The 72,089-nt window shown below is 36.2% G+C and overlaps 1 protein-coding gene across 2 annotated transcripts; it reads right to left on the minus strand.

The window, feature by feature from the left end:
• Positions 1-12,635: 12,635 nt before the first annotated feature.
• On the minus strand, positions 12,636-30,648 carry LOC123323021. Of its 2 annotated transcripts, none has more exons than XM_044911206.1 (6): positions 30,557-30,648; positions 30,391-30,496; positions 30,240-30,324; positions 22,283-22,378; positions 22,083-22,227; positions 12,636-12,962 (listed from the first exon to the last, which is right to left on the minus strand). In XM_044911206.1, the coding sequence occupies exons 1-6, from the start codon at positions 30,567-30,569 to the stop codon at positions 12,859-12,861; spliced, it is 549 nt and encodes a 182-aa protein (XP_044767141.1). In that variant the 5' UTR covers positions 30,570-30,648; the 3' UTR covers positions 12,636-12,858. The 2 variants fall into 2 exon arrangements, with proteins under 2 accessions (XP_044767141.1, XP_044767140.1); XM_044911205.1 differs by having other exon boundaries at positions 12,640-12,962; positions 22,283-22,420.
• Positions 30,649-72,089: the final 41,441 nt, after the last annotated feature.

A 72,089-nucleotide genomic window follows, 5' to 3' on the forward strand; every position in this document is an offset into this window, starting at 1 on the left:
ACTCTTCATATAACTGGGGACTTCTCAACAAACGACGTTCAAGACTCATGAATCGTTGCACGGCTAAATCCCGACTATTAGGAAACAGAGGAAAGGTTTCCTTGAACGGAAGAGGAACAACATATCTACCTTCATGAGTTCTATAAAAATTATTTATAAAAATATCCTCGCAAATATCCCTCTCCGAACCCCCATCAACAATTGGTACCGATTCTAAATCGAAAAATTTATTCATTGAATCATTCAGATCATTCAAACAATGTGTTTCGCAAATTAAAGAATGAACCGAGCGAGAAGAAACAGTATTGTTATAAATTTTTCCCATCAAAACATATCCGAAAACCGTGTTAAGTGCATCTGGACCACCGTTTCGACCTTGAATACGCTCGCCCATCAAAATTCTTGAAAACACATCCGCACCTAAAAGAACGTCGATATCTCCGGGATGATAATATTTGCGATCTGCCAACTTTAAATTATCTAAATAATTCCACGATTGCGGAAGTAATTTGCGTGAAGGAAGTCTCTCGCATATTTTTGGAAGTATTGTGGCGTTAATAACAAATGTTGGATCGCTTAATCCAACCGGTTTCACAAAAATTTCCACATTACCTAAATTTTCTAATTGCGTTTGATTACCTATTCCGTTTATCACGGTATTACATGATGAACTACGAAGGTTCAGAGCGGAGAAACATTTCCGAGAAATTATCGAAATTTCCGAACCGGAATCCAAAACTGCGCGAAATTGCTTGAAATGTCCTTTTCCCGTTTGAATTTCAACCAGTGCAGTACACAACAAGACTTGAGGTCTCGATGAGACCGGGAAATTTCGAGCGCACATGACCATCCGTGTCGGGGACAGACCGCGTCCGCCTCTCGGGGTTTCTGAAGTAGAAGCAGTGGCGTCGACCATGTTACATTCGCGGTCGAAATGTAAAGTGGTGTGATGAGTTTTACTATTACATTTTCGGCAGGATGACGACGATTTACAATTCTTAAGGTCGTGAAAACTACTTAAACAGCTAAAGCATAAATGATGAGTTCTACAAAGAAGGTGCCGCTCTCGGGGCGATTTCTCTAAATATTTGTAACAATTATAAGTTGGATGATCTGATTGACATATAACACATTTAGGACTTCGCGCTTTTGTTTGCGCCATAAAGGAGTTTCTTTTACGGTTATCATTAAGTGGCGTAGATTTACTCGGGGAGTTCCTCGCACACACTGTGCTATTCAAACTGATCAAACCGTTACAGTATTCTTCTAAAAACTGGAATACCGTGGCATATGCGGGTATAGCAGTTGATCCATGTTCTCTTTCAAAAGCTCGGGATGTGTCAGGATCTAATCGCGAAAGTAACATATGTGTCAAAATAAAATCGCAGTGAACTGCGACGTTCATGTTTTTAAGACTTTCTAAATTAATGGCGAAAGTATCTAATAATTTTCGTAATTGTGTAGGATTCTCAGATTTTAAGCTCGGAAAATTCTCTATTTCCAACCAATGTGCGCGAGCTTGCGCTCGAGGATTTGTGTAGCGCTTCACCAAGGTTTCGTAGGCGATCTGATAATTATCTGATGATGCGTTAAGTCTTTTAATCAAATCCAAAGGTGTACCTTCTAGAGATGATCGTAGATAATTGAACTTTTCTACTGGCGGAATGTTATTATTAGAATGCACTACAGCATCAAACATATCTTTAAAGCTGGGAAAATCACGAATATCACCGGAAAATTTGTTCAGTTGAATTTTGGGCAATTTAACATGAGCTGTATCTGAATGAGCTGGTGCGTCGGACTGAGATTTAACTGTAGTGTTGAAAGGATCTTGGTGAAATAATGATGTGTAAATAGATCTGATATCATAATAACTTTCCAAAAATGCAACCTTAATAGCGTCTTCATCTCCTAAATTATAATCTTTGTCAGCTGCCAAAGCTCCCAAGAGCGCATTATGACACTTAAAGAATTCATCCTTAATATCTTCGATAGTAGTATATCGTACCTTGAACTTAATAAAAAAAGTTTTATCCTTCTGAGCATCGAGGGCTAACTGTTTGAGGGTGTTTATTTCGTTCAAAGAACTCTGTCTTAAGGCGGAATTACGGCGTGTTTTATCGGACATTTTGTTTGAAAAAAATTAATTGCGTATACAAGAGAGCCAATATGAAGTGAGGAAAATAGAGAATGTGCGCCTATGGGCTAGCACCTAAATACTTGATACCAGAGTAGCGACCAGATGGAGCGTGAAAACGTACGTGCGACAATGCGTTTTTATGATGTGATATATTTTATCTGGTTGATTATCTTCGAAATTTATGAAGAAAAACAAGAAAACAACAAAATTGAATTTTCCTTCGCGGAAAATTTTCCCAAAATATATTCGGATAATTGAAATATATAATTTGAACTTGCACCAATAAAGCAGTTCGCGAACTTTGTAAAGTTAGACAACTGAAGAGAAAAAAAAAAATTTTATCCCCTTTTTTTTTTTGAAAATTACCAAAATTTTAAGAAAATTCCAGAAAAACCCAGTTATTCATCCGGCTCGAAGGACCATGTGCGAAGTTGAGGGTATATAAAATAAGAATGAGCGTACCCTCCTTCGAGAGCGACCGGGGAGAAAACTGGACGTATATCGCCAAAGAGGTTTTCTGGAACTTTTCCGCTTTGCGTGATCTATAGGCGATGTTTGTACTGAGTGAAGTAACAAGGCAGGAATAATAATTGGGCCAAAAGAAGCGCACTTACCTTGGTGGTATCCTGTACAAGGTGGAAGAGGGCCCTCTGAGCTGCCAGTTGTAGCGCGGGAATTTCCCAATCTTCTTACTCCAGAAATAACTAGGCCGTTGGAAATCACTCCGGTCCAAATACTAAATTAATCGAACTTTCGAAAAACACAGCGTGAAAGGCGGTCGCAACGAAACGTGTCACCCGTGGATGCGTGAATTCAACTGACTTCTTATCCGAAGAATAATTTTCAGTTGTAAACCATATGGAGTGCGATTCTGTTTATCGCCCTCACTGCCAACAAAGTGAAGAATGCAAACCATAGATCACGCAATGAAAAAAAAGACAAATAAAATTCCAATTTCATGAATTCAAAACACCACCTATACTTGTATAATAAGACCCATCAACCGAAATATTTTCGGAGAAAACCGTTATGTTATCATAGGGGGTATCCGATTGATATTATGTCATTGTTTTCCACCGACCAACCCCATATTTGTAGCGGAAACCGTATATGTCTTTTGTTTTCAGAATTCATATATTTTATAATTATTTCCGTTCAACCGTACATTTTCTGAGTCGAGAGCGGTCTTTCAACTTGTTCAGTTTTTCCTTCTCTTCAGTTGTTTCTGTTTCTTTCCGAGCCGGCTGATTGACCGAGCAATTTGAGTGCAGCCAATGGGGAAATGAGTTACCGATAGTGGGGCAGTTTTCCCGAGGAGTGGTACTTCTTCGAGCCCTGCGCGGAAGGTCAAGAGCGAGGTCAGTGGAGATCGAGCTGCCGAGAAAAGTGCGTAAGGTGTTATTACCGTGAGTTGGAAATTACGTTAAGAAGTTTGAAAGTTTAAGGCAAGTCACTTGTGGCATTATTGTTCCTTACGTAGTGCATACCTGAGGGCTATTTTCCGCTTTCTTTAGTCTGTTGGACTGGCTGAGAATACTTACTAACCGTTTAAACTTGATCTAGTGATCGTAGACTGTGTAGAGTGCCGGCCATCTGTGTCCGTGCGACCGCCGTGGGGTCCCCGTAGGACTTGGAGTTCCTACCGTATTTTTGGTGCTTATTTTGTTAATATATTGCCGACTTCCGACCGATCAAGTTACAGGTTGACAATTCCTTCCGACCTGCTGTCTGACTGGCAGCCATTTTGTGGACCACAGAGAGACAGAGAGATAGAGAGAGAGACAGCACTGCCATTCGACTGAGACCAGCTACGGTACCGATTTCCGCCGACAGAGGGTAACAGAGAGAGAGAGACAAGGAGAGAGAGACAGGGTGCACTGCCATTCGACTGAGACCAGCCACTGTACCGATTTCCGCCAACAGAAGGAGTGACTTGCCAGGATCTCAACAGACCGTAACTACCGTCTATTTTTACCGTACTCCTCTGGAGTGACCGTACAAAATTTAACCGTATTTACCGTCTATTTCAACCGTATTTTTCCTGGAGAGACCGTGTTTCATCAGCCGCCCTCACACTGACCAGGACGCCGGTTGACATCAATATTTGTTGAGACTTGTACATTTCTGTATATAATTTAATCCAGTAGGAATAAAGGACTAAACATTTATTTTGTTGCCAGTTATTTTGCCAGTGAGAGACAGTTCCCTAAATCAGTAAGAACTAGATTTTCGTCAGAAGAGGTAGGTACTCTTTTTGAACGATTAAAAACCGTCAGAAAGCAGAGACAAAGAAGACGCTACCACCCTAGTTTTCACTGCTACCCTTCTCCACTGATCATTCAAGTCTACCCGGGCTCTCTAATTTTTGGAGATTCTGTGAGAGACGTGGGGTTCCACTGATTGCCCCACTGGCGCCCGAGCAAAGGTAAGGAGCGTCCAGGGTGAGAGAAAAAGCCCATCACAATCAATAAAAAAGAGATTAAAATAAGAAGAGAAACTCATTGAAAAATCCAATAAAGTGTTATCGAATAGAGGATAAACACAGGAATCCCAGCACCATAGTGTGCGAGAAGAAAACCGACTAAGAGATGAACTGTTTATAGGCAAATGCCCGGAACCAATATTCAAGAAGCAGTTTTTAGTGGGTCTCGAGCTCAGGAGAGTGAGAATCCCCACACTTGTTCCCCCTCAAGAGAGAGTGGTTCGTCTGACTTGCAGATTTTCCCCCTGCTACACCAAAAAAAAAGTACAAATTATATGATGGGGAAAAATGATCGGCCAATTCCCAATTCCATAAATAGACTGTAACATCTTACTGCTGCTTGATTTTTAACTAGATTAGTTCATTCAAATTTCAATTTCCGTGTTTCAATGATTATTAAATATTCAAATGGTAATTTTCTGCTACCCTAGAACCAGAGAAGACGTTGCAGAAACATTCTTTCGAAGGCAAAAAACCACTTCTTATCGAACATCAAGAAAAGATTAACTATTAAAATTCTGAATTTTTCCGTAAACCAAAACATTCTTAAACCAATTGTTGACGGAGATTTTCTTTGAAAATAGATCCCCCCGCTTCTTAATAAGTTTCCTTCAAAATAAACGCTATACCTTATGACGAAAACAGAGAAAATATTCCACTAGAAGTTTGATAAAGTCCATACTAAGAATTTTTTTCAGTCCGATCTTAGATGGAAAAAGTTTTTCTTGTGTTAATCCATTGGAAAGAAACAAGGTTTATTGTACAGAAACAAAAATTGTTCGAGAACTTCTTTCTCCAACTTGAGGGAAATTCCAATTCGAACTAGACGAATGTTCCGCTTCGTCCTTCAAAGAAAATAAAACAGAAGGAATGGGTTAATGGAAACGCTGAACGGAAAAAAAAATCAATTCCTCACCTAAATCCTATTTATCGATCCCGCAGTGACTGTCCTGAAGTGGACGTTCGCTCCTGAGAGAAAAAACAATTCACAGGGTTCTTTTGAAAGATTATCTCGAGTTAAGTTGATTTCCCTGGAGTATACCAACATAATTAAGAAATGGACTCTGTGAGCATTTCTCGACAAACCAGGCAATCGATTACTGAATTCCTTTGGATGGTGGAAAAATATTCACCCGCTTTTCCGGGTGAAATATGTCCACCGGATTATACAGGATGTCCCAGAATTAGTGGTCAATTATTAACAATCGTATTCTGAGATCAAAAATACTGGGCGAATGTTCCATCGCAAAATGTTTCACCCATATTGTAGATTTAAGGGGTGTTAAATTGCACTGTGAGATACGGGTCTGTTGTGCCACATATCATAGCTGTTTTCGCCATCATGAGTCTATAGCCCGGCCGCGTATTGGAATTGTTTACTATGCCGCAACGCATACATGGTGTTGCAACGCGGTAAAGAATGACTGAACCCATAGACAAAGGAAGGAAAGACAGACAACTCTCATTGGCCGTTTAAAACATTGCTGGTGGCGCCCCGTTGGGCAGTAGATGGAACTAATTGTTTGAAATAGCTGTATAGTAGAAAAGGATGAAATACGTTTTTGTTTCGGCATAACATAACCTAAATTTGAAGTTCCAAAATGGTTGTTACGGCGTGATGTGTACTTTTCCACGCGTCCCATTTTGGAGCTCCAAAATTGAATAGTATATGATAATATTATTGAATAATTATCGACGAAGATTTATATTACTGTCAGTGTAGTAAAAGTGTTTTGTTCCTTTACGATTGTTACAATTTACTTGTACTATTCTTGGGGATCGGTTCGCCCAAGATTCCTGCACGTCCTCGGGACCTCAAGAATATCAACGACTACGATTTTACTTGGAAACAGCCAATAGCCTACTATTTTACTGAAGATCAGATAAAGACAACTCATCTCAAAATTCTTCAGTAATAGTTGCTCTGCAGGAAATAAGTCTTCGGGTGATTTGTATAGTTTGTGATCAAGGCACTAGCAACGCAGCTGCCATTAAACAGTTGATCGATGAATGCCATACTAATTCTCCAGGACCTCACTTCATTGTAAATTGTTACATGATCCTCCACATTTATTGAAAAACACACGTAATGCCTTAAAGTCTTATAATACCAAATTTGAGGACCTCCCAGATGTAAGGAAGGTTGAAATACCACACTTGAAAGTATAATTTTGGTGTGGGATGAATGTGGTTAAGCTGGTTTCAAATACTTGCGAACCAGAACGATGAACCAAGATCCTGTTGAGAATCTCTTCAGTGTGATCAGGCAACATGGCTGTGCGAATACGAATCCCACTCCATATCAGTTTATATCAGCACTTAAGACCTGCATTTTGAATCGCCTTGTTACACCTAGGAGCCATGGAAAAAATTGAAAAAGACGATGGCATAGACATTCTTAAAGATTTGAAAAAATTTTTGGATTTTAAATTTGACGAAAATCGAAATTATCCCACCAATTCAGTTGACTTTTCAAAATTTCAAAATATAAAACCTCCCAATAGTATTGCTGAAATTGATGACCAAGCTCTTGTTTATGTAAGTGGGTATTTAATAAAAAAAACTTTCGGTATATTGTGTCATCAATGCAAAGAATGTCTTTTAAGAACTCAAGTTTTCGAGTTTCATATGTTTACAATGTTTAAGGAATATGGTGATGACAAGAGTTGTTTACGTTATGTTTGTGTTTTCACGCTTTGTGGCGAAGCCCTTAGATTCAAAGCAGGCAGAGGTTGCCCGCAAGGCGGTGTATTATCACCCCTTCTCTGGTCCCTTCTGGTTGATGATTTAATTGCAATCATCAGCTCGCTTGACATATATGTTCAGGCTTACGCTGATGATATAGTTATTTTACTGGTGGGCAATGACGATGTAATCATCTCAGATGCTCTTCAGGAAACACTAACAGTAATTCAGGGTTGGTGTGATAGGGAACAGTTAGGTGTGAACCCCTGCAAAACCTTGATCGTTCCCTTTACCAGGAGAAGAAAATTTCAAATCTCTCCTCCAACTCTCTACGGCAAGACCATTTCACTCGTAGAGGAGGCCAAATATCCTAGATCACCCTAGATAGGAAGCTTCAATGGAACTCCCATGTGAAAAAAGTCATCCACAAATCCAGGCGTTCCCTATGGGTCTGCCAAAGGATTTGTGGAAAGACTTGGGGGATAGCGCCGAAGCAGCTCCGCTGGCTGTACGTCACGGTGATCAGACCATTGATCACCTATGGCTGTTTCGCCTGGAGGTCCTGCACAGAACGCGTTCTAACCCAAAATAAACTTTCGAGACTCCAGAGAACGGCATGCCTCATGATTTCGGGGGCATTCCGCTCTACTCCAACTGCGTCCATGGAGATGCTATTAGACCTCCGTCCCCTTCACATTTTTGTCCAGGGAGAGGCAAGACTAGCAACCCACAGGCTCCACCACCTTACCGTAAATGAGCCTGACAAACTCACTTTCGTGCCTAGTCATCTATCAGTCCAACTGGAGACAGACGAGGTGATGGGCATGGGAACTGATCAAATAATCACTAGAACCAGCACGGATGGAACCTTCAGTTCTCTGATTCCAAGCAGAGACGAATGGCTCCGTCACAAGGAATTCTATCTACAAGGACCTTGCTGGTTTACTGATCTGGGATCTGGAGCCGGAGTCTACAGCCGTAGACCGCTGACTAAACTCAGTGCTAGGCTGGGAAAGTCGGCGACAGCTTTTCAGGCAGAAATCTTCGCCATTGATCTGTGCGCAAGCCATTTGCTTAACATTGGTTGGGCGGGCAGATCAATAAAAATTCAAACGGATAGTCAAGCTGCGATTAAATCTCTCGCGGCAGACAAATGCAACTCGGCACAGGTATTTGAATGCAGATCTAAACTCTCCAAATTGGGAAGTTCAAACAGACTGCAACTGATTTGGGTACCTGGACACTCTGGCTTCAGTGGCTACGATGCATCGGATGCTCTAGCCAGAGAAGGCGCAACATCAACGCTTATTGGCCCGGAACCCAGTATAGGAATTTCCAATTCCTTAATCAGGGACCGAAACAACAGCTGAATATGGCAAAAGGTCCTGGAGCACTGGCGCAACCGTCCTGGACTGCGTCACTCGCATAGGGCTATTTCAGTGCCTGCCAGTCAATACACCAGTCGTTGGCTAGGATTTTCTAGAACAAATCTGAGATCTTTAATGGCGGTTTTCACAGGACACTGCAGACTCAGAGCCCACCTTAAAAAGCTTAGCATCGTCAATGACCCGCTCTGCAGACTCTGCTCAGAGGAGGACGAAACAATTTAGCATATCCTCTGTGACTGCCCGGCGGCTGACAGGGTTAGACATGGAGTTTTTGGTTCTCCGCAGATGATTCTAGAGGAACTCAAGAATCACCCCCCCCCCCTCCGACATCATCTCCTTTTTGAGCAGGATGGGACTGGAGGGAGAGATCTAGCTCTATGAGCTTGCCTGTGTGCTACAATAGACCACTTGGTCGCAGTGGCAGGTTTGGGTTTATCCGTCCAACACACCCAGCAATCAGTAACCAGTAATCAGTATGTTTGTGAGCAATTCTGTGTATACCTTGCTCATATGCATGATGTAATCGTTGCAATTTTAGAAAGTCAGAAGAATTCAATTAATTATGTGTAGTCTTCAATCTGGATGTTCTTTTCTTCAATAATTTGGTTATACAAAATAATATTTAATCTGACATTACTAAATTATTTCATTACTTTTTGTTTGAAAAAACTCAATGTTTATTAATTTATATAATGTTTAATAAAAAGTATTTTGATATTTGTCGAGTATCATTTCTAAAATCAAGTATTACAAGAAGAAAACCTCACTGAAGATTGATAATAAACTGGAAGTTACAGTTTATTATCAATTTTCAGTGAAGTATTAGTTCAAATTGTTTGATTGTATGATTTGAGGCGCCAAAATGCGAATTCAAAACGATCAATACGCCACCTTGTGCCCATTTTCTGAACATGTTAGTTCGAACCTACTGCCAATAAGGGCGCTTCGATCACGCTTAATTTATTTCACCACTGAGTCGGCACTCTTCTCCTTTTTTCTCTATAACTGAACCAATGCTCTCTCGACCTAGACATACCTTACCACGACTCAGCGCAGATAGGTGTTCAGACGTAGTAACTATTGCAATATGGATAAGCCGCCATTCTCGAGACATTGTTTACCGCGTTACAGTACCAACCACGTTCAAATTTGCTTTCTATCACAATTTCACAGTTCGTGTTCATAAAAAAATAAGAATATACTATAACCAAGAATAGTTTATTAAACCATAATAAAACATGAAAAAAATAAAAAGTGAATAATTCGAATACACATAAAAATAACAATAGTATAATATAGTGAGTATCGCTAAGAACAGTTTATTAAGACACACTACAATCTTAAAAAACTACGTTACATGCAAAATCCACTAAATTGTAATACAAGTGTGCATTTGGTTTATTAAGATGAATATTTTCCTTCAATGAGTTTTGCCTTTTAAAATTGTTTGGCATTTCTTTCGTGAATGGTCTTACTAGCTTGAATATCGGGCATGTAGTCAATTGTTACAATTTTAGCTCTTTATTGTCTCAGCCAAGCTTTCGGATAATCACTTATCCTTCTTTTGGGCTTAAATATGTGAGACTTCAATATTAATAAAAATAATAACACTATAATCTCCATATATATCATCAGGAAAAATCTTTGTTAAAGCTTGAAAATCAACATCAAGCAAGTCAAAAGACACATTAATTGAATCATTTTGAGATCTAACACAGATTTTTCCTGATGACGTATATGGAGAATATAGTGTTATTATTTTTAATAATATTGAAGTCTCACATGGTTTAGCCCTGAGGAAGTATAAGTAATTATCCGAAAGCTTGGGACAATAAAGAGCTAAAATTGTAACAATAATTGACTACATACCCGATCAACCTTTCCGTTCGAATAAGTTATAGTCGAGATCAACAACTACTTACCTTGAATATGATTTCCGCCGCATGATGAACCATTACTTCTAATTTTTTTTCGGCACACTGATGTTGGCTAAAGTGTGCGATATTTTTTGAAACATGAATGAAAAAAATAAGTCAGTGTGTGTCATAATTATCAACCGTTTTATTTTTGGATGCTATTTTACCAATGCGTTCAAAATTTTCTGCGTTTATTGTTCGATGAAACTCTTTAGAAATTCAGTAATTTCCGCGAAGCTGATTTTAAAGTTCGGGCATCGACTGTCGGTACTACGAAAAACTTTGACCACCTGACATCGAGCGCTCGAGTAAAAAAGTCCTGAGCTGTCGCGGTAGCCGAAAGTTGCTGCTCGTCTGCCACACACGGGGACTTTTCCTGGGCATTTTTCGATGCTGTCCACCCGAAAGTCTCGAAAAAACGCCTTGTGAGTGGCCTTCATCAGCGCTCAATATCGAGTTTTAACGCGGTAACCAATGCCTCGAGAATGGGCCCCGTTTCCATATTAAAATAGTTACTACGTCTGAACACCTATTTGCGCTGAGTCGTGGTAAGGTATGTCCTGGTAGAGAAAAGCATTGGTTCAGTCATTTTTTACCGCGTTGTAGCACCATGTATGCGTTGCAGCATAGTAAACAATGCCAATACGCAGCCCGGCCTCCAGTTCTCGAATTATCATAAAATAAAAAATCTGGAATGGCTTCAAGTAGGTTATCTCCTCACTTCTACAAGGATTGTGTTGGCTAGAAACGGCGAGGCATTTCGCCACTAGGTCTCCAGAATTTCCTCCTCCCCACAGAATGTGCAATCGTCGTTTCCTGCTATGTTCTCTTTCCTTAGGTTCCCTTCTTCCCGAGGCAATGATTCCCTCAAAGGAATCCAGTAACGAGGTGTCGAGGTTGCTAAGATCCAGAGTCCAAATACTCACTTCTGAGATCTCGCAATATCGAAGTGTTAAAAAGATATTTCGAAAGGACCATACCTAGGAGGATACCAGGTCTCTCTTTTAGTTTTGTTTTTTTCCTGATAGTCTTTTCTGCAGGTAAATTTAACTATACCCTATACTATTTCAATTTCAAATGAGCATGTCTACAGCCCTTTAATCGGATAAACGTGAGTTGAACCACCTCAAATATTTCAATTCAAATTTCGTGCTACCGGTATTGTGAATAGTTTGCGATATACTCGTAACAAGGCACAACTAGTCGCGGCTCCATTTTGGCCGCCATCAGAACAGTTCGGGAGTGAGAGGGTTGAACGTGATTTTGTTAGGAAGTAAGAAATTGAATAATTTTTATTTGCAACACTGTATGAAAAGTTCAATAGGTGCGTGGTTTTATTTAGGTTTAGTGCTCTCATTAATTAATATTGTTGTACAAACGATGAGCCTTTTAATGATAGTAAATGATGAAAACCTTGACATAGACAATCGTTGGTCATAGGAAATTGTTTTCTTTCAATATTTTTCCTGATAAACAAACTTATGGTCAAGTCTCTCTCGCCCCCTGTTCAACTCTCCCATGGGTTAGGGACATGAGCCAATTATCGGTTCGTAAAAAAAGAATTGCGGTACTCAAAATGTTCATATCACCATCTCTCTACTATTATCTATCGTTACCTATTTGGGCATGATATCTTCACGCAAAAAAAAAGAGTTGCTACCATTTACAAATACAACTTAAGAGGCTTCAGAGTGAAAAGGGATTCAACTCTCCCGGACTACCCATAATGGTACAAAATTTCACTTCATCGCTCTAGGTTTCAATTTGCAATTAGCTCGTTACTTAAGCGTCAAAAAGATTTAAAAATTCAAGGTTTGAGGGGCCTTTGGACCTTCTTCCAAGATCGATAATATACCATGCTCAGTTTATATCGAATAAATTTTATGTTGAAATTCAAAATCAGCGTTCTTGTTGCTGAGAATATTATGATTCTATGGAGGATTTTGGGACAATTATCAACTTCAAGACGCTGATTCATTTGACACATTTATTTCAGCAAAAAATAATTTTTATGGAATTTCATAAAAAATCTTATTCCTCAGCTACTGACTGATATCTGGATCTTGATGAAAACTCCTCAACTCCTAATTTTTTTTTTTATCAAAAAAGCATTAATTGTGATAATATAGTTAACAGCTTCTAGTTTCACTTCCCTTCGAGTATAATTCGGAATAGTTGATGCTGATAGTTTCCCATGTTTTCAGTGTTTCGATCAAGAAACTGTTTAATGGATCTCCCATTCTGATCTCAAACCGTGCTCATGGGAGAGAATTCATCTACAGCCTCTGGGACGTCTTCTAGGTTATCTCTTTGTCTATGACAGATGACCCATAGTAAAAATGAATTGCCACCTGGAATCAGAAGAAATTCAGAAATCTAATACATTTCAACGTGCGTTTATTGATGTTTGTAATTGTTGGTCACAAAATATGACATGATGAACATACATAAATGAAATACTGAGTTGATATTATGTTATTTGGTTATTTGATACAAACAACTCAGCCCATCAAACACAATTGCATAACATCAACGTATCATACATATGGCAACGTTCCGTGTAACATAGCAAAGTTCCGTATACGATCTATCCGTTAACTGTAGAACGAGGGCTCTATGTCCGCCTTTTGCTATGTATACTGTAACGAAACCGCAATATTACATGTTCGGTACACATAGGTACTTTGTACCTTATAGTCCAAGAGCCAGAGCCAAAAAAAGTCTCTGAATTTATTAAGCCTGGTTTTTTCTCAGGTGATTACAATCATAATATACAATAAAATGCTGCGGTCAGTCAAGTGGATGTTAGAACATGTGCCTCTGGTGCGCGGTCAAACTAGTCGTGATTACCGACATAATAAAATCAATTTCTTAAGGCTGAAACTTTATAAACTTTTGTATTTTGGTATGTAAATCAAAATTATGATAGTCAGTCAACGTCCGATCGGGACACAGCTGGTCAGTCAGCTTTATTGTGCGTAGACTGGACTGGACGTGTGACTGGAAAGCATGATTAATGTCAGTAGAATGCATCAAGAATTGTGAAATTTTGTTTGCAATGCTCTTCCTGGACTGCATGCATTGACTGGATGTGATTTTATCCCAGCTTTTTACAAGAAAGGTAAAAAAACCTCTGCAGATAATGAAGCAAAGCGAAGATTTTCAAACCAGAATAACATGTTCAATAAGGTTCAAGAATTTGTTTGCCATTTATACGGCTTGATAAAAATTAAATCAATTGACGAGGCAAGATTCGTTTTATTTTCACAGACGTATAAATGTTTAAGCACCACAAATGATCCTTTTAAAATTAAAATAAAGAATGTAGATCAGTCGAGTATGCCACCATCAATCGGAATTGATGCAGCAGTTCTTAAGAGCGATCTTCATTTCAAATATTTGGCGTAATGCTCACCGTCAAATTCTAACGGAGCTATCTCCTACAGACTACGGGTGGAAATTGGTGGATGAGAAATATGACTTGGATTGGTTCAAAGGCGACCAATTAGCAGAACTTGTACAAGATGTCATTATTCAACCTCTACAAGAAAATACAGGTATAGAAATATCTTTATCTGGATTAAACAATCACAAAAATACTTTTTTTACTGAATTTTATTTATTTTTCAGATTCTGCAACACACGATCTCGAGTTGTCAGATCACGATAGTGAAAATGATGATTTGGATTCAGATGAAGATTCAGATAATGAATCATGTGATGATTCTTTATAGCTTGTTATCGTTAATGAATTAAATAAATATTAGAAATGTTTGAAAATCAATGAGTTCCTACTTGTGCGTAAACACATGTTCGTTAAGTATCCTGTTGATTTCGAACGAATTTTATTTCTGAGATTTTTAAGAACAGTTGCTCATTAAAATAAATGTGTTATACTTTAAATGATTATGATGTAATATCTATAGGGTGCGAAAACATTTAATTTCTCATCCACTGACTGACGGGCGTTGTTCTACGGAATGGCTGACTGACCATTTTATTTATCAATAATATAGTCAGTAGTAGTTGCAAAAAAAAATTTCACGCTTAATAAACGAATTGCATCCTTATAAACGACGCTACGCACATTGAAGCTGACTGACCAGCTGTGTCCCGATCGGACGTTGACTGACTATCATAATTTTGATTTACATACCAAAATACAAAAGTTTATAAAGTTTCAGCCTTAAGAAATTGATTTTATTATGTCGGTAATCACGACTAGTTTGACCGCGCACCAGAGGCACATGTTCTAACATCCACTTGACTGACCGCAGCATTTTATTGTATGTATATTATGATTGTAATCACCTGAGAAAAAACCAGGCTTAAGAAATTCAGAGACTTTTTTTGGCTCTGGCTCTCCGTCTATTAAGCCCGTATGCAACAGCCGAGAATTTTCGAGAAAATTTACACGAGAATTCATGCGCCGTGAATTCTTTACCGTTAAATACGCACTTTCGGTAGAACTCACTGTTCAGTTGAATACAAAATAATCTCTGCCGTTTTCTCACCAAAATTTGGTAGAGAATTCTCGGCTGTTACAAACGGGCTTTACATGCTATGTGCAAAAGTTGATAGCTCTGGTACTGAATATCTGCTACCAATTTCAAACATAACCGCAATAAATACAAGGACATCAAAAATTCAATCGATCGCCATATTTGAGGAAATACGAAATACGTATATTCCATTCAAATTTATTTTAGCAGTCGGTTGGCAATGAAATAATTTTCTCAAGTTTGTGTAATTAGAACGGAGTAAGGTTGGCACTCATGAACTGTCGTTAATGTCATAACGCTATTGCCACAACTAATATCAATTTTTATTATGAAAATGCCGAAAGTGATTTAAAAAAAGAGACAAGGTTTCAGGAAGTTTTGTTTAGAATTCAGGTCCGCTCATTCAAATAGTTAATTCCTGATATTCTAAAATCCACAATACGTCAGACGGTAGCGAACATAGTCAATGTAAGAGAATTTACATAAAATTTCATCTGAATCTACACGACTTATATTTCAGCTGAATATTTCTACAATCAGAAATATTGTGAGTGAAGAGGATGACAAAGAATTTTCTCCTATTGGAAGACCCAAAAAAATGGTGGCAGTCGAGAATTTTATGTTTGCATGAATTAATGCGAAAAGTTACTACAGGATTTTTGATGAATGTCATCGAAGAATAAGTTCCCGAAAATTGATTTTTCTATTTTTCATTTGACTTGTCCTATACATTGTAAATGTCTTAAAGTACCAATAAATACCTAATTATTAGGTATTAAGATGAATAGCCACAAATACGAGCCAGTTTTCCTGTTAATTGTTTATTCATGTGAAATTTTTGCTCAAAGGTGAAGTTCATCTTGACTTGAAACTTCCTTCAATTCCTTTTACTTCCATTGATGAAAGATGATTTTTGTTGAAGAATTTAACATTCTTGTAATTATCTGTTAATTCCTTCGGGAAGAAACCACTGCATCATATGCATTTCATTTTCGGGTTAATGTTTTTGAAATCTACAACTGATGTAACGTATTCAAACTTTAGCCAAAGAAGATAACGAACATTAACTCTCCTCAAGCTAGTGCATATTATGATATTATACTGATCTCTTGTATTTTCCATGCAAATAACTGGATTTGGTATGCCTTCAATCAGTTTATATAAACTTCAATTATGTTCGTCACATATTTTCCGATGAGATTCGACATTGTGATAAAATATGTAATAACAGAAACTTTCACGTAGAACGGGCAACGTAGCGTTGATGTAAAAGCCAAAAATGTTTTGACAATCGTTATAATCTCACATTTTCGTACTATACATAGTGAAATGGGTCAGATTTCTATGGCCAACCGAGTGCTAAAATAAAAATGAATGGAGTATACTTATTTTGGGCAAAAACTTACCAAATCGATAATTTATTGTGAAACCTGATTGATTGTCAGTATTTATACCTGAGATTTCTTTAGTCAACCCAAGGAGATATAGGAAAGAAGGTACAGGTCACCAGTTCTTATGCAAACTGATGACGTCATTGGACGCTTATGTTAAGCTAAATTGAGAGAGCTGGTGTCGTATCTTAACTGGACGTAAATTGTTTAGAATAATCGTTAGCAAAGATTAACTTCGTCGTTAGTAAGTGCTGAGAAGACTTTTAAAAGTTATTGGTACTTTATAAATATGTTTGTCAGTATAGAAAATATTGTATAATTGAAACACGAGTGCATTATTTCGAAAACTGAAATTTGAATGTTCAGTCTATCTATATTAATAAAAGAGGATCTATGGTTTACTTCAAAATGCTTTATTGTTCAAACGATCGCACCAAATTGGACAATTCTTTTTTTGTTGTGTTTATTATTGTTAGGGCAAGGTTTATATAACAAAATATTCCCAAAAAAAATTGTACAGAACAGAAAAAAAGGCATTCCTTTTTCTTACGACCAATCGCGCAATCATAGAGTACTTATAGGTTTTCCACATTTGGACAAAAAGTTAAGTTATATCGAGTAAATCGAAAATTTAAAATTTTCGATCAGAAGTTACGAGTAAATAACATATTATAGAATAATGAAGAATGTTAACGCCTAAATGGCAATGAATAAAATAATAAGGATATTATAGAATAATTTTGTAATCATAACGTGCGTTCAAAAAAAATCGTCGTCAAGTAGGCTATGAAATTTTGAAGGCTGATGTTCGGTGGCTGAACGTATGTCTTTCCTTGAATTACTTCATCTTCCCAAAATGTAAACAATGATGACATTAACCTATATATCGTAATTTTGTATGGAAAGGCACTTTTCAGAAAAGGTTACCTGTAAATTTCACCCAACGTTCGAAAAGCATTTCTTTCATTGAGTAAGATGACAAGAATCCAAACAATCTGAGGCGGTTAGAAAAGTTCTTCGTAAAAATTTTAACCGTCCACTATTTTCATACGTAAGAGACATGAATCTTGAATTGATCGTGGTAGTATGTTTTTTTGTAAGAAGGTTCTAGTTACTTCAGTCATATGAATAAATCACAGTAAGATTCTCAATAATATGTTTATTAATTCTCTATAAATATCGAATTGATTCAGTCATTACTGAAAATCCATGACTAAACTAAAAGAACTGAATTACATGAAAATAGCTATTGGACAATTTATTAAAATTCAATTCAGCTATAAAAACGCATGATGCTTTCTCCTTCATAACGTTCTGCTATTGAAGTTCCATAGAAGAAAGTAGGTCCACATTTTGTCTTTGACTGAAGCATACTGTCAGTATGCATCAGTTCAGTATGATACTGAACTCCAATTTTTCTCGGATGCTACAAGGTTAGGTAATCACAACCTTTTCAGTTTTCTGATAACATGTCAATCTTTATGGAAACAAATGGATATCTTTTTTTTTAAAAGGGGGGGAAAAGCCAACGGATACTCCATCCACTTGAGATAAAATATGAAGAGAGGTTTGTCGAGCTTCTGTCACCATGTTTTCATTATAACTGAACTCTAGAGTTTTCTTATTTGGTATACCACTCCTTTTTTGTTTGAACATACCTGTTTCATCAACACATCGCAAAACAGTACAATGGAAAAATTCATTCTTAATAATCAACAGCTACATAGGCTTCAATGAAGTCGCCGGAACAGAATATTTCCATTTTCCTTCAATTTTCTTTCCAATTTTGAAGTAGAATTCAATAGTAAAAGTCTTTCACACGTCCGTAAAAACCATCTTTATAATTTGCCGATAATTTTAATTCAACAACAACCCAAAATGCTAAAATGACAGTTCACCTGGGAAATAGTAAAGCACGAGCTAAGAATTACGTTTAGACACGAAATATCGACGTTCAAAATTCCATAGCCTACTTGACGACGAATTTTTTTGAACGCACGTTACAATGTTTAACAATTTTTTAATTATGATGTTTGAATGTATTTTGGGTTGGCTGACAAAAAGTAGACTGAATTGAAATGAAAATGAAATCTTTTTCATTCTATTATAATATATAAGGATTATTGATGTAAGATAAATCACACAATCACGATGAGTTAATTATTATTATCTACCCTAGAAATAATTTAAATGGCAAAACTAGGTTTGCCGGGTCAGCTAGTAAAATAATTATCCAATTCTTTTCGCAGATCCTAATTCGAAATTCGCTCGATGTAATTCCAAATGATATGCAATATTTTTCAGGTCTACAATTCAAAGGTTGATTAGGATATTTTGAACGAATAATCCCTAATATAGATTTATGGATAAGATGAAAAACATCAAAAAAGGCCTGGTGACGAAAATCAAGAATAAAATTCATTGTCCGAAAGATTAACTGACTTGTTTTCTGAATCTGAGAATAGTTATTTGGGTCGAATACCTTATAATATGCTACTTCAAAAGTCTAAGGGACAAAAACATAAAACGGGTCTCTCTTTACACCGACGAATTGGCAACAAAATGCGTAAAATAATTAATTACATTTTTTTTAAGTTTTTTGCCTTCCATCATAAAATGAATTTTTTTTATGGATCCCATATATGCATATTATTTCGCCCCGTTTGACTTTGATGCTACCTTCTCCACCTTTTCCAGCAATTTTTCATTTTGATTTATAACGATGGTCTATTCTCCCATATTGAAGTTTGTCCTATCTGCTTTGGACGCTTAGGCTACACGTTCCTTATTCAACTTCATTATGTCAATACCTACTTTTTTCATTAGCGAGCTAATAATTTCTATTTGAATGATATAGGATGATTGTTGAGTATTTCTCATTCACCTCAGTTCAAGATATATCAGTGGAGGAATATTTTATATATTAGTTTGAGTTATATACCAAAAAATAATACTACATTTTAAATATTTTGACCTATATTATGACACATTTTAAGGCAATATTGAAACACGGGACCGTTAATTACTTATAGAACATGTATGAGAAGATACAGTTATAGAACATTAATGAGAAGCTACAATTGGGATGGTATTGCTAAATTGGTTCATATTCATTTCAGTTATCTCTCTTAAGTAACCCATTTAATTATGAGCGTCTGTGCTGTCAGAAATCATTATCTAAGCTACTACAGTTTTTTCTTTAGGTATTCATTACGACGTTGGTCTTACTTCATAAGACCCCAACTTATAGAACTTTGAAAGTTTGTCCCTGAGCCATATGATAATTTTTTCCTACTCAACATGTCCATATGGATTGAAATGATGACTGCACATGTAAAAATGGAAAATTATTTTATAGTCCATTCAAGAATGGTTGACATCTCCGGTGGCTATGGAAAATTGGAAAATCGAATTTGAGTTGGTAATAGCCCATAAGTTAAGATTTTGTGTTGCGGAATTAAGGTTGGTATTGTGAATGAACAGTGACCTATCATATATGAATCTATGTACTGAGCCACTGACCGTCGATAATTTGAATTGTGTACTGCTGTTTTTTTTTTTTTTTTTTTTAGCTCTTTATTGTATCAACCAAGCTTTCGGACAATGTCTTGTCCTTCTTCGGGGTTACTAGAAAAATTGCAATAATGTTGTAGAAAATAAAACATTGTTGTAAGTTATTTTAATCTTACCTTTTTTGTATTTTCTACAACATTATTGCAATTTTTCTAGTAACCCCGAAGAAGGACAAGACATTGTCCGAAAGCTTGGTTGATACAATAAAGAGCTAAAAAAACTATAGAGTTGACTACATACCCGATCAACCTTTAGATTATTATTGTATCAATTCTGAATACTGATTGATATGCTCTGAAGTTGAATATTTCTTATTTTCAAATGCTTTTTTAGGTTATATTTATATATTCCAGTTCTGTGATCAAACTATAGAAATTGTTGAAGCTCTTTTGTGACCAGATTTTAAGCTGCGTCTGGACTTTCAAGACCTACTGGGATGTCAATCATTCCTGAATAGACTATATATACTCAGCCTTTCTAAGTTATTGAAATAATAGATTAGTTTCCAGCACAAGAAAAACTGAATTGCTTTCCACTTTCGTACTTGTTTATCAATTAGACATCTTATTATATGTTTATACTTATACGGTTTTCCCACATATTTCCTGAAAGTTGATAAATAAAGAGTTGGATATAGTGATTTATATCACCTTAAAATTACTATATAAACAAGTAAATGCTATGTATATGCGATAAATAATCGTCAGCCGGCACGATGCCGGTGGAATATTATGCGTCAGACGAACTGCATAAGATGCAGGGCGCCAAAGGAAGCTGGTCACTGCCCTTGACTTTGGAAGCTTGACTGACGCAGAATCCACCACTATGAACGTGACTGACGGCCATTTTTACGTTCAGTTGGATTAAAATAATCCTTTTTCAAAATTTCAAGTGAAGATCGGTCACTTCAATTTTCAGATTTTTCCGACCTCTTCAAACGCCTGACTGACGATGTTTCCACCATCGGAAACGTGGCTGACGCCCGTTTTCACTCATAATCATGAATAATTTACATTATCAAAAAGTTTCACGTGGAGATCAATCATTTTTTTTTGAGGTATTTCCGGCGAGTTTCACCGCCTCCCACGCACACGTCCACCACGGTCGCGCTAACTGACCTTCGATTTCGAGTACAGTAATAGTGTAACTCTCTAATTAATCACATTCGAGTTAGAGATAAATCACTGATAAAAAAGTGACACCACCGTCCGGTCTAACTATACTATACTATACTATACTATCTTCAAACATCGCGCCCGCTGTCTAGTGAGGCGATCCCTCACTTGAATCCACCGCTTGCACGCGTCGCACTGGATCTTCGACGGTTCCTGGTCCGCAACAGGTTTAGAACAATTCGCACATATTACTCCAGGCATTGTATGAAGAAATAAACAAACTCCAAAGACTAAAATGAATATCAAGGTTTATGACACTTACTGTACGAGAATCTTTGGAAAAATTAGTCTATTCAGCTGGAGAAGCTACAGAGAGGAACAGTGCCACAAAGCAGACTCAAATCGGCCACTATATCCTACAGATATCGTTGTAAACTCACAAAGCAAAATTGAGGATGTTTATTTCAGAAATATGGTTTATAAACTAACACTAAAACAAGGAACACCCATATATTCGTTATCATGGAAAATCGAGTGGAAAATTGTCCGCTGATTTATCATAGGATTGTTACTACACCCATTCTACATCAGCTCTCAAAAAAAAATTTCAACAATTTGCAGGCCGTGTTCCATTTTGAATTACTTGTCAGTAATGAGATTTGAAAATTCGAATGTAAATTTGAAAGGAGGCAGAAATCTTAGCAAAAACTACTAGAAATTATTCTTACCACTACAACAATTTTGGAAGCTATAGTGTTGCCAGTTTGAGTGAACTTTCCCGACCAAAGAAATAACTAGCATTTCTTATCAATTCAAATTCCTTACATTAATTAAATCCTCAATGATGAACTGAAATAATTCAATTTGACAAAATGTTCGATATCACTTACCCAAAACGATAAAACCTAATATCACGTTTGTCAAAGTATTGCCATATATATGACCATGTATAAAAATGTTCAGCAGAGAATCTGTGGTGCTTATGATTTCAATAATTTTGAATATAATCCAAGGTGTGAATTGTTTTCGGTCTCCCTGAAAATATATTTTGATGAAAACTAATTATTGTTTCATTGTGGGTATAACTCACGATTTTTATGCCGTAGTACAATCCATAAGTAGATGCTGATATAAGAACTATTAGTGCCCAGATATAATATTCCCGTCTCTCTCTATAGTCGTGCCACTGCAGATTGACGACTATTTGTATGGAGCATAATGATAGAGCCTATAAAGGAAAAAGCAACAATAATATGTGAAATGAGTAGTAATGTTCCATTCCATAAAAAATTCTCTTGAATTCATATGCCATTCTTTTAGTGTAATTTGCTACACTAATTGAGTTTTCTATTCTGCAAAAATTTCACAAACGTTGAGAAGTATAACCGAAGTTATACATATCTTTGCTTGCACGGGAGAAAAAGAGTGTTTTTCAAACAATGAAAAAATTTGCCATTGTTTGAAATCATCAACATTACATAGGTATCTAGTTCAAGTTAATGAAAACTCTGCTGCCGAACGTGAAAGAGGTTGAGAAAAAAATCAAATATATGAATTTGCATATTTTCACTACCTTTTCAATTACGATTTCAAACATTCAGTTTTCTTTCGGATACAGAAAAAGGGTCAATCTTTGGCTTCGAAATTTATTTTAAAGTTGAATTCTCCTCATTAAATGACAAATTCCGATTATGTACAATTTCTCCAGAAAGTAGAAAATATTCATAATGAACATTGTGGAAATTTCATTATATCTTGGTTAGATCTTAGATTAATACATTTGATCTATAGCTTGTTCAACATATTTGACTTCCAAATTTTTCCATCAATATCTAGATATTCGATATTCACGATAGAGTTCAAATTTTAGGTCATCTCAACTGAAAATCCATACAAAATGACAGAATGTAGAAAATACAATAAAAGAGAGGACAGAGTCTTCTATCCACAACTTTTCACAATAATTGTTTCTATAAAATATAATTTCTTTCATATTTTCAAATTGTTTCCATCAATTCTCACATATCTTCAATTCAAAAATTTTTATTTTCTTATAATGAGTTTTTTTAATGATGACAGTATACTGCCATGTATGGATAAGGCCAATGTGTCATTTGTTTTCTATTATTCCAGATGAATGAAAAGATTTTACCGATTCACCATACCATCCACAATATAAAAAATAATATTTAGAATTCCACTGGATTACAAAGTTTCGATGGTGCTATAGGCATTGTATAAAGACCACTGACTGGTCTGTATGCAATGCTATAGGTATACAGAGAACTGACCAATTCGATGTTCACCACTACTGTCATCCAAACTATACCAGGTAGATTTTGTTTATGTACAAAAAATTCTACTTTTGTTAATCCTCCAGAATGACTTTCCTCAAATTTTGACTTCCCAGATAGCACAGAGACATCTTAAAGAAGTCTTAAAGACGTCTGTTTCCGACATTGTGTACGTCTCAAAGACGTCTATCGTATAAGAACAGGTCACGGACGTTGCAATAGCATGCTTTTCAGGTGGAATTCAGTTGAAAGCCCTAGTTGTGAATGCGGGGAACCAGAAGAAACCATAAATCATCTAGTTAATCATTGTCCAATTTATAAATTTCAGGATGGTTTTAGAGCTATACATGCAGTTTCCGAATCTTTTTTGAATTGGGTTGTCAATTTTAGGTCAATCTGACATATTGAATCTAATTTTATTATTTTACGTTTTTCTGCTTTTTTTTCTCTTTATTTCAGATAAAAGTTTCTGGTATCTTGGAGAAGACTTTCTGGATTTTCCTTTTTGTTGGAGAAAGAATCAATTTTTGCAGTGCGAGATGCCCTTCAATATGGAATATTTCAGCTTATTTCGTGAACAATTACAATCCACTACACTCACGGGGAGAAAGGGTTTTTTTACTGAGGTTTTTCCCTAAGCTCTTGTATCATACACCAATTTGTATGGTACCCCGTTACGCTAACCTCTGCTAAAACTGTATCTCATACACATGCTATAATTATTGTTTGCTGTTCAAGATTGTAATGCTCCATATCAAAAGAATATATATATATATCGACGCCTGGCATACGTCTTAAAGACGTCCAAGTTACAGCTTATGTTAAAACTAAAAACGTCTCTATGACGTCTTCTTGAAAGCTTTTATAGTTCTGAAGCAACCTTCTGGAGGTCTAAATTGATTTCAAATAATGATTTTGCATATTTACATAATCGCTCTAATTTATATATATATATATATATATATATATATATATATATCGGTTTTAAAACGTTTTTCTTCGTTGTCCGATGCCTAACTTCCATTCTCGACGGTTGTTCCACTGGTCTTCTCTCAGATCTCGGGCACTCATGGCTTTCCCGATTTCTTCCTTCCAAGTTTTCTTCGGTCTTCCAGGCTTTCCACGGTGTGTTGGTGTCCACATCATTGCAATCTTGGGCAGTCTAGTTCCTTCCATTCTTTGAACGTGACCGTACCATATGAGCTGTCTTCGTTCTATATCGGTCATTATCGAGCCATCTATTCCCATCTGTTGTCTCACGTCGTCGTTTCTCACTCTATCTCTACGAGATATACCCAGTGATCTTCGAAATACGTCCATTGTGTTGTGTTATTCTCCACGTCTCTGCTCCATAAATCAAGCTACTCTTGATGAATGATTCGTAGATATTATATTTACGTTTCTTTCCGATGCTGTTACTCCAGAGCACACCATTTAGACATCCTATAGTTCTTTTAGCCTGTGTAACTCTCTTCTGTATTTCTTTATCATCCTTTCCAGACGTGTCGAATTCCACCCCGAGATAGGTGTATACGCTGCAGCATGCTACTTCACCTTCGTCTAGTTGGATGTTAGACTGCTCTGCTCCTATAGGAAGATATTTCGTTTTTTCTGTATTGAGTTCCAATCCCCAGTGCCTATACTCCTCTTGTAGTTTTCTGGCCATGTATTGCAAGTCATCTTTATCGTTTGCTATGACGACTTGATCGTCAGCAAATTGTAGGGTGTAAAGGCACGTTTCACCGATATCGATGCCCATTCCGCCACATTTCCTCTTCCATTGGTATAATGCCCGCGCTACATAGATCTTGAATAATGTAGGCGATATACAGCATCCTTGGCGAAGACCCTTATCTACCAGGAACTTTTCTGATAACCTGCTACCGACCTTTATTCTTGATGTCGTGCCCTCATACAGATTTTTTAGAGCTCTTATGAGGGTATGGTTGAGATTGGTTTCCTCTAAAACTCGCCATAGTTTTTTCACTGGGATAGTATCGTAGGCTTTTTTCAGATCTATGAACATTAGGTGAGTTTCCTGACCAACGGCGGTTCTCTTCTCTATAATTTGTTTTAAACAAAAGATGTTATCAGTGCATGTTCTTCCAGCCCGAAATCCAGATTGTTCTTCCTCTTCTAAGTTCTTATATTCTTCCTCTATCATGTCACGGATGAGTCTTCCATACAAACGGCTCAGAGTACTGGTTACGGATATTCCTCTGTAGTTCGAACAATCCAGTTTGTTTCCTTTCTTATGGACAGACGAAATATATGCCTCCTTCCATTCCTCAGGAACCGGCTCGCCATTCAAGTACTGATTAATACACCATGTAAGTTGTTCAAATAGTTGTTCCGACCCACACTTGATGAGTTCAGCTGGGATTCCTTCTGGACCTGCTGCGCGACCATTCTTCAATTTTTGCGCCGCATTCTTCACTTGTTCAACTGAAACTGTTATTTCGTCACCCTCTACGAGAACCCTCAGTGGAGAATTCAACAAATATTGTTCTCTGTTCTCAGTCAACAACCCTCTATAGTAGTCGAGCCATTTTTCCGTTGGTATAATTTGAATATTTGTCTTATTTTTTGCGTCAGATTTCAGGTTCCCGATGAATTTCCATGATTCGGAGGACTTTTTTCCACCCAGATATGTGTTGATCTCACTACACTTTTGGTCCCACATCTCTCTCTCGGCTTTATTTCTCAATCTTCTGGTTGTTCTCTTTATTTCCAAATATTGATCTCTGTCTTCCTGGTCCTTTGTATTTAACCATCTTTGATATAATTTCTTCTTCTGACGCACCAATTCTTCGATTTCCTCGTTCCACCATAAGTTCTTACTGTCTCGTTTTGTTTTGGTCCCGATTGCTTCCTCTGCAGCCTTTTTCATACCTTCTACTATGTTTCTATAAACTAGTTCTACGGGTTGCTGGTCCACTGTCTGCAGAAGTTTTTCATCCAATCTATTCTGGTATAATCTTCGAGTACTTTCATTTGTCAGACTGTTGACATTATATTCCTCATTTGTTGGAACGTTTTCTTCTTTGCTGTTGTCTGAGAGTTTCTGGGATCTATAAGGTATTATCATCTTTGCTCTGACTAGATAATGATCCGAACCGCATGTGACGCCTCGATACGATCTCACATCGTGTATTATAAAACTTGTGTTCTGTCTGGTTATCACATAGTCGATGACTGATCTCAAAATTTCTTGTATGTTGTATCCATGTATATGTATGTATATCTTTATGTCTGAAGTAGCCGTTTGTTATTCTCAATTGATGTTGTTGACATATTTCAATGAGTCTCTCTCCGTTGTCGTTTGTATTCACTTCTCCGAAAGGACCTACAACGGCATCGTTAATTCTTCGTCCTACTCTACTATTTAGATCACCTAGTAGAAGAATCTCTCTTGTTTTTCCAATTTTCATAATCTCGTCGCTAACTTGTTCAAAAAACACATCCTTTTTCATTTGCGGTTCATCATCTGATATTGCGTATATTCCAAGGATCGCGATGGGATTTTGATTTATTGTGATATTGACCCTAATTATATTTTCGATGATTGTCTCGAAATCCGTTATTTTGTTTTTATGTCTTTTGTGTATCATGATGGAAACACCTCTTTTTGCCCTTTCATGTTTTGGAACTCCAGTAAATATATGAACATAATTTTCGAAGAGTTCCGAGCCCGTACCCTTCTTCTTTGTTTCCGTTAATGCCGCTATTTCAACACCCAAGCTGAGGAGTTCTTTCGTCACTTCTTCCATCTTTCCTCTGATTCCCTGGACATTCCAAGTACCCACATTCAAAATCCTTTTCCGTAGCTTATGTCGTTGACCATGTAATCCATCCTTTCCGAGGCAATTGTTAGGCTTTTTAGTAAGTTGAGGTTTTACAAGTGACAGGGAACTAACCTGACGCCTTAACCCCCAACCGGGAGGGCCAGAATGCCTGAATCTAATTTTTCAATGTATAAAATGTGTGAAATTTTTCAAATAAGTAAGTACAAATTTCAAGGGTCAATTACAGAAATGAATTTTTTGATTGGCTTCACTTAATATTGATATAACTCTATAAATGTATAAAATTTTGTATTTAATGAACAAGATGGGAAAAGACACAGCAAAAAAAATATATTTATATTACTATATTATATAAGTTCCCTACCACTGGCCTTTTCCAGCCACATTATTATCCTGATTCTACGTAGGTACCGAAGTACCCCTCAGAAGCTCTGAGATTGTACTAGCTGGTTGAACCAGTTGTGTTCTGTGTAGGCTTTGTTACTGTGTCCTTATTATTATTACTGTATATTATTAGACACAACACTAACCCAAGAGTGAATGGTGTGACCGCACCCGTATCGATTAGAAAATTTCTTCCCCAGCTCGGGATCGAACTCAATACCTACCCTGCGGTTGCAATCTAATGACCCGACGCTTTAACCCAGAGCCGGAACTAGGATTCTGGCGCCTGTGGCGAATTCTCATAATGCGCCCCTAAGAAATTCTCTTTCCCATGTTGATTTGTATTTATCTTTCATAATCGAATACCTAGCTTTTTTTGCTCGGAAAAATCTTCCCTATTTTAAAGAAATTAATACAAATAAAATCAAAATAAAAGGGATACGAAATAACAATAACATGCATTCAAAATAAACTATAATTTGACTCCTCTTGCTTTGGTTTCTGCAAGTATATCAATAATGTCGTGATTCTTTTTCTTTTCTATTGATGGGACTGCTATTCTGAATAAGTCAGCTTTTCCTGTCCAGTTAATGACCTTAAATAGGATTTCACTAATTTCAATTTGTTGAAAGAACGTTAATATGTAGCTGTGGCAGCTGTAGTTACTGATAAAGTCAAGAATATTTTGAGTGGACACAAATTTGTACGGATCTGAATCGGGACTATACTCCAATGCTTTCTTGTTTAATTCGCCAAGTAGAAAGCCTTGCAAACATATTCCCTCGAGAAAGCTGTCATCAGAAACTTCTGGCAAAACACTGAATCTTTCTTCGAGTTGCACTGAAATATAGTTCAATACTTGAATGAGGTCCCTTTTCAGCTTATTCTTCTAGTCAAAATTAAAATGTTTCATCATCAGCTTCTCCTCCAGGCTATTTTATTTTTCTTCTCTTTTCCTCTTCTGTAACCTCTATCTGTGATAATTTACCAGCTTTCCAGTTCTCCAGGAGCTATTGTTGTCTATGTTCTGAAGGAAATACCCCCAATCGGCTAAGGTTTTGCGCCTCAATCGGTCTCCGATAGTTTTTTTGTAAGTAGATCTCGACATGGCCTTTGTTATCGCGTTGGTTGTTATGCGACGCCACAGCCGTCAATAGAGACGTTCTTTAGAAGACTGTGGCGACGCATTCTGTTCTCAGACTGATGTTGTGGACTATATCTTAATAATTTATTATTATTAAGTATTTGATTATTATTCTCCAGTCCATGCTGTGGACTACGGACGTTGTTTACAATACCACCTGTATAGTGTTCGTTTACGTTCACATTAATTTAATTCACACACATATGTATAATGTGTTTGGCATATTTTTATAATATTATGTTTTGTGTTGAATATTAAATGAAAAATATTCAATTGGAGAGAATACTGTTTTTTTATTATTTTTATTTTGCGCCCCCAGATCGCTAGCGCCCGTGGCGACCGCCTCTCTCGCCACGCCCTCGCTCCGGCTCTGCTTTAACCACCAAGCTAGAATCAATATACAATATCAATAGGACTACTTCAGGTTGGTGATGATCATCGATGATCGTTCACTCTCAATTTGTGCCTATTTAATACATCTTGAAGATTTAAAAGTCCGACGTCTTGAACACGTCCAAGAACAGACGTCTTGAAGATTTAAAAGTACGACGTCTTACGGACGTCTAAGTACAGACATCTTAAAGACGGCCTTTTTGAAGCTTGAGACGTCCAGACCAATATAAGGCTCATTTTGGACGTCTCAAAGATGTCTTGTGCTATCTGGGTTGGTTCATTTCAGCTATGAACCCCTCATATATTGCAAAAATTTTCATTGTGATATATGCTAAAATTACTCCGAAATTCGGGAATAACTGAGAATTATTCAATATTACTAGTATTAACTCTCGCGTCATAATTTATACTTTTTAACTGACTCATTTTGTAATTCAGGCTAATGCTCAAAGATGTGGCACATTGCACATTTCCGTATTTGGGGTAGGATCCGTAAAGCAACCAATGTCGATCGTCTTGATCTCGAATCGTATGTACTACTTCTTAAACATTGATCAAACGTTAATTTCATTGTGGAAAATAGTGAAATGTGACACCCCCACAAGATTTGCTCAAACGATCCAAATTATGACTACTTCACTTAGCTTCCACTATTATCACGAGATAAATTAGGATATTTTCAACAGATTACGATATATTTTTTATGAAAACGCTTATTGAAACATCAAAATACCTACTCTCCGTTCCTCGATGTGAAACAACAAAATTTTATTCACTATCATTTAAACCAATTGACACCAGGTAGAGTTTCGCTTGATTGGAATTCCCAATAGAGTAATCAGAAGATAAGTTTAGTAAATACAGATACAAATTCCCCAAATAACACACATTCTAAATAGACTTAAATTGCCAATATTCTTTGAACCATGAATAACAAATAATTCCGTTTATCGTCGACTGCCACTTCACCTCATAAATAGGAATTACCATCAAACATTCACATACATTTTATAAAGGAAAACTTACCAATGCTATTATCGGTAATCGCACTGCATAGGAATCCTTGTCAGTTGGAAAATGCCTATTATAGAACATTAACAATTTCACGGACCTAAAAACACATAGGTATCAATCAACTATGTTCAAATTAACACTCGATTTCGTTCGAATAAATCACCATTTGCCCGATTTATCCGGATGAAGTGTTGCCATGTCAGCCTGGGATTCGATTTTTGCAGAATTCTCTACGTTTCCAACGCACTCCTTGATTTTGTGAGTAACATCTACAGATAAGTTATTATCTCATAACGACCAAGTAGATAACAGTTTTATTAGCGATTTACCTGACTTTTCCATTCCAAGTGGTATTGCAATATTATATAGAATTCAGAATTGTTTGATAACCTGCTTCACACATAGGAAATGTCATGATATTCTGAAAGGAATAATGGACAGAAAAGCAATACAGAATAAACAAGTCAGCTGGTCTGGTATTCCCCAGAAAATACGTCAGTTGTTTTACAACCAAGGTCAATGCCAATTTAAAACGGGAGTTAACGCTGCTTTCCTCTTCAGTATGCACCGTTATGTTGGAATTTTCTTTTTTAACTGTGACATATAAATTGACACTTTCTATCACTCATTGAGGTTTTGAAACGATTTACTTTTCGCAATCAGTTACGAAAAGTAAAATATTTCGTAAATTATGATGAAACGATACTTGTTTCCATAGCAACTTCTGTCACTTTCAAGGGAATCTCCGAGTGAATCATGTATTGATGTTTTCGGTATTTTCAATTGGAATTTATAGCCACATCATATTCAAAGTTAGGAAAAATATTGTGTGAAACACTTTGGGAAACTATTTTTCGAAAAATAATGCTTTTTCCAAATGGTTGAACAAATAACTATTTTCTAATTTTACATATAAAGTGATTTCGCAACTGATGATGAAACGATACTTGCTTTCATAGTAACGGAAAAATTTAATAATTTCCGTCATTAGACAATTTTAAAGGAACCTCCGAGAGAATCTTCTAAAACGTTTTTGGAACTTATAATTTGAATTCATCGCAAGAACCTATTCGAAATTAGAAAAAAAATTGTGTGATACACATTTCATATTTTGTGATGCTGAAATTTCCAGAATAGTTCTCTGAGATCCGGAAGATGAGTTTCGTGTTCTTGATAAAATTGTATTTCAAAATTCTTCGTCTCTTCACCAGATGCAAAAACCGCAAAAAGTAGATTTTTCAAGAGCAAGAACCTACTTTTTAACTGCTATTTCTGGCGAAAATCAAAATACGCTAAAATCTAATAATGTCGCGACTTCCAACAAGTTTCGTTGAAAAATTTTTGTGATAAATTTATATTACCATCTAGAATGTTCCGATAGCTGAATTCAAAAATTTTTGGCCTCAAAGCACAACCAGTTTTTTTTTTAAATTATGTTAGAGGTCCCAACGAGAAATTTTGATGGATGCAGTAAAGAAACCTTTTGTCGATTCTGCTTTTATATTCGCATTAGGTAAAAGAGGAAGTACAATCGTCAAACATTTTAAAAATCCTGGTAGAATTTTTTTTTCACTATCGATACGTAAAAAAAAGTTGTGTTCGATTTATAAAGATAAAATTTTTTCAGAAATTCGCCAAAAACTGTCTTCATTCAGAATATGAAATTGAATTTGGCAACCGAGAAAAAATCACGAACATTGCAGGTTTTCCGATATTTTGTAGTATTTTTTTCGGAGTTTTCCACATTTTCTGATTTGAGCAAACAACTTTACACCGATGTGACCAGAAACCGTTACTTTGAGGATGTATATACTGAACAAACTAAATATAATGTTGCTCCAAAATGACGTTGAACACCCTGTACCTCGCTTATCGCTTATGATTCGACATAAGGCACCTACACGTCATCTACACGTCCATATATGTTTCAGTTCATGACGAAATACCCTATATATCAATTTCCTACCTTTTATAGATGGATGTATTTTCGGTTGCCTGATGCAAAGTAAATGACAAATTCACACTTTGATAGTAGACAAAAATAAACAATTCGCTAATCGATAAAATTGATTTTCAACTTCCTCAGTAATTATTGTTTATTGTGAGTGATTAGTACATTAATAATTATTGGGTACTATATGTTTATATTGCGATTGTGCCTTGTATTTTTTCATTCGAATTAAATTCAGCCGGGACGATTAGTTACTCAAACTAAGTTACAAAAATTACAGATTAATTATATATTTTATGTTGAACTGCAATTCCACCAATACGACGGTCCAATTCAGGACGTGCAACTATTAATTCATTCATTCATTGGTGTATCTCGTTACCGAGCATCAATCTACAAAAAAACTCAGAAACAAAACTATCGGTGCGATCAAACTCGTAAATTTCCTTAGGGCTACTTGCGACTGTGTGCCCCCCTCTGCCTGAAGAGACCCAACCGGGACCTACAGATCCTTCCGCATTCCGGGCATGACAACTTTACTGTGGACTAAAGACCTCCACTATGATCTGTCTAACGATCAGGGGCTTGACACTTCCTTACCCCCACCCCAAATACGGTTTTTAGTTCTGCAATCAATCGCTATGTGGCACTGCATACGAAAATATATATCATATTCTCCACAGATTACTGTATTCTGACATAAGTGACATATTGGATTTGTGAACGCCAACAGTGTCAATGTCAATATGCTTTAATGCAAATTCCATAGATAAATATCTATGGCAAATTCTTGTTTACAAACGAGATCTTATACGAGAGTAAATTAAAAATACCCATTTATTGAACTCGACAGTTTTATCAGGAAATCAATTTTCTTGTAAGAAATATTTGATTCAAAGAACAACGTAATTATAACATTAATCGTTTATACTTAAACCAATCCAACCAAACCCTTTAAAAATTGTGTTAATGGAAATGAAAGTCCAACTGTGTAGTCAGTTATTAAGCCACTCCGTGGGGTCAATGATGAAGCTCATTTCTCAATGGGGTAAGTATTTTTTGAAACATAATAATACCAAAATTTACTATTTTCCTTTTTAGAAATCAAGCATCCGCTTCAGCTTCACAGAGAGGCTATCGACACTGCTAACGTTATAACTATTCTTGGATGAGTTATTTGATTCGTTGAATGTATCCAGAGCTTGGACATCAACTGCGAAACTCTTAAAGAAGACGGTTAGTATTCAAACAGAACACAATGTTGTTTGGGAGCAGGCGATACAAATTTTCAACAGTATTTCATTTTATTGCCCTCGAAAGAAAAGATCCATTGTGGTGCCCACTTTGAAGAATATAGTGACAACATTGAACGCATTCCTTTACCTTACTCAAAAACTGTTCAATGATTATCACTTTAAATATATTCTCACTGGGGCTTTCAATCAAGATTGTTTAGTAAACTTTTTTGGGTACATTAGAGCACATGGAGTAAGGAATTTTAACCCAAATGTTGAACACTTTATTTCATCATTCAAAACTTTAGTTATTAATAATTTCATGTCGGTGCATTCCTGGTGATCTAACTGTGAGGAAGATAAAACAGGGAGTCGTTGTTTAGAGACTTTGAAATCTTTCCTGCAGGAAAATATAAAATCCACATAGGTCTTTGGGCAACTAATTTTTTCTTTTCCGAATTATTCATGCATTCTAAGCTTTGGCATGCTGTTTTTGATTTCTATTGCCGACTCCCAACAAACATTGTGTCCTTTTTGGATAATGTTGAAGATTTCTGAACATATAATAATTTCAACCTCATTTCCTATGAACAATATTATTACTGATGAGGATAAATTCAGATGCATACCACCCGACGATATGAATATCGACAAGTGTTACGATCTGAATTGAGCTAGCCAGCTTGTCGATATTCATATCGTCGGGTGGTATGCATCTGAATTTATCCTCATTATTTTATTCATTGCCTCCCTGTTTAGGCGTGATCATTCTTTATTAATATTATTACTGTTTATTATAATTATTGTCTTACGAAGATATGTGACCCTATTGACATTTTACCTCTGCTCATATATTCATTGCCATAATTATAGCTTATGTATTTCCATATTTTTTTTTCCTGTGCTGGGTATATCAATATATGTATATTTTTCATGACAAGTTTTATTTCTCCTTAAAATTCGCCCGTAATAATCCATATTATACTATCGACGTCTAAAATACCAGTGAATGGGCTAATTTAAATTTCGCGCCATGCGATTGCAGTTTCCAGTTATACCGACATTTCTCCTGGTTAGTTGGGTGGCAGCCGCATGGGGGCGCTGAGGGCGGGATAAACTGTATTTTGCATCGTAGAACGTGAGTGTCAGATCTATTCTACTCTGTAATCTGTGCTAACGATAGTTGTTCCCAGTTATGAATGACATTAACTGATTTCAGAAATTGATGGAGTATATATTCTTAAATTTCTTATAGTGGCCTCCAGGTTTCCGAGCTCATACATACTCACCATACAGAACTATTAAGGAGTCTTGTGTCTTGCATCCACAGAATGTGGCCGCTCCATCTGAGTCGGGCCTTCGTTACTTGAGTCTCAATTGTTATACAACTCGCGCGCTGCAATACTTCCGCATTTGAAACTTTGTGGTACCATCTGATGTGCATTAAACTAGTCTCAGATGACGTTGTTGCGTTTGTTCAAGCTTTTTAATATGTCGCCTGTAGGGAAGCTTTCGCTTCCGTAAAGAAGCATTGGGAGAGAAGCTTTGTAAACAGCTCTCTTGGTCTTCAGATTGAGGTTGAAATTAAGCTATCCTTTGGCTTCCAGATTTCCCGTGATGCCAAATTGATGCTGTTGTGTATTTCTTTGTCCAGGATAGCCCTAGTACTTATGAAGCTTCTCAATTATTTGAACTGCTCGACCTATTCTAGAGTTTCATCCTCCAGTCTGATATATCTATTTGAAGGCTTTCTGGCAGACTTACAATTATTATTACAATTTGGTTGAATGCTCTGCGTTTAACTACAATGCAGTAATTTTTTACAGTACAGTGCATATCGTTTAGTACTTAATGGACCAATGAAGATTCATATTGTTGAGCTTGATAATACAAAGATGAAGCCCCTGGGTAGTGTTCCAAAGTAGTGAAGCCCACGAGACCAACGAGACGAGACTTTACTGTAGTCTCGTCTCGTCTCGCCTATAAGACATGCAATCTCGTCTCGAGTCTCGTCTCTTAGGCTCCTAGTCTCGTCTCGTCTCGAGTCTCGTTCGAGAGTCTCGTAAAAGTCTCGTGGTCCCGTCGTTCATAACATTTTTCAAAAGCGGCATATTTGAATCTAATGATTATAACACATACTCTAGTTTATCTACTGAGTAATTTTTTCCAATTATTTGCCTCTGTAAGTATAATTATAATATTATATGAATTTTATTTATTGATTGTTTTACTTGTTTCAAGACCTATAGAAATAAATGAAGCAAAAACTTCCGTCTATCTTTCAGTATCAGAAATCAATTACCTAGTTATAATTCTTTTGAATCTCGTGAGTGAATCGAGTGCTTCCCGAAGAAAATTTGTCAGATTTTCGGCCTCAGTCGACATATTCAGTTGATGTAATATCGAAGAAAAATTTTAGAATATCGAAATCGAACTTCGAATTATCTTTTATTTCTTTTCACTCAGTGAATTTCTATGGGATCAGTTGTATTCGATTAATTCTAGTTTGAACTCTCAGTTATTTACATAAACCGTATCACTCATATCGGTCAGGTTATAAAGTATTCGTATGAATTGGTGAAATTTGAGGCAACTCTTCGAATACGTCAATGTGTGAAAGAAACAGAGTCTTTTAAAAATTCCGTATACAGGGTGATTTGTAACTATTAATATTTATGGGAAATAGCTTTTCAAGGCACATTTGGTCCTATCAATAGTTATGAATCCTCCTGTATATAATCATTGAATGCTAACTTAAAATGTTTGGCCTAAAATAATGAGAATAACAAACTGTACCTAGGAAATTGTCAACAAATAGAGAATTGTCCCACCCATTCATGCCTAACTCATACCGTAATATTATACCAATTTATTGAGGGCCGACAAAGGGTTTTGCTGCAAAACACTCACCAGCTGCATCACTTTACGATCTATTCTATTCAGTTTTTCAGAGTGAAAGCAAAAATGAACGGAATATTTATGAAATATATCAAAGACCACCGGCTCCTGTTTTACATACCCTGAAAATTTTAACCAATAAGGGTGCGTTCGTCTTGGGAAGTTTATTGCAATGAAATGAAGAATTTCTGCTCTCCATCTATCTAATATATAAAATTCTCGTGTCATAGTTTTCGTTACCATACTCCTCCGAAACGGCTTGACCGATTTTGATGAAATTTTTTGTGCTTATCCGGTATCTATGAGAATCGCCCAACATCTATTTTTCATCCCCCTAAATGTTAGGGGTAGTCCACCCCTAAATTTTTTTTTGTATTTTTTAGACAAAATTTTTAATTTCTATTTTTTTATGATACAACATAGAAAAATACATAAAATCCTCAATTTTCACCCTTCTACGATCAACCCTTATTTTTTAATAGCCATTTTAGTAATTTAATCATTAGGAAATTATTTATATGGCAAAACAACGTTTGCCGAGTCAGCTATCTATGAGAATCGGCCAACATCTATTTTTCATCCCCCTAAATGTTAGGGGTAGTCCACCCCTAAATTTTTTTTTGTATTTTTTAGACAAAATTTTTAATTTCTATTTTTTTATGATACAACATACAAAAATACATACAATCCTCAATTTTCACCCTTCTATGATCAACCCTTATTTTTTAATAGCCATTTTAGTAATTTAATCATTAGGAAATTATTTATATGGCAAGACAACGTTTGCCGGGTCAGCTATCTATGAGAATCGGCCAACATCTATTTTTCATCCCCCTAAATGTTAGGGGTAGTCCACCCCTAAATTTTTTTTTTATTTTTTAGACAAAATTTTTAATTTCTATTTTTTTATGATACAACATGGAAATTATTTATATGGCAAAACAACGTTTGCCGGGTCAGCTAGTCATTCTGATAAAATCTTCCATACAAACAATTTTTTTTCGTGCCTACGATCTTGAATTTCATAAACAATGTCAAAAAAATATCTCACTATTTCAAATCAAAACTGAAAAGGGAAAATTTTCGACCCGAACGAGTCTCGAACGATTCGTAACAATACGGATTATTTCATTTTGGGATAAATATAATTTATATCGAGCTCATTTTCCATTATCAGGAAAGATGAGACAGAAAAGGCCAAGGGTATGAGAATACCAATATCTATCATATATTTAAATTACAACTACATATAAATATCTTCCCAAAATTTGAAATTTGAACGTAATATTCGTAATTTCAGATGTGAAATGTTTCAATAAATTCTACTACAATCGATTGATGGTTTTGAATTTCAATCAATCATTCCCGATCTCGATTTGCTTGTCAATGAAGCTTCTGCACCCGAAGTGATTCCAAAGTTTTCAAATTCGAAAGCTCCGAGGAGTCTGTGAGTCTTCTATCGTCCGAATTATTCACGAGACTACGAGACCACTGCGAGACTCTCGTACGAGACTCGAGAAGAGAGTCTCGAAAACGAGACTCTTGTGGGCATCACTACTCCAAAGCGAAAAGGTAAATTCGCGCCTTTTATTACCAGAAACTTAGGCCCTGCGCAAATAGAAACGCAGGTTAGTGAGGTGACGCAGAGTGAGTTTTTGTAAAACATAGAAAAGACCAAGACTGCGCAAATAAAGCGTGACAGTGACTTGTCAGATAGCACGTGCATCGCAGGAAAAAGCTGCGTCACCCTGCGTCTCCTCACCAACCTGCGTTTCTATTTGCGCCGGGCCTTAATGTCGGTACGAACAAACTTCGGAATGACGTTATTCGGAGAAACACAATGTTATGGCCAATTTCAGGGTAATTATAGAGAATAATGTTTGAGATCTTAAAAAAAATTGGCACGTTCTGAATGTAAGTATAAATACATGGTGTATTTAAAGGTCTCAATTTTTTACACTTTTTCCATCATGAATCGCACGATATAACAATTTTTTCAAGTAAACAGATGCAACTAATCAGATCGACTCGCAAGTACCATTCATTGTCAAGGCATATGTTTATATATTGTTTCGTTTTTCCGAAGCCGGAATCACCTTCCTCAGTCCCGTACTTGATATTCAATGAAATTTTGTCGAGCTTCTAGGTGTATAGGTCAGCCATCTTTTACTTTTTATAAAGACAATTTTTGGTGAAATGACTCATTGTGATGACTTTCTCCTTCTGTAAAAAAAGTTTCACCTTTAAAAAAACCCTGTAAATCCATCATTGCACACACAATGCCAACTTTTTCTGCAAAAGTATATGGCTACAACAGTCCAATAAAAGTTTTCAGAGAGGGCACTCAAGAAATTTTTTGGCACACTGCTGGTGCCTTGTAGCGAAATATCATGGAAACAGGTTTACCAGACTGAACAACTTCATTGCTGCAACAATATCAATATCTTACTTCATCCGCCGTTGTCCTGCTTTGTGTGAGCCTCTTCATCATATTTTCAACCTATCTTTGAGGACTGGTATATTTCCGCGTCGTTGGAAGATTGCTAATGTTATCCCAGTTTTCAAGGGGGGTGATAAAAGCTCTGTAGAGAATTATAGACCCATCAGTAAATTGAATATATTTTCTAAGTTGTTGAAGACCTTTGTTTACAGCCACTTGTTCCATATTGTAAAGAATCAAATAATCCCCGAGCAACATGGTTTTCTGAGGGGTAAATCTATTGAAACTAACCTCCTTGATTTTGTCACCTTTTTACACGAGGCGATGGATGAGTATCTTCAAGTTGACGTTGTCTATACAGACTACAGCAAAGCATTTGATAAAATTTCTCATGATATACTTGTCAAGCGTCTCTCTGATGTGGGTGTGGGTGGCAGTCTTCTGAACTGGTGTGGATCATATGTCTCCGAGAGAATTCAGTATGTTTCGGTGGATGGATATGACTCTTCGGGCTTCCTTTGCACTTCCGGGGTGCCACAGGGTTCCCACCTTGGACTTCTGTTCTTCTTAATCTACATTAATAATATCATACATGTTTTTAAAAGGTGCAGAATACTCATATACGCGGACGATTTGAAAATCTTTTTCGTCATCAAATCTGTCGATGACTGCGCTACCCTTCAGGAGGAGTTGGGGAGATTCGAGGTTTTCTGTAGCCAGCACCAGCTCTATCTCAATGTGTTGAAATGTCGAGTACTCTCTTTTTATCGTGGAAAAACTCCTATACTTTTTCCATATCATATTGGCAATTCGGCTTTAGTTAGAGTCGATCAAGTCAGAGACTTGGGTATAATTCTTGATCAGAAACTCACCTTTATTCCACACATTGATAGTATTGTTAACAACGCCAACAGGATGCTCGGATTTCTATTTAGACAATGCAGAATTCTCAAAAGCTTTAAGTCACTCCTCAGTGTTTACTACGCCTATGTGTTCAGTAGGGTCAGTTTTGCTTCAGTAATCTGGAGCCCCCACTATAATATTCATATTAATAGAATTGAACGTATCCAAAACAAAATGCTAAGATTTTTAAGTTTAAAATGTAATTTTACTGTTTGTGAAAATGAAAACTTTTATTGTCTGGCACGTAAACATTTCAATGTTTTATCCCTTCAGGACAGGCGTAGATTGAACGATTTTCTCTGTATGAAAAAAATTGTGAGCGGTGAGTTGCAGGTACCGAGTTTATTGGAAGTTGCTAGCTTAAATGTACCAGCAGTTAATCTCAGAACTTTCGAGACTTTTTTCATTCCTTTAAGAAGAACCAATGCATCGAAAAATCAACCTCTATTTCGAATGCTCCGTGCCTGCAATGAACTTCAGGAGGTCGTTGACATTTTTCACGGTAACGTTCTGAATTCAAAATTGCTCCTCAAAAGATACTACCTCTCAATGTAAAATCCATTTTTTTTCTTCTCTTGTTTTTGTATGTTGAATTGAATCTAAATTTTGTTAATTAGTTTATCACTGGTTATTTCGTTTTATTATGTTAAAATGTGAATACTGTTCATGGGTATATCCTGTTTGTATTCCTTGTTCAATAAATAAATAAATAAATAAATAAATAAATAAATAAAAGGGTAGGTACAGTTTGTTTCACGTAAGCTGACACTGCAATTTGGGACTTATTCATTGACCGCATTTGAAAAGTGAACCTTCAATATCTAATAGGATAGCATTTCTCTTCAGCGTTTTTGTTTTTCAGAGCATTTCAAAATGTGCTATCGAAAAACTACTGAACGTATTCCTATTCAGTAAATATTTACTGTAGAAAATCGAATTTGAGTTGGAAATAGGTATATTATGAAGTGAGATTTTGAGTTATTGAAAAAAAAACACAGGACAATAGACCAATAAGTTATAAAGCTATGCACTACCCAAAGATATTTTGAATGTTTGTAGTGTTCTTTATGTTTATCCAAAACAAATTGCGAAATTTTTTTATCAATTTATGCGTAATTCACTTTACTTTCTTAAGTTAAATTCATATACAGATTTAACATTAATGCCATGAGAAAGAAGAGGGGGAGTTAAAAAAGCAGGAAAGGGATACAGGCTCTCAACTGAAATGATAAAAATTGTGTGTTTTGCAGATGACGCAGTCTTAATGTCCGACAACGAAGACGACCTAGAGCGCATGGCATATGAATTCAAACTAGCAGCAGAAGAGTACAACAGGATCATATCAACATCAAAAACGAAATCCTTGGTTATCGCAAGGGAACCCAAAAGGTGTAAAATTGTAATAAACAACGAAATAATTGAGCAAGTGTCCAAGTTTGAATACCTGGGGGTGGAGATTTCTGATTGCGGAGGCCTTAAAGCAGCCGTACGCAAGCAAGCCAACAAAGCGGCGTATGTTTCCGGTTGTCTGCGTGATGTCATTTGGAGGAATAAGGATTTGAGGTTGGACGGAAAAGTACGCATATAGATATAAAGCATGGCATATCATAACGTATTCTATCGAGACAAGAGCCGATACAGCGGAAACTAAGAAGATTTTGAGGACAACAGAGATGAAAGCGTTAAGATCAATTGCAGGAAAAACACTATTTGACAGAATACCCAATAGTCAGAAAAGAGAACTATGTAAAGTCCAGGATGTTGTGCGATGGGGAAGACAGAGAAGAAGGGAGTGGAACCAGCATGTGAGCAGAATGGACCCTTAGCCCGATTAGCGAGGGATTTGAAGCCCCTAGGGAAGAGACCACCAGGACGTCCCTTCAAGAGATGGCGAGACAGCTGGCAGTCTACATCGCAGTTACTTCTGCAGAACTGATCATTAGATTCTAAAGATCGTCAAGAACAGGCCTAAGGCCTAACATAAGAAGAAGAAGAAGAAAGAAGAGGACAGTAGAAATCAATCGCCGAGTGCGTCAATAATTGAATTACAGGTGATACATCCAATATTCATGCATATAGACTGTTCTCTGAATCAGTTCCTACTACGCTTTCTCACTGGCGAGAATTTATCTCGAGATTATTACTCGTATCCGACATCTGAAAGGTATCAAGTAGTTATGTTGTTAATTTTTTGTCCAGAAAAGTAGACGGACCTTAGTCTATTCTGAATATTTAAGAACGTTACAAGTGTGTCAAAGCGGTTGTATATTTTTAGTAGAATTAAAATGGTTTGTTCCGTAAAAGAAAGGGTGGAAATGAAAAAATTGGCGCCTTAATTATTTAACGAAGGATATTCTGGAAAAATGTATCCGCTACTTACATTGTGCAACAGGTTGCTAAATTTGACCGTACTGGTTCAGTCGGAAACAAGGAGAGGGTGCATGAGAGAGGCGAAGCAAGGGACGTGGCTCTCTAAAATCATGCAGCAAAGGATCTGACCTTTAGTAGTAAAAAATTGTCCGATGTAGGTATCGGGTGTTTCATGCACAACAATTGTGATTGGTTTAGAAACTGAATGGGGATGATCTCGAACACCGACTCCAGCTTTGTGAATTGGTCAGTGAAATTAAACGGTAATCAATACTACAAATACTACATGCTCGATATCTGTTTTTCGGACGAATGTTCATTTTACCTTAACGGCAGTGCAAACCGGCATAACTTTCGATTTTGGTCAGATAAAAATCCAAGATTATTTTGTGAGGTGCATACTCAGCTGCACCAAAAATTAAATGTTTGGGCTGGTATTTATGGATATCAAATAATCGGCATTTTTCAATACCCGGTTATTTCACTGGTTAAATTTATTTGGATCTATTGGAGAACGCTAATTATCTAGCCCTCCTGCAAATTTTGGAGAATGCAGATGACCATCAAGCGATCATTTTCAAACAAGATGTGCGCCATTTTGTTCAACCGGTTCGTCAGTTCTCAGATGAAAATTTTCCTCACGCCTGGATTGGAAGGAGAGGACATATTGAGTGGCCACCCAAATCACCTGATCTGGCTGCACTGGACTTTTTCCTATGGAGTCACCTGAAATCCAAGATTAACGCTATTCAATCTGAGTCACTGGTTGATTTGGATCATTAATGAGTCCCGTCAAATTTTGCCAGACATCCTGATTGATGAATGTGAACGTTTTCAGCGAAACTTATATGACTGCCTTGAAGTGAATGGTGCCCATTTCCAGCATTTAAGGAATTGATCACAAAAGGAAGTAGGTACTCTTCCACTATTTCAACTGTCATTTTGTTATCGATGGAAATTTTGAATCAAAATTTTAGGATCGGATAAAACTCGATAAGATCTTCAACACGAGGTATCGCAACACCACATCCCTGTTGAAAATCAAGGGGTTGTGCTAAGATACGTTAGGGAGTTGCAGTAACGGGGATGAAAAGAACGGAAAAGCTTTCCCCCTAATCAGAAATGGACGAGTCCGAGCGATTTTCCACATATTCCTTTCAAAGCCGCAAAATCGAGTTGTTGAGCTATCGTTGGACCACAATGTATTTATGTCCAAATATGTACCTACTAAACTTATTATTTCAATCAAAATTTCAAAATAAATTGTTTTCCATTTTGCATTTTAAATTTTCTTCATCTCTCATCCTACTTCTAATTCATAAATATTCCCTCACTATGGCAGGACAACTTCTGTCGGGATCTAGAAGTTAAACTGCAAAGTGCACTTTCAGACTAGACCACTGTGTAGAATCTTTCAGTTACAAACACCAGAGTTCTTATTACTGATAAAAACCTTGTGGCACAAAAATGCAATCATCAATAGTGCAACATGTTAACTGGATGAATTTATTCCAACGCTGATTATTATACGTATTAAACAGAGTAGAAATCGAAAGAATGGTGCGTGCAGAATCTCTCATTCTGATTTGACAATTTGCTTTTAATCCCCATAAGGGATAAATGATATTTTTTACCCCAAAGCTCGTTAATTAGAGCATCCACATGATCCTTGAAATTGAACATTTTGTTTAATGCATATGACTCCTTCGGGAGAGAATACGTCAGCCGAAGAGTAGGGACTATGAAAATAAATAGTAGGTGAGGTAAACTGGTGTTGAATCAACCTTTCCTCCTGTTTCGTCTGCAGGTTCATTTATTACAGGAAGGAATGTTGTTGTTGGCAATTTGTTTTACGGGTCAGTTAATACCTTCTCACTAGAGTTAGAACTCAATGTAACATGTTGATTTTGTCTCAGAGTACAGGTGAAGAATAGCAAGGGAATGAACCTGTGAATATATCCCTATTTTGCAAGGAGAAGGCCAACCTGAATTTAAATTCTCCCATCGAGAATTTCACCTTGTTCATGAGAAAGTATCTTCATCTTGAAGAAAAATATTTTCTCTCTTTTTCGAGTCTCTTAGGAAAGATATAGATAGATATGTAGGGATTCTATCACAGCCTGTAATTTCAAGTTCTTTGTGCAATAAATGTTGCTATTTATCTGTGTAAGAATTAAGGTAGAATTAGTCCTTTAAATTTACGAATTTGACTATACAGAGGGTGTGAAAAGTAACGTGCAAAGTAAATTTTTGCGATATACACTATTTTTTAGGAGAACACTTGAAGAGATATAGGTAAATTCATAGAGCCATTGATTAGGAGTTTATCATGCACCCTCTACAAGGATCGGGGGTTAGTTAACTTTCTGTTCCAGCAGTAGATAGACGTTTTGATGCTGAGTATGGTTTGGTCATTGATTAGTTTATATTTATTGTACAAGATGTTTCATTGGGGAACGGAAATATTCAACAGGAGGATAGGTGGTACCACAGAACATCAAATATAAGAAGTGTTACTTCCGTACTAATCCGAAGAAACCGCCGTGACGTTCAAATGTCATTTTGAATGACACTGTGAAGTGGGAACTTGGGACTTTTCATAATGGGGGAGGCCGCTTGTATTATTTCTCTAGATGTCGAATGAGAGGTATAGACGTTCAAAATCTTCTTTAGAAGAGGCAAAGGATAATTGTTCAAGCTTAAAATATATTGAATTATCATCAAATTTTCTTCATAAAATACTGCGTCACTTAAATTTCTGGATCTATAAACCAAATTCTGGATAGTTGACAATTTGTAAGAAAAACTACAATTTAATTTGTAATTCAAAATTCGACCAGAACTTGTTGGTTCACTATACCAACACGACACAAGAGAACCATGATCACATATCCTCACCAACACATCCAGGAAAAGTACCATCAACCTCAATCTCACTTGTGAACCGAAGTCGTGGGTGGTAATTGTTGAACACGTCCAAATACACGTCAACATACAATTTCAGGATGGGTATAAGAAAAGATAACTTAGGCTAACACATCTCAACACACTCAGACATCAACATATTGTCCAGAGACGGACTGGCCGGATTACCCATAGCGGTTCCATCTACCCGATCTTAAAATCACCTCGGAACGTGAAAAAACAAGATGCAAAAATGAAGTCCACACACCTCAGAAATAGTTCCCATGACATGTCTGTGAACGCAGAAATATATCTCTACTGCCTTCTAATAATATCCAGGACGAATATCTTAGGAATGTTGATAAGCAACGAAATCACATCCAAGGTTACCAGGCAGAACCCTTCAGGAATTGAGACTGTGCGTATCAAGGACACAAACTCAAAAGAACTTAACCTTGTAGGGCGAAGTAGATTTAACAGATTTAATATGTAATGCACAAAAATAGAAATATAGGATGGAGAATTTATGCAACTTACGACTGGACGAATACTCAAACTCAGCTTGTGTGTTTTTCTGAGGCCGTTTTATTTAAGAATTTTATCGTATTTGTTATTCGTAAAATTGTTGCTTGGGGTTGAATAGGATTCGCCACATGATTTTATAGTATGGAAAATAGAAAATGAGGGACCTTGAATATTATTTTAATGTTCAATATTATTAAATAAAGAAAACATGAGGGCAAAAACTGCGGAAATTATTAATATCGCAAATAACATTTGGAAATGTTGAGGGAAATGAGATTAATTTTCAGTCGTCTTCCAAAAAATGGTTCAAAAAGATGTAATTACACATATTGATCAGTGAAAACCTGTAGCCATTCATGAATGTTGCGATCATATCTAATATCGAGTTCAAAATGAGAAACTCACGGAGCTTTTTCTACACATCCAATAACATATCCAAACCAGATACTCTCGTAACATTTCATAAGCCGGAATGATTTGAAAACTCTGATGTTATCGGTAATGTGGAAAGTCTTTTGAGAATGGAAACTTCCTATATAATCCCACTATTTGTCGGTTGTCAAACACGGCTCAGAGCATTCGAATTGCATGAATGTACTCGGATAAAATACGCGAAGTAGAGACTGGAAAGGGCGCATCGAATGCATATGACAAAATAGGGAAGTTGGGGTATAAGCTCCTCCGCACATATCAAACTTTTAGACGCAATCACGTCGGAAACATCGTGGAAAATAATGATGTGAAGATTTAAATGGTTTCATGTCCAAGTTGATTCAAAAAATAGGTACAGTATTATATTCGATAAAACTCTTTTATCCGTTTTCCTTTAGGGTTTTCTTTTCTACGACCTACGTAGTCAACCTACACCATCAAAAGAAAACCCTAAAAGAAAACGGATTGAAGAGTTTTATCGAATATAATACTGTACCTATTTTTTGAATCAACTTGGACATGAAACCATTTAAATCTTCACATCATTATTTTCCACGATGATTCCGACTAAAAAGTTGATATGTGCGGAGTAGCCCATACCCCAACTTCCCTATTTTGTCATATGCATTCGATGCGTCCTAAATGAAATGGCTATTTTTGAACTTGTACTGACCGTTTCAATTGTTCTTTCTTTGTGTATGCCACTTTGACTTGTTTTCTTCATATTGTCATTCGACAATAATTCTGTCATTCGACAATACTGTTGAAAATAAACATGATTATCAAATCATATTTTTCGACAATAAGAAGAAAACAAGTCAAAGTGGCATACACAAAGAAAGAACAATTGAAACGGTCAGTACAAGTTTAAAAATAGCCATTTTATTTATTTCCAATTATTAGCTATAAGGAATAGATACAACGGTCTATTTTAAGTCCAATATAAATAGTTTGAGATATTAATATACAGGGTGATTCAGAACTAGAGGCGAAAAATTGAGGAACGTATACAGGCTGCTATTCTTCATAAAAAAGTAAAATAAAATTTTTGGATATAGCCTTGTTTCCGAGATATAATTGTTCAAAATGTCTGAATGACATCACTTCAATAACTGATAAAAATATAGAAAAAATTAAATCGAATGTTCAAAAATGTCACCATTAGCATCGATACATGCTTGGCAACGCAGAATAAGGGAATTGTACACTAATTGCATGTTTTGCCTATTCTGAGTGTATTTGACTGCGTTAATAATTCGTTCCATTAATTGTTATTTATCATTAATTTCCACTGCGTAAACTTGTTGTTCCAAATGTCCGCATACAAAATAATCCAAAGGATTCAAATTAGGTGAACTCGCCTGGCCAAAGCACTTGACCACGCCGACCAATCCATCTACCATTGAAATTTTGGTCTAACCAGGCGACAACATTTCGTCCAACATGCGGTGGTGCTCCATCGTTCTGATACCACATACGATTGTACACCAAATCCATAGGAAAATCTTCTAGCAAATTATCGAGATTGTTTACCAAAAACTGCAAGTACGCATCGGCATTCAAACGATCAGGCAGGACTTGGATTGGTAGTACCTAATTTTTCGTTAAAGACTTCGCCCCATACATTAATGGAGAATCGTTGTTGAAAACCCCTTCTTTTAAAAGCGTGAGGATTTTCTAGAGACCATACATGTTCATTATGGGAGTTATTTATGCCATCTCAAGCTTCGTCCGACCAAAGCGTCTCCCTTGAGGAATCTTCATTTTGTTTATGCTGCTGAAGAAGCCATTGACAAAAGGCGAGTCTGTGAATGTGATCAACTTTATGTTTATGAAATAGATGTAAGACTTCGGTTTTCAAGGTTCTCCAAGAAAAGCTTTGGGACACATCAAGACGGGCAGCAATACGTCTAGTACTAATTTCCGTATTATCGAGCATACAATCTATCACTTCTTCTCCTCTCTTAGCATAATAGTAATTATTCCGGGTACCACCACCAGCACCAGTACGAGAAATTTCAATTCCAAACTGTCGCAGCCTTTTTGATAAGCGTCAGAAAACATCCGGCGAGATGGTCGCGTCTATTAGGAATGTTGCATTCCCGACAAGCTTTCAATGCGTTGCCATCACAAACACCGTACACAAAAATAATATCTGCATATTTTTCGTTAGAAAACTGCATGTTTAAACGAAGGAAGCAAAGCAGAAAATAAGTGTTCTGTCACCAGGTGACATTCATCTCCTTTATTTCTAGGCTTACTGTAATTTATGAAATTCAATTAATGTCCAAAAACTCGGAAACGAAACCTCATCGGCCAAAAATTTTTTTAACGTTTAATCAAGAATATTAGTTTATATACGTCCCTCAATTTTTCGCCTAGAGTTTTAAATCACCCTGTATAATAACAAGGTGTACCCTTGATATGACAAGCTATAACTTGATATGACTCAAATAATGCTACCTTTAAAAAAATAAATTTCACTGTTACCCTATCTGTAGATGGATGATCTTTTATATTTCGCGTCGACCAACTATTGATCCAAAATTTGTCTTAAGAGGTAGGTAGGTATTCTTGACAAATTAACCGTTTTCGAGTAATTTGAGTATGAAGATCGGTATATTCTTCTTCCGAGCAAGTTGAACGAAAAATCTTGAACAGTACCTAGGGTCGAAAAATTGATTGACCTTACTGATGTTTATACCTGTGAAAACGAACAGATCTACCTTTAGAATTTTGATACGACTTTTATGAGATACAAAAAGGGTTTCTTTGTTTATTTTGAATGATTGATATAGTACCGTGAACTTTTGCATAGATCTATAATTTCTGTATTCTTCAACCTAATGGATATTCTTGTGAAAAAATAATAGAATGCGATAGATGAAACGACCTGGGTGTGTAACTATATAAATATTAAACCCCTGTAGGTTCCAGCCAGTGTAGTTTCGAAAAGATCTATTGTGGAATCAATCAAATAACGGACAGATTTGTGTCCAATCATAACGTGCGTCATTCGTCGTCAAGTAGGCTATGAAACGTCGATATTTCGTGTCGAAACGTGAATTCTAGTTTGTGATGTACCATTTTCCAGGTGAATTGTCAAGCAAGCGTTTTGGGTTATTGTGTTAAAATTATCAGCAAATGATGAAGTTTTTACGGACGAGCAAAAAGCATTTACTATTGAATCGAACTACAAATTTAGGGAGACAATAGAAGAGTGAAAATATTCTATTCATAAATACTTCAGCGACTTCATAGAATGTTGCTGTGATTATCAATTTTGCCAATGTACTGTTTCAAGATGTGTTAATGTTTTCCATTAAAAAGATATGTTCAAACAGATGAGAAAGTGGTCGACTGAAGAAGAAAACCCCAGAGTTATTTAGCAATGTTGGAAATATGATGACAGAAGCTCCACGAACCTCTGTTTAGTGTTTGGGTTTTATCTCAACTGGCTGGAGTCTCCGTTAGTATAATATACCACACGACTTTGAATGAAAGACATACATTTGTTTCCATAGGCATGTTATCAAAACATTGAAAAGGTGGATTACCTACACTTCAATCAAAGGCAAGTTGTGAGACCTATTTTCTTTGATGGAACTAAAACATCAGAACACTAATAAGAAAGAGAAATTATAATGCCTCTTTATAGCCAAATTTTATTTCTATGAATTGTCATTGGACAATAACTATTGAGTTATTTTAAACATATACTTCTCAGTTTATATGATTGGGTTTACGCTTCTGATATATCTGACTAAGATATTTTCAATGTTGCGGCGTTGCCGCTTATACGAAAAATTACTATAAACTTTGTTGTTTGAAATGTGAAATGTGACACCCTATTTATTATAACTTTTTTGGCTTCTCTATCCCCATCTGAGTATTTTTGTCTAATACTATCCATATTTCTGGCACTTTCGGAGCAGTGGCGTAGCTTGCCTTAGAGGGGCCCTGTATCAAAATGTTTTGAGGGGCCCTAAGGAAGGGTGAAGTAAAAATAAAAGTAGCAAAAAATGTTCGATTAGTATCGAAATGATATTATGTACTTATAATTAAAAGTTCTCACTCATACTTGGTGCTGGGAGCGAAATCATACAGAAACAAATAACATACAAACAAATAATAAACAAAAAATACCAAAAATTAAAGATACGCTTTTCTAGCATTTATTTCAGCAAATCTATTAATCAAATCAGCCATAGCTGATGACGATTTCAGTTTTTTAAGTTGTTCCCCCTCTATTGACAATAACGACATGCCTGACAGCCGTTCCTGTCCCATAGAAGTCCTCAGATAATTTTTTATGAGTTTTAATTTTGAAAAACTCCTTTCAACGATTGCAGTTGTAACCGGAAGGGTCTAAAATAAAAGGCATGCAGTAATATGGTCCGGAAAACTGAATGCAGGGCTACCGAAATTTATCAGGACTAATTCTAAAAGTTCTTTGATGGCACGAATTTTCTGAATTTCAGATTTTAAGTATTCGTATCTATCTGAATGATGGATTCGGTGTAATGAACGGGATTTTGAAATGAATGTTTGTCTTAGCTATTGAAAAACCTGTAAGAGGTTTTGGATAACATTTTTAGGAATTTTTTGCTTACAGACATTCGGGGGCCCCTAAGGCCTGGGGGCCCCATATCACTGATACCGCTAATACCGCGGTAGCTACGCCCCTGTTTCGGAGATACCAACGGGCATCGACTTTCCACAAAAAATTGCCAAAAATATGGATCAAATGAAATAGGCACAGAAAAGATATTTCATATTTTGGGAAGCAGAAATTCTTAAAATGGTTCACTAGGGTCCTGAGGATGAGTTTCGTGTGGAAAAAATTTTTGTTCGTGATAAACCAGGTGTTCCAAAATTTTTCGTCATTTTATTTGTGTCATTCGATAAAAAAATGGCATAAAGTTGATTTTTTCAAATAGATCCTACTTTTCATCTATTTATTTTCAGAGCAAATCAAAATACGCATTTAACGATGAATCATGTTCCCATATGAAATGTCTTTTCTAGGCCTTTTTTATTGGATCCATGTTTTTGGCCATTTTTTGTGAAAAACGGTTAATACCTCTACAATTATCACGAATTGGGGTAAGAAAAATACTAAGATGGCGTTAGAGAAGCGGGAAAAGTTAAAATAAATAGATTGTCTATTTAAAATAACGAAGTTTGTAGTATTTTTCCGTAAGTGTTTGATAGAACAGAAGCGTAAATTCTAATTCCTAAACTTTTAGAACAATCCCATTATCCATTCTCCGTAAACAAATGACAGGCCACCTACCGTGGGACACCTTGTATACACATTCGTTTCAAATTCGATAAATCTTCCAAGTAGAAAAAACATGATGCCGGGAGCATTTTTCCGACCATTCAGAACTTCATACCCTGAACTGAAGGGAGACTAGTTCGCGCTGTATAAAAATTGCCCTAATATTTTTCGCGAAAAAATGACATTCCTGTCACATACGTGAATGTGGCAAAAGCAAAAAAAATGTTGGGAATATTTCCACGTAAATTCCAGGGTGGATATCTCTGCCAGGCTTAGCGAACCTGCATCCACATATTTGAACCTCAATAAATAACTGGCCAACATTCGCTGTTAGGGAGTTGCGGCCAATATTAATTATTTTATCTAGCACATCGAAAAATTTAATATCCGGCCAACCCCTACTTCCTCTCGTATGTGTTTAGAATATTCAATTTTGACGAAGCCGTATCGACGGGACAGTTATTTGGAATTCTAAGGTGATATTATCTCATGAAACCGTGCTACCTCATAATCGTATATTAAAAGTAGAAATGAGAAAAACTTGGGAGTTGTCGATTCCTTGAAATTCAAGCATTCATTTAAAATGCTTTGGAGGTATTAACATCAGAATTGTTTAATCTTTCTCTCACATATATTGGTCTTCTCAACTCTAGATTTCAAAAATCGGTTTCTCTATAACGGGTGGCCTACCCCAGAACCTGCGCTCATTTTGAGGGAGTAAATAGAGACATTTTGAAAATATTTTTTTGTGTGTAGGGTGTTGAAAAGCAAAATTTTCATATATACAGGATATTCGAAAACAGATATCGACTACACCTTTTTAAATGTAACACCCTGTAGTTGACCTCAAAAATGAAATAGCATGCCTAAATTATGATGATTTTCTTCATATCACTTTATACCTTAGAAGGACCATTGGCGAGATAAAGCCGAAAATGCTTTACTAATTTTGAATTAAAAATCGTAAAGTGCTCAGAAACTATTAGGTTTAAATGTAGGAAATTTTTATGAAGATAGTTTCGAAATTAATTTTAACGTTCAACGACATATAGAAATACCGGGTGTGCCATTTGAAATAAGAAAGTTTTTGAAGATTATTTGTAGTTGATGTTTAAGAATGAATTATGATCACTCTGTATATTCCACAGTTGGAATTTTCTTTTATATGTAGGAGTAGTCTGATCGCTGGCGTAACTACTTTCTCCATTAATTGCTATTTAAAAACACCATATTTTCAATTTTTTGCCATTGTCTCGTAAATGGTGCTCCTAAGGTATAAAGTGATCTGTATAAACTCATCATAATTTGAGCTTGCCATTTATTTTTTGAGGTCTAATACAGGGTGTTACATTTAAAAAGAGTAACTTCGGTCTATATATTCGTTTTCGAACACCCTGTAGATATGACAATAATTTCAAATTGTGCTTTTGAACACCCTACACACACCAAAAGAAATTATTTTCAAAATATTTTTATCCACTCCCCCAAAATGAGCGCCGCTTCTGGAGTGAGCCACCCGGTATGAGTTGAGTTGAATACTCAAAGATAATACAGAGCATTTCTGAACTGTGGTTACGAACGAGATGAAAAAAATTCTTGAATAGCCTTGAAAGTGAAAAGTCTTCTAGAACTGGGCCTGCAAACACTTCGGTGCAGTTCGAAAAAGGTATTCAACTGAAATTTGGCATAGCTATATCATAGTTCACAGTTTACAATGTTTACGTAATGTGATATGCCAATTTCGATCGCAAATTAATAGAATGATATTTCTTCTGAAACTATGCCGTCGTCTTCCTCAAGAAATCCACCTTCCACACCTTACCTCTCTGTTCAGAACGTCATCAGTATTTAAATCCCGGGTCTCCATTGCCTCCTTGATCGTACCGTTCCAGGAGTTTCTTGGTCTGGTGCGTTCCCTTCTACCACCAGAACTCCACTGAAATTTTTTTTCGGTAACCTATCCTCTTGCATTCGAAGCACATGTCCAAACCATTTCGGCCTTTTTTTTCTATACGCTGCAGTACCGTCACCCCTGACTTCATGATATGTCTTATTTCGCCATTTTTCCTTCATTTCTTGATATGCCAGCACTCTTTCTGAGGTAGTCCATCTCTACAGCCTGAATCTTCCTTCTAGAGTCTGCGTCCACAGCTTTGAGCTATAACACAGCACTGATTCTACCAGTGTAAGACCAAGTCGATTTTTAGTATTGAAAGATATCATATCATATTTCTTCTCTAGAGCGGTCATGAATATTCCGCTGAAAAAGTTAAATGAAGTATATTTTATATAGACAATTTTTGGTTAAAAGACTTATTTTGATGAGTTCTACCTTCTCTCGAAAAAAAGCCTCACCTTTGAAAACACTCTGTACATATTGTATCTATATCTCTATTTCATACTTATGTATTGTAGTTAATTTCAAGTAAAAATAGAAAAAAATTAATTTATTTTATCGAACCTTTATTTAAGAGATGTATGAGTTTTTAGATTCGCATCCATCATTCAAAACAAATTTAGAAATGTTGAATAATCTAAAGAATGAAATTTCCTCAACACTTTCAATTTTTCAATTCTCAACGGGGCATTGTAGTATATATTCAATGCTCAAACGAATGGGGCTGAAAACTTTCAATAAAAATTTATTATACCAGAAGTATCGATTTGGAATTTTACTCACCATATCCAAGCTCACTACAATCTTTTTGAAACGAATTCACAACAATAAACATCTAAGAATACTTGAATATTAAAAATAATAAATATATAAATATAAATTATTGATTTAAATTAAGGGTGTTTCGACTATTTTTCAGGGCAAAATTCCAATGAGAGTCAAATTGTATTAAAGCTCTATATATTTCGTCAACTATCGTTGACTCTCATTGGAATTTTGCCCTGAAAAATAGTCGAAACAAACAACAATTTAAATCAATAATTTTCCAAACGACTAGTATCCTATAACTTCAATATAAATATAAATATAATAAATTTTTGCTATTGCGAAAATCATTGACCATTTCGAAAACACTCTTCAATCCACTACGGTCGTAATTTTAACTAACAATTGCTGTGAAACGGACTGCTAACCATGAATTTCACTTCAAAATAATGAAAACCTTTGATTTTGTCAGTGGAATTATCATCACAGAATCTTCTAATATGCGTTGTAGGCCGAAATAACGAATGTATAAGCTACTAGCTTAGCACATATGCGACGTAACGTCGGGAAGGGTTAAATAAATTGATATAAAATTAAGATGTCTTTCAATTAATGTGTTTTTAATTAAACAAAGTAGATAATTATTAGAAAATGAATATATTATATATGCGCAAATTTTTTTTTTTTAAAAGTGTTAACAAATAATACAAATTCTCAATTGTCAATAATATCTTAATGATTCAATTACTTACAAAGTAAGTAACAGAGATTAGCGGTTGGTCCTGCGTTGCAGGACGTATTGTTGGGTCTGTGAAGTTAGCGAGAAGTTGAAAGCGTTAATTCTGAAACTGTGTTCAACGGCTATTTAGTGCCTATATACTTAGTTGTGAGGTATAAAAAACTCTTTCATTTCACAATTGTTGTTTTTGAGAAATTGACATTCAAGTTGGTGCTTAGCGTGAATATTCAATAAGCATGAAATTCATATAAGAATTTTTTGAACTATATACTTTGACTATCGATTACGGCACTAGGCCATCATCAGGTGAGCTCATGCACAAAAGATGTTCTTGAGGTAGTTAGAAGTTATTATCCTGCCGAGATTTTGTTGCCCCGACCCGTTTGAGGGATATGACATATAGTTCAATATTTCACAAGCCTTTGCTCTATTTATTTAAACACACTCATTGCTATTCTGAAGTAATGAATAAACATCCCCAGATTGACTACCATTAATCAAGACTACCCTGCAATTTACATCAGAATGGAATAGGATGGCCCACTTATAGCAAGGATAATCTCAGGGCTCAGCTGTTCGAGATACTGAAAACTGCCGTTCGGATGAAATTGGAAGTGGTGACGATATTAAGTCGAAGCTATATTGCTGCATTGTTCAATCTATTTCACTTTGGAAATTTATTGGAATTTGATATCCTCCTCTTCGAATTTCTGGCCCAGTTGTTCTCTGGGTGGAATTGGAAGCAGACGAGTTCTTTCCTTTTCAGATCGAAAATGTTCGCAGGTGAATCTCTGGATCACAATTTCAGTTTTATATGGTGCGCGATTCTGCACGGTCCCGAATGTTTTCTGGAAACGTATGGCTACGATTTGCAGCGCCTTGATGATGAGAAAGTACTTATGTCTGAATAATAGCGAGAGAGAGAGAGAGAGAGAGAGAGAGAAAAAACTTTATTGACCAGTCAGTCAAACGGCTATCGACCTAGGTCTTCCAGGCAACGTCTGAATAATATATAATAATAAAATGCTATAATCTAATATAGTGACCAATTTACGAAATTTTCATTTGAAGCGAATTATTCGATACTGCAATTGCATTCAACATCAGATCATTCCATGCAAATAATGGACGCAATTCCGGAGAAAATATGTTGAATTTTTTCATTATCAGGAAAATTTCTGAAGGGCGATCAAGACCTTCCTCGCTCGAAAACAATAAATATTTTTCTATCGATAAAATGAAGGAAAGATTTGAGTGGCTAAGCACAAAAGTGTCATATTAGATAGATAGATAGATATCTCTCTATTTTTCATCGACCAACAAGGTATAGAAAACTCATAAAAATTAGTAACATGTATGGAAAATGTGCCCATGTTGACACTCTTAACGAATTATCAAAATTTTTTTTTGGATAATCGACTATACATATTTGGTATTGCTCATATGTAGTATACATTTTTTCGCATATTTTCAGCATCAATTTGAAAGGAAATGAATGAAAACATTTTCAAAAATTTGGTCTTGCGTACCATCATAAGAGCATATGTTTCCCATGGCATATAACTGAAAATAAAATAAAATTTATTATTGAATTGGTCTTCAACCAGTTCGTTTTCCACCTGATTCGTGAAAGTAGGTCTTCGTCCAGCTAGATCGTCTTCTGAAAGTCTTTTATTTAATGAAAAACCTTCTTCTCAAAGTTGTTAATGGCGCGTTAAAAGTTTTAGCACCGAGCTTTCAACCCATCACATTTTGCAATTAGCACTGCCTCCATATCTTCCTATTTCCAAAGTTGTCTCTTACTTCTGTTGCATTGCTGTTAATTCAAAAACAAAGAATATGATTTCACCCTGTGCTATCTTAGGAAAACTTTGAATATGCCATCACAGGCATAAATGTTATATATCTTTCAACAAATCGAATAAGGTACTTCCAGTACGACATGACCTCAAAGTTTTCTACTTGAAGCATTGTTACAGGGTTTTCAAAGGGAAGTATTAATATCTTTTACACAAAGTTTCGAAGCATCTAAATAATTCGAAAATAAATTAAACAACTTTATTACAACCTGTAAAAAGCACTTATTCATGTGTAACTACGTACACCTTTCAAAAATGCCATGTGGCAAACAACCTTAGCGACCATAAGCTAATACACTTGATAATAACAGACTTTTGTATAGTGTGCCATCATAGTCAGGATGCCATCATAGGCACACCTAGTTAAAAAACAACAATTTTGAATTTTAAATTTTCAGGTCTAATATTTTTCTTCCCAAAAATTCCTTCAAGCTGTAACAAGATTGACTGACAACAAACTCACTCAATTTTCTCATGAAACGTACGACATCAGAGATAAATATCGGCTGTCTGTGTAGGTAGTCTGAGGTCGTTTCTAGATCTTGTATTGAAATTATGGTTGTACCCATTAATGGTAAACCTTTTCTTGTTCTTGTGCGCAAATACACCACACTCGATTATACAGACCAGGAAGTGTGTCAATTGCATATTTCTTAAAAAGATCTAGGCACGATCGAGTGAACGCTAGTCATGACTCTAATAGCACGTTTACTCCGTTTCTTTCTATAAAAGTTTTTGTAATTAAAACAGAATAATCAAACCTAAAGTCGCTTTAATTTTAAAGCTTCCTTTCACGCTACTAAAAATGACGTTGCCACAACTAATACCAATTAATATTACAGAAATGGCGAATGTGATTGGAAAATACAGATAGAGTATCAGGAATTGCTATTCAGTATTGACTACCGCTTATTCAAATAGTAAGCTTGATATTCTTGAATCTACATTATATCAGACGGTATTGAACATATTGAATGTAAGTAAATTTATATAATGTTTCATCTGAATATAAACGACTTATATGGTTAGTTATGTGATACTGGCGAGCTCAAACAAGAACGAAAACGGTCTATCGCTACTCACCATCGACGTCGTCACGTTCTCCATGGTATACTGAAATTGTAGATTTCTGCCAGTATAAATTTGTAATCAACATAGACAAAGTGTCTATGTTGATTACAAGTAATCAGTAATAGATATGCCTAAGGACTAAGATTTAAGTTTTTTAGTTGTTGTAGTTACTTAATTATTTTTGACATAGGTATAGAGGTGTATGGTTGAATTCTTGTTATTAAAGATTAAAACTATTTTGTGCTTAGACGTGTTATACTTAATTAAATCGTATTTGTAGAAGCATATACCAAACAACAAAGAGGGAAAAAAGCCCTCTGTCAGTTATGTGAAGAAATCGACGAAAGAACTTCCAGGCTTATAGCCAGAATTCCGAGAAAAAAAGGTAAGTTCATAAAAATCCGATACACGGACATTCCAATCTATCGATCTAAAAATTCAAGCAGTACCAAAACTATGTTTGTGATGTTTCTATAAATTCTCCGCCAAAGAATGTAAGTTTTTGGCTGCTTTACATTCCCACCCTGTATAACAAGAAGGAATTGAAAAAAAATACTCTGCGCTTGTGGAATACAGACAGGATAATTTGCATCTCGGGGTAAAAACCCATCATCATTTTGAGGTTATAGTAAGTCAAACTCACGCAATTTTTTGTCTGTCGCATTTTCTGCTAAATTTAGTTTCTAATTGAATACTTATGATAGTTTGATTACATAGAGCCAGAAAGCTGAAATCAGAGTGAGTGAGGACTGCAGCCAATGTGTAGCTTGACTTCTACAATTTGCGAGCAGGTGGGACAGAACTCATTTCGAGCGTTTGAAGGAGTCCTGGTGTTATCGATTTGTAGCAACCCTCAGTTATCGGTTCGACCCTTTCAAGATGATATCGGCTTGGAAATTTGATTCATGATATGGGTAGACAAAATAAATAAAAATAGAAGCGACCCGACTGAAAATGAATATTTATAGCTTCCGAAATGATTTATGGATGAAATTGCAAATTGCCAGCCTTCCTTGATGTTATCAACCTGATAAAACAGGGATGAATCGAAAAATCGAGGTGAATTTCAAGTTTGGAATGTTAAGGAAAAGACTCGATCATCATCTGGAAAGAATAAGCGAAAATTGTAGTATTCGTTATTTCTGAATTCCTTATTCAAAAATCTTCCTATTGGAGTAGCTAAAATAATGTTTTCTGTGGTGGTGGACTTCATCAGGAAGGAAATGAATTCTATCAAAGGAAAGCAGAAATGCAAAAATTTAGCTATTTTGTTTTTTCTATAACTTTGAGTGGATAAACACAGGAAAGCCACCTTTCCGTCCCGGCTCAAGTTCGCTGATTATTATCCATAATCACTGGGTTTCACACATAATAGCTAGATTATCCACTTTGGCTTTGACATTACATACACCACCAATTTAGTAATAAAGTCTAATAATTTGAATTATAGGCTTGAAAAATTTTTCAATGATTTTCGGGGTGTCTTGACAGTTTCATGTGAAACAATGATGGAACAGAAAATCTAATGAATTTGTCATAACCTGCTTCCAAGCCATCGGAGAGGAATATGTACTATGCATGATATTACCAAATCAGTAAAACTATTTTGACCAACTTAGTTACAAGAGATCGAGTTCTCCAAATGATCCCTTCTCAGTACACGCTCAACGGTATATTCTCAGTTTCGACAGGAATTCTAAGTCTTGGGGCTATATTGAAATACGATCAGCTGCTAATTGAAGGACGCAATAATTCTTAGGATGAAGGAGTTCTGCTTGTGTGGCTGAAAAAAATTTAAAATTCAGGACAAACAAATGTGTGTACGGTCACCTACAGATTACATATTGTTGCAGGTGCTGGTCGGAACCACCAGACCTGCCACCGAGACCATAGATGTCTATTGTGGCATACAAACAAGCACAGAGGACGAAACTTCTCTCTTCATCCCCATCTTCCTAAGGAAAGAGATTTTATCAGAGGGGAAATGCTTCTTGAGTACCTTTTGATCTAGCTTGAGCGAACCAAAGTTTTCAAGTCTAACCCTGTCTGCCACCAGGCAGTCACAGAGGATGTGCTCAATGGTTTCGCCCTCCTCTAGTCGAAGCTCCAAATTAAAAGTTGAAATCTGTTGGGACATCCCAATTTCGAGAGATCAGACCTGTTTTCGAGTTTACCTAATTGTATTTATATGCTGCGAGAGATTTGATGGCAGCTTGACTGTCCGTGAGGATTTTCATTGACCTACCCGTTCAAGCCCTGTCAACAAGGTGATGGGCCCATCGGTTAAATACAAAGATAAGATAAGATAAGATTTATTTAAACGGAACATGCAATAAGTGTCAATGTATACAAAAAACGATGGCACATATAACAATCAAAAACGTAATTATATAAACAAAACAACAAATAAAAATTAAGAGGTAGCAAGTCACTCGAAATCATTGTTCTGATAATTACCATCCAAGAATTCTTGCACAGAATGAAAGGTTCTCGAAGACAAAAATTTTCCTACTTTAAACTTGAATTTGTTTACTGACTCTAATTTCCATAGGTAATCTGTTGAAAAATTGTACTGCAATGTAATTAGGAGACTTCCCGAATGTTGAATTTCTGTGGACAGAGGACCTTATTAAGTGACCATGTCTTGTTTCATAATTATGACTAGATGATACAGTTTGTGAGTCATTCTGTTGAAGTTCCCCAAGTTTCATAGCCCACACAGCCTTGGAAGCATCATCGGCAAATAATGATAAAAAAATGTACAGAAAGCAGTGATATCATTAATATATATATATATATATATATATATATATATATATATATATATATATATATATATATATATATATATATATATATATATATATATATATATATATATATATATATATATATATATATATATATATATATATATATATATATATATATATATATAATAAACGAAATGGTATAGAATATTGTGGAACGCCATTTTCAAGATCAAAAGGATCCGAAAGTGCTGAATTCATTTTAACTTTAATCTTTCTTTCAGATAAAAAAGAATCTGTCCAATCTAGAACACTACCACGTATACCTAAGTGGTGAAGTTTACGAACTGAAATTTGACGTGTGACAGAATCAAAAGCAAGAGAAAAATCGAAAAAAATAACTACCAATTGTAGGTCAAGATCTAACTTAGAATAAATAAAATCGAATAGTCTAGCGGATGCAGACTCAGTAGACCTTGATTTCAAAAGATTTCCGCCTTAAATGCTGTCATCGACCTGCCAAGATTCCAGAGCCATGTTTGTTTCTGGAACTATTAGTAAACCAACAAGCTCATTGTGAAAAGTGTTCCTTGTGGCAGAGCCAGTCGTTTCTGCTGGAAAGCAGAGCACTGAAGGTTATGTCAAGGCTGGTCCTTGTAATTACCATGTCAGTTCTTATGACCAGCACCTCTTCGGTACCCTGTTGAGCTAGGAGCTGAATGAACACGAAAATAAGTTTATTACTACTGTTAACGATTAGGTGGTAGTGCTTGTGGGTTGCTAGTATCGCCTCTGCCTGTGTCAAAATGTTAAGGGAAGATATATGTCATATCATCTCCATAGATGTGGTTGGAGTAGAGCGAAATGACCCTGATATCATGAGCTACGACGTTCTCTGCAGTCTCAATCACCTGAACCTAAGTAAAAACATTATTACCCAAGAAAGTGTGAAAATTCACAATTAAACAATCCAGGTATGGTTTACATACCAAATGGTGAAGAATAACTCGAGTATTTTCATAGCTAGTGCATATTCCGATTCATTTCACAATCCCTTACTGAATTCGTCAAACTAATTCTGAACACCGACAAAAAGATGAGAGCCTGTTTCGAGATACCTATCAGAGTGAGTAGGTCACATCAATTTAGCAACACAAACACAGGTTCATTGCCGAATAAGGGTCTTTTGTTAGGTAAATTAGTGCTTGATTAAAACCAAATGATAAAACCTCTTGATGGATTGTAGGTCATTATTGTGCTCCGAACTGTATTTACCAGAGAAGTTAATTCATTTAGTATTTCCTTTCGGGTATTTTCCCTGTTGAAACGTTTTCGTTTTGCGAGTGTCCTCTAATACGGAATTATTAATTTAAGCAAGTTACTTTGATCAACATTGGATTTTACTTGTAGAACATGTTTCCTCTTAAGTGCATTTGTTAAACACATTTCATGCGAGTCACTTTTCATTAAGGGATTTTAATAGAAGTTTTCAGACCGAAATTGGTAATGTAGTATGGGTATGCTTCTTTTATTACCGTTGTCTGGAACTAAGTACTTACGATGGTCTATGAGTCGATTTCAATAATCGCATTAAAGGGAAGTATTGCCTCAAGATTCTCCATTCAAAAACGGCATTCACTAGTTCTCAATTTATGTTTTCAATTTTGTACATAAAGCCTTATATATATTTTTTTTTTAATGGAAGGTAAAAGTCCTCTTGATGTCACGCCGTCCCTTTTTTTTTCAATTTAGTTGGTTTTTTATGAGAAAGAATGTTGAACTGTAGTATCCATAAAACTCGTTTTCACAATCATTTTTCGACAGTTTGAAAAAAAAAAAACTGAGAAAAGTAACTTGGTGACATCGGCGATTTAATTCTTTGTATATTGCAAGAATTTTCATAGTGATAACCAAAATTATGCCGAAATTCAGGAATAACTGAAAATTATTCAGTATTCCTAATATTACATCTCGCGTGGTAATTTCTATTTTTCAACTATATCAGTTCGTAATTCAGGCTATTGCTCAAAGATGTGGCACATTTCCACATTTAGGGTAGCATACGTAGAGAAATCAATGTCGATCGTCATGATCTCGAATCGTATGTAATCTAGTTCCCCTCAGATCATGATGTTGCATAATGAGTTTGTCAAAATTGAGGATGGTATAAAAGGTTTATATCATTGTTGACAACACTTATGCTTTCGAAGAAAAATTTTTGGAACAAAGGTTTCTAATTCTCCATTATCCTATAGTATGAGTATTCAAAATTGTCGGTAAAATACGCTCTACTTATATAAAAATCAAAAATTATTATTTTTCAAAAGGAGTAAAAAATTAACACATGTGTAAGTTGGTAATTTACACTCACCGTATCTTTTACGAAACATAGGTTGTATTTATGCATCGTCAATGTGAGGAAATAATGATTTTTGTTGACGTTTATTTTCCTAAGAATGAAAATTATATTTCTTAAAAAATAGACACGAGCTCTTATTAAATAGAATGAGGATACACATAACATAATCGTGCTGTGAGTAGTGATTGACAGGAACATCAGAGTATGACACTTGTCGAAATTCTGCGGTCATGCGCACAAACTGGTGTACACGGCCAATGAGGAAGGAGGTTCACCGGTTAGGAAGGCGAATCAACTTAAATAAACTGGTGTTGGGAAAATCTTTTATTTCTTTACAGGCCACTGAGAATAAACTCCTTAGAATGGCGATGGATGTACCCTGGTTTATTAGGAACAAACAAATCTACAAGGACTTGGAATGGGAACCAGTAACAGAATTTATGAAGAGAAAGGCGGAAAGGATATTCGACAAAGCCAAACAACATCCAAATGAGGAACTACGAAGATTAGTCGACTACGATCCAACAGAAGAAGCTAGAAGGTCAAGAACCTACCACCGAAGACCGAGAGATCAGTTGAGGATTTAAATGTAACCAAAGAAGAGCTTAACCTATAAAAGATATAGGCAGCATACAACTATCAACACGACTATGATCGTGTGAGAGTCCAGAAACCATAAGAGTCAACAGGTTGATAGGCAAAATGCCCGGAACATATGAAGAAGCAGTTAAGGGTTTTTAGTGGGTCTCGAGCTCAAGAGAGTGAGAATTCTCACACTGTTCCCCTCAGGAGACGGTGTGTTCGTCTGTCTTGCCAATTTTCCCCCTGCTACATCAAAAAAAAATCTTTTATTTCGTTGAGGAGGTGTTCACTATTTCTGTTCTTCAATATCTCAAGTTTTTCCAAAAGAGTTAGTGTCGAGAAATCATTGTTTTCGTGAATTATGGTCAGTCCCTCAAGTGAAACGGATTGTTCGTTATCACGCAAATGGCTGCTCATGGCTGAAACAGGCTTATTCTTGTTCATTGAATCTGATTCCTGCAGCTCTGGTGGTCATACCAATATAAATAGCAGGAGAGGGGTCATGGCATAGTTTCGCTTTTTGGGCATTGTTTTTTCTGGGTTTATTATTATCCAGTAGTCTTCCTTAATTTCTATGAGAACTGATGCGGATAGTATGCTGCTTTTTTAATACCCCGTATTAAAATTTTTTTCAGTGAGCTCTTAATGAGGCTCAGGTCGTAACCAGCAAGTAGAGACTTCAGTCAGCAGTTGATGCTATGAAAGTATGGAACAACCACGTAGGTCCTCTTGATAGGTGTATCTGGGTAAATTTTCTTGTTGGTTCGTTTTTCTTTTATGGAAAGCAAGATGTTGTCGACATCATTATTGGTGGCTATCTTGTAGATGTTACCAAGTTTTTTATTGTATTGAATGTGAAAAAGTTTTGTTTTGTGATAAGTTCTATTAAGATTATCATTGTTTGGATGTCATCGTGATTGGCTTAAAAGTCCTTTGAAGTCTGACAATTATGCAGAGCATCTTAAATCGGTAACTGGAATGTTTGTATAGAGATCAACTATGTCGAAAGACATCAAAATATATTCACCGTTCGATTCAGCGTTGACTAGTTCGATTGAAATCTTCACTGACATGGGTGATTTATATCCAACCTGATTTGTGAGGATGTGGTTGATGATCTTTGGTATCTTATGAGCTGGTGAACCGACTTTATAAATTTGTAATGCTCTCATTTCATTCTTCATTGAAAACAATTTCGCAATCAGTAGCTAATATGAATCTTTCTATAATTTTCCTTTGGAAATTTTCCAAACATGTTTGTATGGTCTGGGTTATTATTACAATGAAATTTGAAATATTTGAATGTATAGTTGTCTTCTGTACTATGTACTACGGAACTATGAATTCGTTTCTTGTATTTATTGTTATGTGTTTGTCCCAAAGTAGTCCATTTAATATAAAACACCCGTCCGCTTATCGAATCTTTTCCCAATTTCCTCCTCACTTTTTCCTTTGCTGTTGAAAATTGTAACCAAATATTTGTTGTTCTCCCCTCCACCTCTAAATCTCTACACTTCTCCGATCAGATCTTCAAATATTCCGTTTTATTCATGTTAATGTTCAGTCCTGCCAAACTCTATTGCACCTTGAGTTTTCTAAACATGTATGCCAAGTCATCTTCATCAGCTGCAACCAGCACTTGGTCATCGGCAAAATATAACGTAGGTATATAAAGTGTTTTATCTCCTATTCTCAAACCCGTATTTTCACACTGTTTTTAACATTTCCGTAGAGATCGATCCAAATATATTTTGAACAGAGTCGGGTACAGACAAGAAGTTGGAGGAAATCAGAATCTATGAAGGTCTTAGCTAGGGGTGTTGTCTGTCCCCGACTCTATTGAAAATATATTTGAATCGATCCCTTAGTCCAGTAACTTTGTCGCCTGAAAGTATGGGGTAGTATGCGTCAAATCCGGTAGTTCTAATTTTTTTGCAGACTTGTTTATGATGTTGTCCTTATGAATAATCCGAGGAATAATCCAAGTTTGTGACCTCGAGCGCCGAACTCAACCTTGTCAAAAATCGAAGAAACCGAGAAAAAATCGTGCTTTTCCCAAATTTTGGCGATTATCACCCTGAAGTACTAGTTTTCGAAAAAAATTCTTCAGGACGTTTTTGAAGTAGACTAAATTTGCTAGAATATGATACCAGAAGTGTCCCTGCATTTATCGAATAGTTTTCGAGATTAAGGCCCTCTTTGCTAGGATCCACTTACACTTAAGCGGTACCGCTTAATGGAAACATAGGGACACCGACAATTGGCAACGCTGTAAAATTATTAAATTTTTGGTACACTCGACTTACTTGAGGATTTAAAAAGAAGAAATTTCATATCTGTTTCCATGATCTGTCAATATTTCATTTGGTCTGCTGCCCATCACGTGAGTGCCGTTTGAACTCAAAATCTACGTAATGTGTCTAATCCCAGAATCTCCCAGTCTCAGCGAGGGTTTGTGTTTTTTATGTAAGGAGACTGAATGACGGTGATTTGCACCTAGTGAGGAAAACAGGTGTAAAAACCTTTCTGAGTTGAGTGTTTCTCTCATATAAAATAAATAGACGATTCTTGAAGGGTGTGAATGAGTTATATATATGTGCACAGTGCTTGTCAGATAAAATACAACAATCCGAAGTTGATTGAAGCAGCTGTTAACAGTGGAAAATCAAATATTACGCCATCAAGGCCCACGAGATCCGTCTCTGAGCAGTTCAATTTCAGAACACTGTTGTCCATATGGAGGCAAAATAACCGAAGAGTTCCTTGTGGCAGAAAGGCAAAAGAGAAGAAGGCAGAAAAACGGAACAATCTCATTACTGCGGAAGAGTTGTCTCTCAGTGCAACATTCTTGAAAGCAGCTGAAATAACGTTGTGATGAATGGGCTCTTGAAATAAAAGAGCGTATATATGAGTACCCAGATTTGGTAGCCCGTGATGCCCGATATATTTGGTTTTGCCAAACGAAGCTCCACCAGGTACCACCAACAGGAAGGTCCAGAGGAAATCGTCAGCATCCCTCTGTTGATGAGACCATGGAAGAGATTTAATCATTTCTGGAAGAGAACGCCACAAGGTCTCAATCCCAAAATAATTACCAGAGATGCAGCCCCACAACACCTCTTGCAGATGATTTCTTGTGGTTGCACGAAGGGTTATGGGAACGCGTGCAGCTGCAGGAAGGAAGGATTAAAATGCTTATCAGTCTGCAAGCACTGCAGCGGAGCCTCTTGTGACAATATACCTGATTTTGCAGTAGCGGATATCCCAGAAGGCGACGATCTGTCCGAAGTCGAAATGTAGGATGACTTGTGGACACAAGAAGTCGAGCATTCATCACCATCCCCCGATGGAGATATGCCATCATACGTCAATCTAGATACGGACGAATCTCAACTGGGACCTTCAGAGAGGGCTGAATTAATAAATTTTTTTGATTTTTGACATAAATTTATTCCGTAACGAATAAAGTTATCAATTTTTGTTGTAATTATCTTTTTCACTTCTTTATTCGTAGCTTAGTTTAAACATCATGGTTCACACTTTTCATTCTTTTTCTTCAACATCCCATCATGAAAGTACAGGGCTCCAGTAGTATAATCAGGGTCAAAATTCATTCAAAACGAAATTCTAAAAAGATAATGAACTTTGAAAGGCTTAATCTCGGAAAGTATTGAGTCTACTAAGACAGTTCTGGTATCATAATATGGAAAATTTTGTCAACTTTAAAAACTTCCTGTTTTTCCAAAAATTAGTCCTTTAGGGTGATAATCACCAAAATTTAAAAAAAACACAATGTTTTCGCGGTTTTTTCGATTTTTGACAAAGTTGCGTTCGGCGCTCGAGGTCACAAACTTGGATTATTCATTAAGCCAACATTATGAACAAGTCTGCAAAAAATCAGAACTACCGGATTTCACGCATGCTGTGATGTATAAAGTTACTGGACTACCTACAGAAATGCTACACAAAGTTTAGCATTCGTGAGTGTACTGTTTATTCCGATGTTTTGCATTGTTTCCCAGAGTCTATACAGGGTGTTTCATGAGTCGTTGGCCATAGCCCAATGGTGAATGCAGGTCATCCAGGCCTTTCAGAAACCTTGCTTGTTCTGTATCCTAAAGCTATTAGTTTCGGAGATACGGGGGTGATTCATGAATATTGACCCAAATTTGCGATAGCCATAACTCTGGAATGCAAGGTCCGATTTCGATCAAAATTAATGGGTTTGTTCACTTCAGGAAGCTCTTCCAAACAGTTCATAAAATATCGATATTTTCAGGGCAGTACTCTGAATATCATGATTTTCCTTTCAATCTCCAAAATCTATATTTTTCACATCCTTTATTGAAACTTCGTTATTTCCATAAAAAACTATATAATTTATTCTAAGGAATTCGATTTTCACTTTATAAATAAATAAATCAATAAATAAACTTCATTGATCCTTTTGGACATTTAAGAAATGTATAGGACAAGTCATATACTATGGCAAATACAAGAGAAAAAAAAATAACAAATTCAACAAATGGAGTCCTTAAAGAACTCCTCCACACTATAGTAACACCTGTTAGTTAAAAGGAACTTAACTTCTCTCTTGAAAGATTTTCCACTCATTGATTTTAAGCGACTGGGCAAATGGTTATATAATTTGATACCTATATAACTCGGTAAGGACTCATATTTAACTGTATGATGCCTGGGGAAGGCTATGGTATCAGTGTGTCGTGTTTGATACCTATGGTCCCATAAAAATCAGAGCATTTCCTGTATTTTCCGATGTTCAGGTGGACATAAACAAGACAATAAGGGATGAATATACAAGGGAAGGGAAGAATATGAAACGGACTGAAAATCGGACGACATGAATCACGTGGCCGAAGTTTGAATATAAGCCTTATGACGCGTTTCTGAGAAATGAAAACTCGATTCGACCCTGCCGGGTAGCCCCAAAGCACTGCATTGTAACTCATAGGACTGTATGCCATGCTGTAATGAATGGTCAGCAATTCTTCGACAGGGAGACAACTTCTGAGACGTAATAAGGCATAGTAAGTAGTAAGTGCTGTTAAGCCATCCACAAACATGATCTGTGTGGAGATAGCACCTAAGGTTTCCATCCACATGCAGGCCCAGAAATTTCACCCCGTCTGTCGCCCTCAATTCTGCGAGTTTATGATCAAAGGCTCATCGCTCGGATTATCCTGATTCTGAAACTTGACTATAACCGACTTCTTTAGATTGAGGATTAGTGCGTTTCTGTGGCACCAATCAATGAAACAATTTACTACGGTTTCGCACAATGATTTCAACTCCTGCCAACTTTTTGCTTTAATAGCGATAGAAGTATCATCCGCAAACATTATCAGAAAATGCACTATAACGTATACAGACAGATCATTAATAAATAACAAAAACATAAGGGGGCCCAGAACGGATCCCTGAGCGATACCCAAGTTGTTAGTGAACTCGTCAGATGAAACGTCATTCAATCTCGTATAGATCCTGCGATCAGATAGAAAACTCTTGATCCAATCCAGAAACACGCCCCTGAATCCCATATGGTACATCTTATCTAAAATGAAGTTATGTTGCAGCGTGTCGAATACCTTCGATAAATCAAAAAATATACCGGCCACGTAGTCATCGCCGTCCAGGTTGCTGGTATATGAAATCGAAAAATTCACAACTGGCTGATTGGGTTGACCTATCATGTCCGAAGCCGTGCTGTTGTTCAGATAATACAGAATAATTCGTTAAATAATTGTACATGCGATTATAAATTACTCTCTCAAAGACCTTTGACAATTGGCTCAAGATAGATATAGGTCGATAGTTAGTTATGTCTTGGGTATCCCCCTTTTTACGACAATCCTTGTCAGTTTGAGGACAGTTGGGAAATGACCAGAAGACACTGATTCATTCAGTAAAGAAGCAGCAGGCTCAGATATTAAAGGAGCCAAGAATTTCAGGGCCCTGGCAGATATCATATCGGGACCTGAGCTACTACAATTCTTTAGATAGCAAATGATAGATGAAATTTCCTCGGCAGTAGCGGGAAAGAAGAAGAAATTACTATTGAGGGAAGTCTGAAAGGTGCAAGAACCAGACAAGGACCTGCCAAAGTGTTTGAGTACAGAGACAACATTCATTTCCGTAAAATATTCGGCAAAAGCCTTCGAAACCATCTGAGGACAGAAAATAAGTTCACCATCAACCCACAGGGTAATTTTATTGTCAGTTTTATTTTTATTATTCAATTCGTCATTCACCAACTTCCAAACTGTTTTGCAAACATTATCGGAATTATGAATATTTTTTTTATTATAATTCAATTTTGAGTATTTTTATAATTGGTTGCACTCAGTCTTTGCTTTTCTATATATGTATGATGACTCGGTCGTATTCAAGTTTTCTGTGAGCCAGTGTAGGTACTCCAAATTGTCTCGGGCTGTAATTATTCTTGAATCGATCCAGCCGGGCTTTTGTCGAAAAGAAAATGAAAACCTATATTTTAGTGGAAAGGCTGCATCAAATGCAGACTTCAACAAGGCAACAAAATTCTCAAACTTATCTTCAAGTGTCAAATCATTATGAAGCTTCCGAAAATCAGTACTCTCGATCAAGGAATAGAAAATCTTCCAGTTATTATCCGACATAGATCTTATCATATTCCTTCTGGGGATGCAGGACTTACTACGACGAAAAATATATTTTAGAATAATTGCTCTATGGTAACCTAAGAACGCATCAAACACAGTTGAATTAACTAGTTGCAAGGCAGCGTTATTAGCTGCATAGTCAACCTTCTTGGAGGAGGTTAGACCATTCTTATTAGTAACAACTCTAGTTGGTTCTCTAAAGGTAACGTATAAATTGTGACATGAAAACAAGTCATTTAGAGAAACGGCGAGATAATCTATGTTGATGTCTCCACACAAGAAAATCACATTCGACAAATATCTGCAGTAGATGAGTACATATTCTAAGGATTTAAAAAACGGGTCAGTCACTAGAAGGAGGTCTGTACACACTAATAACACAGAAAGTATTCTCACCAAATTGTACCTTAACCGCACACAGTTCACAGTGCATCTCCACTGAGAATTTGGCTACATTCAGCTGTTGCACTTGAAGATCCGACCTGACATAGATAATAACACCGCCATGTTGACGGTTAGGTCTGGTATAAGAGGTATAAGAGGTATAAGAGGAAGCTATCTGATAACCAGCCGGAGTCATGTTGTATTTTGAAAAAATGACAAAATAATTATTCGTTCGGTTCCCATTCCCTTGTGACAAGTGTGCCATGCAAAGTGAAAATTTAATTTATTAGAATAAATTATGCAGTTTTTCGTGGCAATAACGAAATTTCTGTAAGGGATGTGAAAAATATAGATTTTGGGGCTTGAACGGAAAATCATGACATTCTGAGTACTGCCCTGAAAAATATTGATATTTCATGAACCGTTTGAAAGAGCATTTTAAAGTGAACAAATCCATAAAATTTAATCAAAATCGAACCTTGCATTCCAGAGTTGTGGCTATCGCAAATTTAGGTCAATATTCATGGATCACCCCGTATCTCTGAAACTAATAGCCTTAGGATACAAAACAAGCAAGTTTTCTGAAAGGCCTGGATGACCTGCATTCACCATTAGGCTATGGCCAACGACTCATGAAACACCCTCTATATTGGCACGGAGTCTTATGCTTTTTCTAAATAAATAAGAGCTAGATGAGTTTCTCTATTTTTATGCATCCTCTTCAACACTTCCACTACCAGCTTTAGGGTGATGATATTACACGACTCTACAAAAAAAAATTTTGTTCTTTGTCCTAACGTTTATATTAAGATTTTCCGGTTAATTATGCACAAAAACGAAAAGAAAATAACTTTTTTTGGTATAAAGTTTGCTTTTGTGATAGTTATAGTGATAATAGTCGTTCTTCTTTTTTTTTTATAATTTTCAATAATTCAAAAAGACCGTCCGATGAGAGTGGGGTGTTTACGTTTACAAGGTGCCGCTAGAGGGCACTCGAGTCATAAACAATGATCAGGTGTTGTTTACTAGCCCAGACAAACTTCAAATATCGTCAAGAAAGTGTAAATACGATGCTGATGCATTTTGTTTTATATGTGGTCAATTTATTATAATTCGTGACGTGAAATACGAATTAAAGACATCTCACGTTCTCTCTGAAGCCTATGAAGCATATTTTGACTTTCCTGTTTGGAATCAAGACAAGCCATGTGCTCCCCATGTTGCTTGTTTTTATTGTAAATGCTATCGTTGAATCGGTCTCCTAAACACAGAAGCAAACTTTTTCATGCCATATATTTTTTTTTCGTCTAATTAGGATCTAAACTATCGAAATTTTATGCTTTGCAGTCAAAGTCAAATTTGGTGTTGACCCGTGTTATCAATTGTTGAACTCTCTGCTCTGAATCTTGCTTGTTCTTCAGGGATTTTGTCAGATATCTCATTTTGAATTTTTTGTTATATGGTCGTGAAATATACTCTCCCGATAAAACATATTTCTGATATTCCTCTGTAATTTTTCGTATATTGTTTGGAGCCTTTCTTAAAGACGGGAACTGTATATGAAATTGTCCATTCTGAATGCAGCTTTTCTCCTTGATACACCTTGAAAAGGTTATTGTAACATCTCAAGTTTTTTGACTGAACCATATTTTACTAGTTCTAAAGGAATATTTCCTGGGCCTGGTGACTTGCGTTGTTTTATGCTTTGACATGCATTTTTAACTTCTTTTTTTTCTTTGCTGTCGTTTTTATCCATTGTTTTTTATATTTTTTGAGTTCGTCTCTTGAAAGTTTCCCAAAATATTTTTTTCAGGTATTCGCTTCCACGCTTGTATGCTTTAACTTCCTCCTGTGT

The sequence above is a fragment of the Coccinella septempunctata genome, chromosome 1 (assembly GCF_907165205.1).
Source record: "Coccinella septempunctata chromosome 1, icCocSept1.1, whole genome shotgun sequence".
NCBI classification, from domain to species: Eukaryota; Metazoa; Arthropoda; class Insecta; order Coleoptera; family Coccinellidae; genus Coccinella; species Coccinella septempunctata.

Bases quoted from the DNA above. Each gene is read 5' to 3' on its own strand.
- LOC123323021 (XM_044911205.1), bottom strand. The intron at 30,325-30,390 runs GTGATTTATTCG...ATGTGTTTTTAG, and splicing joins CCGGATAAATCGGGCAAATG to GTCCGTGAAATTGTTAATGT. The intron at 12,963-22,082 runs GTAAGTGATATC...TTCTGATTCCAG, and splicing joins ATTAGGTTTTATCGTTTTGG to GTGGCAATTCATTTTTACTA.